This window comes from Schistocerca gregaria, chromosome 2 (genome assembly GCF_023897955.1).
Source record: "Schistocerca gregaria isolate iqSchGreg1 chromosome 2, iqSchGreg1.2, whole genome shotgun sequence".
In the NCBI taxonomy this organism is placed as follows: domain Eukaryota; kingdom Metazoa; phylum Arthropoda; class Insecta; order Orthoptera; family Acrididae; genus Schistocerca; species Schistocerca gregaria.
In genome coordinates this window covers 986,460,849-986,532,937 of record NC_064921.1, presented here as the reverse complement: position 1 = coordinate 986,532,937, position 72,089 = coordinate 986,460,849, and the positions used below count along the sequence as shown (strand labels likewise).

The window sequence follows — 72,089 nt, the reverse complement described above, 5'->3', positions numbered from 1 at the left end:
TGGACAGTGCTGGTGGTGGTGGTTAGTGTTTAACGTCCTGTCGACAACGAGGTCATTAGAGACGGAGTGCAAGCTCGTGTTAGGGAAGGACTGGGAAGGAAATCAGCCGTGCCCTTTCAAAGGAACCATCCCGGAATTTGCCTGAAACGATTTAGGGAAATCACGGAAAACCTAAATCAGGATGGCCGGAGACAGGATTGAACCGTCGTCCTCCTGAATGCGAGTCCAGTGTTCTAACCACTGCGCCACCTCGCTCGGTAATGGACAGTGTCTTGAAAGGAGGATATAAGATGAACATCAACAAAAGCAAAACGAGGATAATGGAATGTAGTCAAATTAAGTTGGGTGATGCTGAGGGAATTAGATTAGGAAATGAGACAATTAAAGTAGTAAAGGAGTTTTGCTATTTGGGGAGCAAAAAAACTTAACTGATGATGGTCGAAGTAGAGAGGATATAAAATGTAGACTGGCAATGGCAAGGAAAGCGTTTCTGATTAAGAGAAATTTGTTAATATCGAGTATAGATTTAAGTGTCAGGAAGTCGTTTCTGAAACTATTTATATGGAGTGTAGCCATGTATGGAAGTTAAACATGGACGATAAATAGTTTGGACAAGAAGAGAATAGAAGCTTTCGAAATGTGGTGCTACAGAAGAATGCTGAAGATTAGATGGGTAGATCACATAACTAATGAGGAGGTATTGAATAGAATTGGTGAGAAGAGAAGTTTGTGGCACAACTTGACTAGAAGAAGGGATAGGTTGGTAGGACATGTTCTGAGGCATCAAGGGATCACCAATTTAGTACTGGAGGGCAGTGTGGAGGGTAAAAATCGTAGAGGGAGACCAAGAGATGAACACACTAAGCAGATTCAGAAGGATGTAGGCTGCAGTAGGTACTGGGAGATGAAGAAGCTTGCACAGGATAGAGTAGCATGGAGAGCTGCATCAAACCAGTCTCAGGGTTGAAGACCACAACAACAACAACAACAACAACAACATTAAAGAAGCGGTAAAATAGGTAAATAGGGAGAAATGCAGTTATTTTAAATATGAATTAAAATGTCAACTACTTTATGTTACAGTACTTCTGGGTCTACAACTAAATAATGCAAAGTAAACAGGTTTATTGAGCTGTGTATTGAAATTATTAACTTGAATATGTACCTTTTTATGTCTGTGGATGTATTATGGAATTCTGAGTTGTCTTTGAACACCTATTTTTGTGCGTTCAAATGTGGAATGCTAACATATGCTGCACTTTGTGTCGAGCTGGCAGTCTGAGTGCATTTTTGTTCATTCTTGAACATTTTTCTGTGGTCTAAGCATTTGTTTCTTGTTTTTCCCTCATGGTTCTTGAACATATTGCATATTACCCATCTTTCATCATAGCTTACCTGATTTGGCTAGTAATTTTAAACTTCATTCACCACTTTATGGTGTCAAACACTTTTTCTGGGTTCCACAAATATTATGAATGTGTCTTGATTTTCTCCCGCTAGTGTTGATTCTGTTATTAAATACACCAGAGCAGCCTATCTGGTGCTTCCACATTTCCTAAAGCTAAACTGACCACCATGTAACAGATTCTCATTTTTCTGTATATTATTCTTGTCAACAACTTGGATGTATGAGCTGTTCAGCTGACTGTGTGATATTTCTCGTATTTATCAGCCTTTGATATTTTCTGGGTTGTGTGGATGAAATTCTGCCAGAAGGTTGATGGTGTGTTTCCAGGATATTCAAAAGTCTGATGGTGTATCTCCATTCTACCCAAAAGACTGATGGTATATCTCCAGCTCATAGATATTACACATCAACTTCAACAATCATTTGGTTCGCTATTCACCAAATGATTTTAGAAATTCTGATAGAACATCGCCTTTGCCTTCTGCCATATTTGATCATAAATCTTCCAAAGCTATTTCAAATTCTTGACTTAACATTGAATCCACTTTACCTTCTAAACAGCCACACATTTCTTCTTCAATCATGTCAGCAAACAGTTCCTCCCCATCATAGAGCCCCCCAATGCAGTGTTTCCACCTATCCACTCTGTCTTCTGTGTTTAACAGGGGAATTTCTTCTGTATTTTTGATGTTGGTGCCTTTGCTTTTAATTTCTTTGGAAGTTGTTTTGACTTACCTATACAATAATTCTATCCTTCTGAAAATTATTTCTTTTTCAGAGTCTTCGCATTTTTGCTGTTGTCATTTTATTTTAGCTTCTCTGCACTTCTTATTTATTTTGTTCCTAAATGAATTGTATGGTTGTATGCCTTTCTTTTTCTGTACATTTTTATTTCTCCTTCTGCTGTCAACCAACTGATGAATCTTCTTTCACTTAAGGTTTCTTCTTAGTTACCTGTACCTGCTTTGTTTGTTCAAATTTGGTGACTGCTCTTTCCGGGGGTGTCGAATCCTTTTCAACTGAACTGCTTATCATGGTTTTTACATTATCTAGTCATGGACAGCTTTAAGTATTCATGATTCTTCAATACTTTTGAATTCCACTTCTTCAAACACTGATTCTTTCTGACGATTCTCTTCAACTTTACCCTACTCTTCAAAATTCCTAAATTTTTATCTGTATCTATATCTGTTCCTAAGTATGATTTACAGTTCACTTTGGGCTATCTGACTCACCATGGTGTGATCCACCTGGTATCTCCCAGTGTCTCCATATATTTTCCCTATATTTTAGCTTAGAGCAGGCTGTTTCAACCGAGCTACAGGGAGCCTGAGCGCTCACTGCGGCAGCTCGGAGCCCACGTGGAGGGGGAAAGTGAACTCAATGCCCCCTGGCCGCATGCAGCCGCAACTGACACAATAATCCATGTTCAACGACAGCTATGACTAGCCGCGGGAGCCCTGTACCTCTATTGGAGGATGATACCTTTCTATTCATTGACAGGGATGGTCGTCCGCAGTATGTTGTATGTCATAAAGTATTTAATTCTGCGAAGAGGTACAATATACAATGACATTATACATGTCTTCACGCAGCGCACTACTATCAGGTAGAAGGCGCTGCACGCAGAGAACTGGTAGCCAGGCTTAAGAACGACATACCAGGAGACATAAGTTTAAAAACGGAGGGTATCAAAACATGCAACATAATTTGTGTTCTGTAATGTGTTTATAATTTTCAGGTGAATGAGAGTGGAGAAAACACTTCAATTTGAGCAAGCTACAGGGTCACTCACATCATTGTGATGAGTGGCAAGCCATTTTTGGTAGGACCACCCATACAATCGTGCATGGCAGCAGTTGCAGAATGTTTGTTTACAAGGGAGGTGCAGGCAATTGAAGGGGTTTGCCTGTCGAAGCAGACAATGTCTCGTCAAATCTTGGACATGGCAGCAGATTTAGAGACACAGCTCAGGAAAAAGGTGGAAAGCTTTGTTGCATTTTCGCTAGCGCTTGACGAAAGCACCGACATATCGGACTGTGCTCAGCTTGCAGTCGTGGTGTCGACATGGAGCTGCAAGTAACTGAATAACTCGTGGATGTGGTACCACTCGATTACACCACAACAGGACATGACATTTTTGAAGCTGTTTGTGAATCAGTGGACAATATGAATTTGCCATGGGATAAGCTACATTCTGTAGCGACAGATGATGCACCACAAATGATCGGCTTCTCATTTGAAAAATAAACTCAGGGACGAAATCAGGAAAGATGTTTTGACTGTTTGAATGTTCATTGTTTTATTCACCAAGAGTCACTGTGTGCTGAAACAGCAGAGCTATGTGGTGTAATGAAAGGTGTCGGGAAGTGTGTGAATTTTGTGCAGCACCACGGTATGAATCATCGCCAGTTCAAAGGATTCCTGAAAGATATGGAAGCAGAGTAAGGGGATATACCTTACCACTGTACAGTTCATTGGCTGAGTCAGGGAAAAGTTCTTGATGTTTTCTTTGCCATTTGTGAGGAAATATCCCTTTTTCTCGAAATGAAAGAGGAAGAAATACTTTGTCTGAAAGATATAAATGGATATTAGACCTGGCGTTTCTAGCTGACATAACTACGCATCTGAATAATTTCAATCTGTCATTTCAGGGCAAAAGGCAGCTAATCGTTGACATGCATGACCAGATCAAGGTGTTCATGGAAAAGTTACGTTTATTTGAGAGGAAGACGAGTAATGGACATTTAACTTTCTTCAATCGTCTTGCTTCTTTAAAACTATCTGAAGGTACTACTTTCGGCGATTACCAAGTAAAGTTAAAGCTGCTCATCACATAATTTGAAACATGATTCCGAGACCTCACTAGTTTGGAAATGGGACTTAAGGTCTTCAGCACTCCTTTTTCAGTTTCCCCCGATGACTTGTCATCGTCACTTCAAATGGTTCAAATGGCTCTGAGCACTATGAGACTTAACTTCTGAGGTCATCAGTCCCCTAGAACTTAGAACTACTTAAACCTAACTAACCTAAGGACATCACACACATCCATGCCCGAGGCAGGATTCGAACCTGCGACCGTAGCGGTCGCGTGGTTTCAGACTGTAGTGCCTAGAACTGCTCGGCCACCCCAGCCGGCATCGTCACTTCAAATGGAGATTATTGATTTGCAAAATTCAACTTTTTTGAAAGAGAGGTACTACAACACGTTGGATTTGTCACGATGGTACCATTCATTACAGCAAAAAACATTTCCCAAGCTTCACAACAATGCCACTCAGATCATGTGCGTGTTTGAATGTTCGTATTGTTGTGAGCAGCATTTCTCACCAATGAAAAGAGTAAAAAGTAAGAAACGATCATTTCTTCAGGATGCAACAATGAAGGCCGTCCTCCGCATTAACGCTGCAAACACTTTGATGCCTGATATTTCTGATCTTGTAATGAAAAGAAAATGTCAAGCTACAGAGGGCCAATATTTAGTATGCACTTTCTCGTAATATAGTTGTTTCTTATTTATTTCCTGAACATCGTATTTCCTGGGGTAGCATGTCACCACGTGTTATCAGCTAAGAGTATGAGGTTGTCGATCTTGTAAGATGCAGCTGGAACATCAAAACGCTTACCTTGCCGCCTGCCTCAGCCAGCCGTGCCACGTGCCGGCCCACTTGAATGGTCACAGCCAGCGACACAGCTCCCTGGAGCAGGGAGTGCTCCGCGTCCGCGGCTCACAATGGAGCTGGCGGGCTGGAACAGCCTGCTAATAGAAAGTACTGAAGCTCAAATTGTTACAGGTATGGGAAGCTGGCTACAGCTGGAAATAAGCTTAGCTGAAATTTTTACAAAATACCTACCATTTTCAGAAAGTATAGATAAAATACAGTTGGTGGTGAATTGTTTACTGCTTTTCAGAAGTAGTTAACCTTGTGAAATTGAAGTAGTGTGTTCCTGGGATTTAGTATGAACAGAGGTTATACTTGACAACTGGAATAAATTAAGAATTGGTTCCATTTACCAAACCCCTGGCTCAGATGATACAGTTGCTGAACGGTTCAAAGGAAACATGAGTCTTATTTCAAACAGGTACCCCACTTACAGAGTTATAGTTGGTAGCGACTTCTATCTACCCTAGATATGCTGATAGAAATACAGGTTTAAAGCCAGTAGTAGGCATAAAAGGCCATCTGAAATTGTAGTGAAGGCTTTTTTAGAAAATTATTCTGAACAATTAGCTCATGGACCCACTCAAAGTGTAAATGGTTGTGAAAACATACTTAATCACTCAGCAACAAATAATCCTGAGCAAATAGAGGGCATCATGACAGATACAGGGATTAGTGTCCACAAGGTGGTTGTAGCTGGACTGAATACTGTGACATCAAAAGAACAGATAAAAGTAGTACTGACTGCAGTTGAGACATCATACACCAAATAAATTAATAAGAGATAGTACTGATACCCCATGTTACACAAAACTGGTCAGAAAACTGTTGCAGAAGCAACAAAAAAAGCATGCCAAATTTAAAAGAATGCAAAATCTTCAAAAATGGCCAAGTTTTGCAGAAGGTTGTAGTTTAGTGTGAACTTAGATGTAAGATGCTTTCAGTAATTTCCACAACGAAATAGTCTCAAAACATGACAGAAAACACAGATTCATATGTAAAGTACACCAGCAGCAAGACACAATCAATACCTTCACTGTGTGATGATGATGGTGATATCACTGATGACAGTACCACTAAAGCAGAGTTACTAAACAAGGTTTTATTGAAATTCCTTCACCAAACAAGACAAAGTAAATACTCCAGAATTCAAATATAGAACAACTGCCAACATGAGTAAATTAGAAGCACTTATCCTCAGTGAAGCAAAGCAGCTTAAATTGCTTAATAAAGGCAGGGCCTTTAGCACAGATTGTATACCACTCAGGTTCCTTTCAGAATATGCTGTTACAGTAGTTCCATATGTAGCAATCACAAATGACACCTCGCTCACCGAAAGTTCTGTACCTAAAGACTGGAAAGTTGCAAAAGTCACACCAACACCCAAAAAAGGAAATAGGAATAAGCTGCTGAAATGCAAATCAATATCATTAACAATGATTGGCAGTAGGATTTTGGAACATATACAGTCTTCAAACATTATAAATTACCTTGAAGAAAACAGTCTACAGACAAATAGTCAGCATGTATTCAGAAAATATCGTTCTCATGGAACACAACAGCTCTTTATTCTCACGAAGTAATCAGAGCTACTAACAGGGGATGTCGAACTGATTCCGTATTTTTAGATTTTCAGAAGGCTTTTGACACCTTTTCTCACAAGTGTCTCCTAATCAGATTGTGTGTCTATGGAGTGTTACCTCAGTTTTGTGACTTGATTCATGATTTTCTGTCAGAAAGGACACAGTTCATAGTAATTAATGGAAAGTCTTTGAGCAAACCAGAAGTAATATCTGGTGTTTCCCAAGGAAGTGTTATTTGCCTTCTGCTATTCTTGATCTACATAAAATGACATAGGAGACAATCTGAGCAGCCATCTTAGATTGATTGTGGATGACACTGTTATTTACCATTTTATAAAGTCATCAGATAATCAAAACAATTGCAAAATGTTTTAGATGAGATATTTGATGGTGCGAAAAGTGGCAATTGACTATAAATGACAAAAAGCATGAAATCCACACGAGTGCTAAAAGAAATACACTTAATTTTGGTTACACAATAAATCAACAATTTTGAAGGCTGCAAAATCAAATAAATACAAGGTGTCTCAAAAAGAATGACTTGACTTCAAAACTCCGTGTTCATTGATAATAAAGTTGTGTGACGAAGGCCTCCCGTCGGGTAGACCGTTCGCCTGGTGCAAGTCTTTCGATTTGACGCACTTCGGCGACTTGCGCGTCGATGGGGATGAAATGATGATGATTAGGACAACACAACACCCAATCCCTGAGCAGAGAAAATCTCCGACCCAGCCGGGAATCGAACCCGGGTCCTTTGGATTGACAGTCTGTCTTGCTGACCACTCAGCTACCGGAGGGCGGACTATTCATTGATATAAACACACTACAGACATGTGATAATTGCAAAATACTCACAAAGTCTTAAAGTTTTAGCTATGCTATTACAGATGCTCTATGTGTCCACCAGCAACAGCATGAACAACATCTAGATGATAGCTCAATTTGTCATAAACAACTTTGAAAAATGCATCTGCTTTTACAGAAGTTATGGAGGCAGTTATTCTGTTCTTCCCTTCTTTTACATCATGAGGCGACGGGGAGATAAACACATTTTCCTTCCCATATTCCCACAAGAAAAAAATCACTTGGAGTCACGCCTGGTGATCACAAGAATGCAGGGTAGTGTCTCAGGCTCCTGTGTACCTATCCAATGTTGAGCAATCTTGAAATGCATTAGAATTGCCTTTTCCCTTAACTTCAAGAGCACTCTGACCACTTCATTTTCCAACAGGATGGAGTTCCACCATAATAGCACAACAATGTATGTCAGTTCTCGATCACACTCTGCCTCCCAACACTGGACAGGGGCACACAAGGCCCCAGGACATGACCCTGCATTCTTGGCTTCCAAGATAGCCAGACATGACCCCATGTGATTTTTTCTTGTGGGGATATGTGTAGGAAAGTGTGGTCATCTCCTGTTTAGCTCATGACATAGAAGAAGTTAAGAACAGAATAACAGCCACCATAACTTTCGTAGAAGCAGAAACACTGTGTAAAGTTTATGATGAATTTAGCTATCGTATAGATGATGCTCATGCTGCCGCTGGTGGGCACACACAAAGCATTTGTAATATCATAGCTGAAACTAAGATTTTGTGTTTTGCAATGCATCCCATGCCTGTAGTAAGTTTTTAGCAATAAATATGGAATTCTGAAGTCAAGTCATTGTTTTTGAAACACCCTGTGCTTAAAGATTACGCTTACGAATATCTTAAACTGGAACAATCAATCACAAAGATAACATAGTGGGGAAAGCTAAACAAAGACTGTGATTTATTGGCAGAGCATTTAGAAAATGTAACAACTCTACTAAAGACACTGCCTACACTGTACTTTCCGTTTTCTTCTGGAGTATTGCTGTGCGGTGTGGAGATCCATATTGTATAGGATTGGCGGAGTACATTGAAAAAGTTCAAAGAAGGGCAGTTCCCTTTGTATTATTGTGAAACAGGATAGAGAGAGTGCCAGGATGCGAATTGGGGTGGCAATCATTAAAACAAAGGTGTTTTTCATTGCGGCAGGATTTCCTTGTGAGATTTCAATCACCAACTTTCTCCTCTGATTGTGAAACTTATTTTTCTGTTGCTCACTTGCATAGGGAGAAATGATCATACAATAAAATACGAGAAATAAGAGCTTGCACAAAAGATTTAAGCATTCGTTTTTCACGTCAATCGAGAGTGGAATGGTAGAGAAATAGCTTGAAGGTGTTTCAACGAACCATCAGCCAGGCACTTAATTGTGAAAGGCAGAGTAATCATGTAGACATCTCTTTCCAATGTGTTTCTTGAACTGTTCATTTGTTATTACTAACTGAAATTTATTGCAGAATTCTTACTCCTCTGTCATTCCTACTACTGCAGCTGTATTCTAGGGAAGTCTCCTTCATTGCTTCTCCTACTATAGCAATCAAATCACAGGTGATTATTGGATTGTCATTCACCATTACATAGTGAGTTACCTGTACAGAAACATCATACAATTTTCTCTTCTGTTTGTGAAATACTTGAACTGTTGTGGTTGGCAATAATTTGCTGTCGATGCTGCTTAGAATAATCCTATTACTAACATTATCATAATAATTCACTTTTTGCTCTGCCTTCCTATTAAACAATGAAACCTACTCTCACGATAGCATTTTCTGCTGCTGATATAATGTACTCATATACCAGAAATCCTTATCTCCTTTCCATTGTACTTCAATGACTTTCCGCACATCTAAATTGAGACATTTACCTTTTCATATTTTCTATCTTCCTTACCACTTTCAGACTCTTGATACACAATGTTCAAACTCACAGATTGTTATCCTTTTTTTTCAAGCTGTTTCTCATGGTTCCCTCCCCCTTGAGAATTCCCTCCCAGCATTCTGGATGGGAGACTAATCCAGAATCTTCTGCTAAAGGAGAGATCATCATGACAATTTTTCAATGACATACCACATGTGGTATGGATGCACATCGTGTGCCTTTAATGAAGTGATTTCCATTGTCACCTGCATCCTGATGCCACCACTGACTGCGTCACCTTTAGGGGCAGTTTTCTACCCTAAGGGCAAGAGGTGCCCTGATCCCCAGTATGCTACTCTGCCATGTTTGACAAGGCCGTTGGTAGAATTGGGGTATACCATATACTGGTGGTCTTCAGTCATCATTGCTGATGATTTTTCTTCAAAATCTATAAAGTAGCATAGAACGAACTCACAACCCAAGATATTTTTAGTAGTAGTCAATGATGTTACCCTGAGAGAGCAGTGGCTTTTTTTATCTCAAATTTTAGACGCTTCTTGTGAAAGTTGTTTAGTTCTTATCTGCCACCATGTTATGATGCACTTAGTTTATGTTTTTAACATTTGCACAAGAGAAAAAAACAGATCACATGCTGAAACGTCCTGGCAGACTAAAAGTGTGTGTCGGACTCAGGCTCAAACTCGGGACCTTTGCCTATTGCACAAAAGTGCTCTACCACGAGCTACCGAGTATGACTTGTGACTCGTCCTCACAGCTTTACTTTTGCCAGAGCTTCTCCTACCTTCCAAACTTCACAGTAGCTCTCCTGCAAAACTTGCAGGACCAGCACACCTGGAAGAAAGAATATTGTGGAGACAGGGCTTAGCCACAGCCTGGGGGATGTTTCCAGCGAAATTTTCACTCTGCTAGAGAGTGTGCATTGACAAAAAACTTCCTGAAAGATTAAAACTGTGCGCTGGACACAGACTTTCCTAAAGGCAGAGGACCAGAGTCTCAGTCTGCACATGGTTTTAATCTGCCAGGAAGATTCGTATCAGTGCACACTCGCTGCAGGGTGAAAATTTCATTCTGGAAATCACACACAGACAGAAAGATTGCATACTAAAAAGGAAATTGATGAAACAACATTTGTTATAAAAGTACCTTTATTCTTTATAACTGATTACAATTCAGCAACACTGCTCTACTTGAAGAAATCAATGTTGACAAGCAGTCTTTAATCACTAATTAAACAGAATGAATAGAAATAAAACCACTGTACCACTGGCACCAAATAAAAAAAAATGACAACAGAACATTTCATGTCACTTCAGAAATCAAAATTTTAACCTGACTTGGCTTACATCATCAAACAGTCTTAATCTGCTAGTACATGTAAGTTTCATTCACTGTCTTTTGTTAAAGAGTATTCTCCGCACTTCAAAAAATATATTTAAGCAGGAATTACATTACTTTTTTTACAGCAAGCGATTTGTACAGCAAATCTCCTGTAACATATAGCCAAGTATTTACACTTTGATACCATTTACAGTTCTGTGAAACAGTTTAACCTTTAATTAGCAATGTTTGACTGATCAAAATGATTTATTGTTATCATTATGATCAGACAAATAAAGCAACAACAACCTGTAGGTTGGTCTGATTGTCACAATATTGCACTAGACCTGGTCCTATTGAATGCACTGTGCCTTTGTTTTCCTTCAATCTGCAAATTCACCCTAAGTTAAGGAGAGAACTTATACTTAAACGTGGAACCAAGCAGATTGCCATTACTCAGGTATGTGAACTACTACCAGAGGAGGAGCTCATGCTATGTCAGAAAAAAGTTTACTATTGGTTTAAGTCTAATTAATTGAGGAAAAATGAATCTTACACAAGTTATCTATGGATGTTACAGCATCATAAATCAATATCACGTGGGAAACTACTAAAAATACTTGAGACAGCTGCAGCTGGCATAGTTTTGAAATGAGGCAAAAAAGGAATTGAAGTGGCTACATATCAACCTGTCCCACTACTTGGCATGATGTATAAATCACTGGAGAACATAATTCTCAATCACATCTGAGAGGCCATTGATAAAAAAACCTCAATCAAGCAGAAAATATGAATTGCTGTGATCATCTGTTAACACTTAAAGCATTTGTTGAACATGGATTTCAGAAAGGCATAAATCTGGCTGCAGCACTTCCATGGATCTAAGGGCAGCTTATGATGAAGAAAGCCTGATGTTCAAGTTTGATGAAGTAATTCCACATCAGAAGCTAGCATGTTTACTAATCAACGTGCTCCCAGATCAACATTTTTCATTTTCTCTGTACGTAAAAGCAAGCAGATGGAGAATCCTAAACCATGGACTGTCTCAAGGATGTGCTGGTTCCTATTCTGCTTAATTTGTATCTCCACCGTATGTCAGATATTAATCCATTATGCACACGACCTCTTACTAATAGGTGAGAACGAAGATATTAAGCCATGTGAAAGTACAAGGTCCAGTAATCTATCCATATTAAGCAGGTAATTCTGCACCTACAGATATTATATCTGTTCTTTAATTTTTTTGTGCTGATATTGCAAAAGCACATTTCTTACACACATTTTTAAAAATGTATTCTGAAGAACTATACTCATTAACTTGTTCCATTTCGATTACTGCCCCCCCCCCTTTTTTTTTTAAAAAAAATGAGGTGTTTCTCTTATATCTATAGTTATTTTGCAGTTCTGTTTATAAGCATGCTTCCTCTTTTTAAAAGCTAGTAAAAACAGTGGGTGACGCTGCTATGACTTTTATGAATACATTAGTAGCATATCTTGCAAGCAACATTTTATATCACTCAGTGAGGGGCAACATACCTTTCACATCAATGTATGAATGATCCAGTCTCCAGAATAATTTTTTCGATCAATGTACATACATGATCAACAGAACACTTCATTTAGAGCTTTTAGATAATACCAAAGACAACATTATCTTCTAATGTGAGGAGACTTTCCATAAACATTACAAGCTACATTAGTGTAATGATGTACAGTAATCCTAATATGGCCTTCTTTATTAAGACGATTTCCTAGATGAATTAAACAATGATTGATTCCATCTGGACTTTGCCTTTGGATTAAACATAGTGGTTATCTGCTATTTGTCATCCTACATCATTTCTGACATTTTTCCATGACCACTAGGCAGCTAAATAATCTAATTGAACTTAATCCTTTGAATACGAGTCCTGTCTTACATTTTTACCTCTCTGCTCTCAGACTTCACCAGATCTCATTGTCTCTAAATTTTTGTTCATTCTCCAAAGCAGTGGCATTTCTGGACACATTAAGACAGAAACTAGTAACAAATTGCAGCTCTAAATGGCGCTTTTTCTGTGCCCTTGGCACATAATTGTTTTAGTGCAGCTCCTTCTTTATTATAACTGCAGTAACAAAATTCAAAACTACTACACCGCAGCATATCACAATTTCCAGAAAAAAAGATGTAGATAATCTTGACAGGTTTCTACGCACACCAGTTCTGCAATACTTTAATGCCTGAAACACCCAGAAGATTAAGTATGTCCTTCAGGTTCCTATTTTAAGCTTGTCACAAACTTACCTGCATTACAAATAGTACCATGAGCAAAATACACAGAGCTTACTGTAAGTGTACTCTACGTAGGCTGAAGTTAATTGTAAAAATGAACACTTAAAGAGTGTTTACTAGGGTGTAAAAGTTATGTATCATAATGTATTCTAAGGCATTTTACAATATTTCACATTTGTGACAGGGTGTGTCAATGCCTAACAGCAAAGTATATGAGTAGCTAAAGGCAGTTCTCCTTCTTTAATGTTCTTTTAGAACTGTAGCTCAGACTTCAACTTAGTTATGAATGCTGATAAATGCTTAACCCAATATGATTATGGGATACTGAAGCATCGAGTATATATATCTTAGGGACCTCCAGGCACTCTGTGTTTGTAAGTGGAAAGATTTGGAACTAATGTACAACTTATATTAGATGTGGACAAGAAAATACCTACCTTTAAGGCACCAGAAAAAAAGGGTGGGAGGGTGCCATGCCACTGACTTCCAGTGCAATACAAATCAAGAAAAAGATTTAGCAGGTTGGACATGCACAGATATTAACTAAGAGTCTTTGTAGCATGGTATGATGTTTTGCAGCATACTGTTGTACTAAAGAGAAAAAACTCAGACTGAAAGATGTCACAATCACTCTGAATAGAGAAGTGACTGCTCCCCCATAACAGAGTTCCTCTGGTATTGGAAGCACACCTTTCTGTGTGGCTAGTAATAAATCAGTTCAAACACAGCATACCATATTTACATTCAACGATCTGGGAAGTGGGCAGCTCTCTACATTATGTGTGGATATGAGATGAGAATGGACTGTAAGCTATAAGTTGTGCTGAAGTCTGGGCACACTCTTCCATCATTGTATTTTTTGGGTGGTGGATAATATTTTAATCATACAGAGGCGTCTTAATGGGGAGCCCATTAGTTGCAGTTATAACCAACCAGTTCATGGAAGACATCACTTGGACATGGCTACTGTGAAGCCTACATGCTTTTATCATTACGCTGACAGCACATACGCTGTCTGGCCTCATGGACATGAAAAACTGGGAGAGTTCTAGTACAACAGTAGCATCCTCCATGACAACATCAAGTTCATGATGGAGGTCAGAGACAGAGTTACTTGCTGTTCCTTGAAATTCTTGTCTGCTGAAAACCAAATGGGTTTCTCAGCCACAGTGTTTACCGGAAACCCACCCACGCTGGCCAGTATTTGCTCTATACTAGCTACCACCACCCTACACAGAAATGTTCTGCTCTTAGGGCCTTGGTACATTGAATAAACTAATTTCAATAGCTGAAAACCTGCTGAAGAAATTGAACGACTTACAGAAAGTGTTGAAAGAAAAATAGCTACAACAACTGATAAATTGCATAAGTCATTTCATCAAAGGCGCCCTCTCGCAAAACTAACTCATTAGGTTCATGAATGATGATGATGATGTAGACATCTGAATGGCAGTGGTGTACAAAATACTATGTATGTTGGACAGTTTTACACTGGACATACTATGTGTGTTACTGAAAAGTACCTTACAGAACATGAAGTGGTTTGCACTTACGGTATCCTGAGAAGTCGTTGAGTCGTTGATAGCAGAACACACACTGGAAAACGGACACTCGATTTCTTTTGATGAGACTTCTATTACTGAATGGACAAATAGTTTCTGGAATAGCAATAAATGAAGTGATACAGCTAAAACTTCTGGAAACACCCTCAATAAAGATGGTGATCTACAGTTACGCAGAGTTTGAGATCCGGCTACTGGAAGATTGAAGTGGGCATGATGGACCTGCAACACAATACTTTATATGGTTTTGGACTGGGCACCATATGACGTCACAAATAGTAGTGTGGCTCTTTAAGAGCAGCAGCAGCAGTCACACTACAGTCACCACTTGACAAACACTGAGAAGTACTGTGCTGAAAGTGCACAGATTTTTAGGCAGCTTACATGGTTGGAAACTCAAGAATATTTTATCATCTGATACATTATTTTAAACTTATATTTGCTTACACCTTCACATTAACTTGTAAATGAGGTGGTAGAGTGTTATGTTTCTTTTTTCTCCTGTAGCATTCTTAATTGTTTTTATCTTCGTCTCAAACTACACATATCAGTCTGTTCTACCCCATATAGTGTCGTGCAAAACAAAATGCCATAAACCAGACAACTACAAGTAGTTAGCATAATATATGATGAAATTAAAGTAACTTTGGACTGACAGGGTGATTCAAATCAAAATGGCATTATCAGACGGTTCACAACACATGAAGGAAAACTGGTGCAATTGGTTGTAGTTAAGAAGTATCAAGTTTCTGAGTAAAGGTGGAAAGTACATGCAGAACAAGTCTTCAGTCGCTTCGTGTAACTGAGCTAAGAAACAACATTATCAAAGTAACACATAAGAGTTTCGTTCCAGTATGTGTACTAATACATATTTGGGGTTCACACAAATGCAACAAGAACACTGTATATTTGGCCTGAGCTGCATGTTGGTAAAGGGAACCCAGCTGAGCAAGGGCAATTTCCCCAGGGAATAAGTATCACATGCAAATCCCAGCTAATTTGTCAAAGGTTTCATTATGGCAAATCATCTGGGAGTAGCTCATTTCTAGATGATCAACTTGGTATTATTTTGACCATATGCACCACAGCATCTCCAAGAAACATTTTGCAGGAATTTTGTGATGTTCAAGAAAGGCATATGTACATCATTATTGCTTCAAATATCTCTCCACAACATGACTGCTGATGTAAATTAATTCACTTGATGTCATAAATCAAAACATCTTAAAAATGGGAGAAGTGGTCATATTACACATCAGTCAGTAACTTCAGCAAATAATTCATTAAACACGTAAAAAGATATCAATGTTGTTATATTTCATAACTTGCACAAATTTATGGCTACTAAATGCTTCTTTAAAAGACAACTGCGGGGGATGGATGAAGATAGATCTGTTAACATAAACATTTGCAGTCACAAGCTGGCTTCCAGCAGTCACTAAATTATGTGCAAACATTAGCAACTTCTAGAAACATACGTAATAGTAAACATGGCATTTTCAATCATTGCCAAACCCTACACTAATTAACTCTGTAACTGTCTGTTGTCGAATATAATTCATTTTGAACACAAGGTTTCGCAATTTATTTCCACATGTCAACTAGAGTAGCCTTCTCTGGCAGGTAATATTCTGTTATTTGTGCACACTTGTTTACTTGATCCTTTTTTTCTATATTTATGATACTTTGCACATAATACACATTTTAGTGTATTTGTACAATGTACAATACAGTATGATTCATAACATATATGAAAGTTGAAAATTTTAGTTTCATACATTGACATTTGCATCAAATCTGCCATATTTGGGTAACTAATATATCATTAGCTTCCACAAATAGTTTTATGTACAGGTGCTACACTAATCTGTAACTGAAACAAAATGTTATTGCTGTCTGAACACAATAGCTTTGTTATCTATTATTAAAAAATATTTTTCATATTAGTCTGTGATCATATGGACTATTCATATATTGGTGATATGTACAGCAGCCACAATGATTACACTGTTAACAACTCAGATGAAATTTAAGGAAATCTGCATCATAAGAAATAACTGAAATCAAATTATAATGTCACAGAGTACACCAAATCACTAACAAATATGTCCACAAAGTTACATTTCATGCACTGTTAACACTTGCTACAGTCATCCACATCTATACTTGATATCTGTTTTGTGTTCACTGGAGTTAATCCCTTCGTTTTCTTTTATCCCTGTCATCCCTACGATCTCTGTCTTCTTTTGGACGTTTACTGGCTCTTTTAGCCTGTGTAAGAAACTGATCCAGACCGAATGGATCTTCCTCTTCTTTCTCAAATTGTACAGGTCCACTTCTTGTTGCATTGCGGTCAGTACCGCTGAATTCTTTATCTGGCACAAATCTATAACAGAAAATGGCAGCCACAGTTTTAACCTATATTATCAATTATGGAGTAGCAAAAAAGTCAGTTTTACACACACACACCTCCTGTGTGTGTGTGTGTGTGTGTGTGTGTGTGTGTGTGTGTGTGTACGCATGCATTCTTTTCATATATTCCACAACTTTCCATTATGATATAAAAATTGTAAGGCAAGGTTAGGAATTTAACTGTATCCCTTTTGAAGAGTGAAAATATAGGTAAACTTAAATTTGGATGCCTGTACAGGAATTTGAATACCGTTCCTCCAAAGTGTGTGTCCAGTGCCTTAACCACTGCACCACTTTACTTGGAGAAATGACAGACAAGTGTGTCAAGCACACTGATCAGCAAATGGGGTAATACAAAAATTAATAGAGATCTACAGAACTCAGGTTCATGCATGTAAAAATGCAAAAACAGAGAATGAAGAAAGATAATGATCACAAGACCATCAGCAAGAATCAACAAATGGAAAAATGGACTGTCTATATCAGTCTACATTGTTGAACTACATACAAAAAAGCACATCAACATGAGAAGGATTATGTGAAATCATTACTGCTGACAAATGCTCTAAGTTTCTGGTATGCTCCAAAGTGTAATTTGCATGATATGCACTTTCCTCTTTGTTCTTTTAACATCACTGATATGTTCTGTGGTTCAATTCACAAATGCATGGAAAAAGATTTCTACTGCTGATGAACATTTATATTAATTGATGGCAGTCAATGGAAATCTTCAGTATCCGGTTCGTTTACTAACAATCACATATATTATGTGGTGCTAAAGAAGAATTGATTCCAGTTAGTTATCTAAAAGTCTAAAAGTTCAGGCTATTGTCCTGATAGACCCGTACAGTATATAAGACTTGCACTCTCGCTTGCTATCACACGTTGCTAAAATATGTTTGCCAGGACATTTCTTTTATAAGCCACAGTTCCTCACCAAAACCCACGAAAAAGAAAAAAGATATTTTAAAGATTAAATTTGTTTCATTAATATACATTTTAATGTGTAAAACTACTGTATGTCTTACAATTACTAGTACATCAACATACAAATTACAAAATATTCTAAATTTGAAATAAGAATATAACTAAAAACTGCTACGCATCCATGGAAGGCAGGCTTTTACACAAAAGAATAATCAACCTTTTTATGATGTCAATGGCACGAACACAAGTCTACTAACATTACACTGCAATATTTAACCACATAAAATTGTTTTTTCAGTATGAGAACAGTACTTCTAAATAAGGTACTTTGAGTATTTCTTTTTACTACACCAACTCTCAGTTATATATCTATAAAGAAAATTATAGAAATGTAAAAATACCAACCTATTTGTCTTGATCAATTTATCTAAGTCATCACCATACACATCTTTGTCCAGATTTCTACTGGGGCGATAAATATGTGAACCAAGATTTCCAGTATCACGCCACGGTTTGTCATACACATTATAACTCTCTTCATCTCCATAACCTGAATCCATTCCTTTGGATGTGTTGAATAAACGTTGGTCAAATTGCACTTCACCTCCAGAGATGGTTTTCGCTGGCAAACCAAGGGCAATTTGTTCACTTATGTCTCTTTCACGTTCTCGTTGAAGTTTCGTTCTGAAAAAGGAAAGTACCAATTCTAACTAGAACTTCTTTTACTAAAAGTATAAATAATTTACATGTTTTCTGATACTATGGTACCTTTTATCAGGTGCAGCTCTTGCAATGTTCTTTTCCCGCTGGCGATCCTTGTGCCTTTCATAACGCATTTGGTCACGTTCCCTCGCCTCCTCATCTTTTTCTGTAAAGAAAATGTTTTACATCTCTCTATACTGCTCAAGAAATCTGACCATATTTATAGCACACATTTTATACAAACCTGCTGCTGCCTGTGTTCTGATTCCGGCTCGTTCTTCACGTGCCTTCTGAGCCAACTGTCTTAAGTGCTCTTCCTTTTTCTCCTTTTCTTTTTGTGCAAGCTTTTTCTCCAATTGTGCTCGCATCTCCACAGCTTCACGAGCCTAAGAAAAATCACACATGTATACATCAGTAATATAAAGCTTGAAACATGTAACTACACTGTCAGCTGAAAGTCGCACATAATTACAAATAACTGAAAAATAGAGCACTGGGTGTAGATCTTTAAAGACAGCACTTGGATATTTAAAATGATATGTCAGTAACACAATATGCCCCAAAAGGAAGACTTATTTGAACTTAAAAAGAACCACTTTACACCCATATATACCATAATAATTTAAGGTTAACCTGTGAGATATACTTATACAGCTCAGCTCAGTGGTCAATGGCAGAGAACTGTATGTGACAGTAATATAGTTGAATAGCTGGTTTCAGAAACAACACCTGTCCACAAGTTGTTTGGTTTTGAGTTTAAGATGCAGCAGTGTTATGTGAGAATAGCTATGTCGGCTGGTAAGAGAAACAGAACTTGTCCCACACTTGATACAGGAGTTTTGGATCGGCAAAATTTACAGTGAGCACAGAAAGAACACTTGTCCTGAGAAGTGTTGTTTCTATACATACTGTTGGTAGAAGTGAAACAAGTGACAAATAAGCTCTCGCACGGACACTTTTGCATGTGGAGAGAGTAAACCGCATGTAGTTTATTATTGTGCAACATGTCTTCTGTTGACAGTTAGAGGTTGCAGAACATTAATATGAAAGAAGGGAGTGAGGAATACGAAATATCAACATGAGAAGATTAAAAGGCTGCATACTAAAGGACAGGAGCACAAAAACGTCGGTGGAAAATAGTGCTGAAGAAATATAGTAGATACTCTAACCATTATACATTGTTATTAACACTTTTTGCATCAATTGGTAATAAGCAAAATGCTGGTATTGCTGGTTCACATAGAATATTTATCTCACTTCAGAGAAGTTGTCAACAGTGCTCTAAGGAAATAAATGAAACAAGAATAGGGATCTTCACACATTTTTACAATATGGACTCAAAGGATGCACAAGACTGATCCACAAGGGCTGATTACTGCCAAAGGTATTGGAAGAAGACATTTGTGAAACGAATAAAATGATTCTAATAATAAACCTTGACAGCAAAACTTCTGATATTCTTTGAATTCTAGTACCAGAAAAGTGGAGGTATGTATACAAGCACTCCTGAGCGTTCATGGCGTGAAAAACATGAGAGCATGAAGGATTAGCAAACTACTCACACTTGTCAACCTACCTACCAATCAAAGAGGTAAAAATCGTTCAGGCAATGTGAAAAATAGTAGAGAGATAAATGCTATTGTTGAACATATTAACTTCTACCCATAAAAAGTAACCCACTATGGCTCTCAAGATCACCATTATTTGCTAGAACAGCTTAATGTAAAAACCATGCATGTACAGTTTCAAGTGAAATACCATGACATGGTTGAAAAATACAAGATTTTCACTGTGTTTCAGAAGATGACACATTGACACGTGTGGCAAATTTGAACAACTGTCAAGTAAAATGAAAAATATAATGCTTAATGACACAGAGAAACAGATAGCTTCTCCAGAACTCGTCATACACAAGAGAGGGGCTGTTAAGTTTTCTTCTCTCATTAGTTAAATTACAGAGAAATGCATTGATAATTCAGAAATAGTAGGAACTTCTATTGACTTCATGTAGAATCTATGCCTACCAACTATACCCATTCAAGAGGTCTTCTTCTATCAACAGCTTACTGTGAATGTCTTTAATATACACTACCTGCAGACGGGTGAATCAAAATTCTGTGTTCATCATGAAGGAACAGTAGAGAAGACACCGAATGAGATGTGTTCATTCTTATTACATTTCATCACAAACAACTTCCCAAAAAACATTAAACATCTGCATATTTTTAAGCATCTGCATGGTTTTTTCCAATGGTTGTCCAGGCAAAGTAGGAATCATACCGTTGTAAGGCTTTTCCTGGCTTTGGAAGCTTCAGAGCGATTCCTCACTATTAATCTATTTCCCTGTACGTGGACATTCATTTCTTCCCTGAGATAGGGACTTTGCGGTAGTGAAGACAAAAATCCATTCAGTGGATAGGGTGTACCACATCAAGCAATTTGTTGAACTGATTGCTATCTCAATTTCAAAAGCTAACAAGTTCCAAGTGAAGGTAGTTTCAACAAGCAGTATTCTTGCATTCAAAAACTGGTGGCTCAAAACACCATCTCTCTGGAGAGTGCCAGTAGAAAGGTGCCCAGGGATCAGAAGCAGTCATTAGTGGTGTCCCAATTCTTTGAATATGAATACAAAAGTAACACTTCTTGTACTGTGATTAGAAAAGCATATATCCACAGATCTGTCATGTAAGCTTTCTGTCTTTGTATTGACTGCAACTCTTCAATTCCCTTTCCCACAGAGAAAGCATATAACACATGTGCCAATAAATTTGGAGAAAATTGCTGACGTCAAGAAATTAGAAGGATATATTCCAGATAAAGTCCATGAATTTTACACCACAATCTACAATTAGTCAACAATTGAACTTGGAGATATGGTCTGTGAGTAGAATAAAGGAGTACAATGTAATTTAAAACAATGTGAAGAGACATTTAGTTTAAAATTTAACTGTGCAACTTCATCAAATTCATAAAGGTAAAAGTTAAAAATTGAAAAAAGAAATGTGCAAATCATATACTGTTTTCCTGCTATTGTGTGTTATTCAATTAATATAATCTCATACTACTCATACTAAACCAATATTAAACACACATCAATAACTGAATAATTTCCGTATTAAATAATATATTAGTATAAATTTCTGAAACAATACTTGTCCTGATATTTATGAAATACTTCCCTTTAAGCAAGATACCTGCAATTGCACCCAAAAATACATACACATACACCACTGGATAGAGCACTATGTTTTTGCAGTTAAAGATTAATGTATGAAATTGAAATATTTGTGCATTTTTCTGAAAAACAGTCTCTGTGGACAAGAGTTGTTTCTGAAATCAGCTATTTGATTGAGTTCAAGTTACTTAAATGAAGGAAAGAAAGGTTCCAAGGTTCAATGATGCAAGCAGAATCACAACTGCACACTGAACAAAGATGAGGAAGGAAATAGCTCATTGTTGTTGTTGTTGTTGTTGTCTTCAGTCCTGAGACTGGTTTGATGCAACTCTCCATGCTACTCTATCCTGTGCATGCTTCTTCATCTCCCAGTACCTACTGCAGCCTACATCCTTCTGAATCTGCTTAGTGTATTCATCTCTTGGTCTCCCTCTACGATTTTTTCCCTCCACACTGCCCTCCAGTACTAAATTGGTGATTCCTCGATGCCTCAGAACATGTCCTACCAACCAATCCCTTCTTCTAGTCAAGTTGTGCCACAAACTCCTGTTCTTCCCAACTCTATTCAATACCTCCTCATTAGTTATGTGATCTACCAATCTTATCTTCAGCATTCTTCTGTAGCACCACATTTCGAAAGCTTCTATTCTCTTCTTGTCTAAACTATTTATCGTCCATGTTTCACTTCCACACATGGCTACACTCCATACAAATACTTACAGAAACGACTTCCTGACACTCAAATCTATACTTGATGTTAACAAATTTCTCTTCATTAGAAACGCTTTCCTTGCCATTGCCAGTCTACATTTTATATCCTCTCTACTTCGATCATCATTAGTTAAATTATTTTGCTCCCCAAATAGCAAAACTCCTTTACTACTTTAAGTGTCTCATTTCCTAATCTAATTCCTTCAGCATCACCCAACTTAATTTGACTGCATTCCATTATCCTTGCTTTGCTTTTGTTGATGTTCATCTTATACCCTCCTTTCAAGACACTGTCCATCCCATTCAACTGCTCTTCCAAGTCCTTTGCTGTTTCTGACAGAATTACAATGTCATCGGCAAACCTCAAAGTATTTATTTCTTCTCCATGGATTTTAATACCTACGCCAAATTTTTCTTTTGTTTCCTTTATTGCTTGCTCAATATACAGATTGAATAGCATCAGGGAGAGGGTACAACCCAGTCTCATTCCCTTCCCAACCACTGCTTCCCTTTCATGTCTTTCGACTCTTATAACTGGCATCTGGTTTCTGTACAATTTGTAAATAGCCTTTCGCCCCCTGTATTTTACCCCTGCCACCTTCAGAGTTTGAAAGAGAGTATGCCAGTCAACATTGTCAAGAGCTTTCTCTAAGTCTACAAATGCTAGAAATATAGGCTTGCCTTTCATTAATCTTTCTTCTAAGATAAGTCATAGGGTCAGTATTGCCTCACGTGTTCCAACATTTCTACGGAATCCAAACTGCCTTCCCTGAGGTCGGATTCTACCAGTTTTTCCATTCGTCTGTAAAGAATTGGTGTTAGTATTTTGCAGCTGTGACTTATTAAACTGATAGTTCGGTAATTTTCACATCTGTCAACTCCTGGTTTCTTTGGGATTGGAATTATTATATTCTTCTTGAAGTCTGAGGGAATTTCGCCTGTCTCATTCATCTTGCTCCCAGATGGTAGAGTTTTGTCATGACTGGCTCTCCCAAGGCTGTCAGTAGTTCTAGTAGAATGTTGTCTACTCCCTGGGCCTTGTTTTGACTTAGGTCTTTTGGTGCTCTGTCAAACTCTTCACGCAGTATCATATCTCCCATTTCATCTTCATCTACCTCCTCTTCCATTTCCATAATATTGAGAGAGAGAGAGAGAGAGAGAAAGAGAGAGAGAGAGAGAGAGAGAGAGAGAGAGAGAGAGAGCGGGGGGGAATCACATGTGTATAGACAATGTGCAATACAGCATTTACTGCACGGTCATTACAATATCATGTTTTTGGTAACAAATTTTTTAAGGAAACAATCATTAAGACCGAACACAGGCTATGTCAACAGAAAGAACTTTGTGCATTGTGGTGGTGCACCATTGCAGGAAATAGCTAATTAAGGGCATTCCATCAGAAAGATTTCATGCGAGTTATATGTTAACTGTTAACAGCGTTACTGCAAAATGGAAGTACAAAATACAGCAAACCCAACTGACATTGGCGGGTCTAACTGAATATACTGATAGGGACCACCAAACACTCATATAAAATGCACAATTGGATGTGGATATAAAGGAAGCCTGGTAAACAGTGTTTACTTGCGTTTGTTGCTCCAATTGGGAAATTTATAGCAACGATGGTCAGGAGTTGTGTTTCCTAGCTTGGTAGTTAAGTTTTTGTCGATGCTAAAATAAATAGGGTGTATATGTGGACAATAAAAAAAAATTTCCAGATTTCTCCCGGATTTCCCGGTTAAAAATACACTTTTCCCAGGTGAAAACATAATTTTTCCCTGTCAACTGAAGGGTATATTTTCTCTCGGAACTGTACAACTTATCAGACCTTTGAATGGTTATGGTTTTACACATGGGCGTAGAATTTCCCAGCACTTTAGAAAACTAAACATAGGGAAAAAAACACATTTTGGAAATATCTGTGATGTGCAGCAATATGTATGCTGCACATTTTCATATTATGAAAGTAAAAATTCGAATTCCACCAAACACTACATGTTACTTTCTGAAGCATTGAATTCGAGTAATGATGCACTTTTGTAAGTCAGTCATAGCTCATGCCACATGATCCCACCAGCCGATGACAGCAAGTATTCAGAGCTCAGGATGTATGATGTAGTCAGAAAATAGCGACATCACTGTTAAGTAGTGCAAACACACAAACAGAAAAAGTTAATGGTTTAAACTAATATATATAGTGAAACTTCCTGGCAGATTAAAACTGTGTGGCTAAGCCATGTCTCCGCAATATCCTTTCTTCCTGTATAGTTTAGAAGGTAGGAGACGAGGTACTGGCAGAAGTAAAGCTGCGAGAACAGGGCATGAGTCATGCTCGGGTAACTCAGTTGGTAGAGCACTTGCCCGCGAAGGGCAAAGGTCCCGAGTTCGAGTCTTGGTCTGGCACACAGTTTTAATCTGCCAGGAAGTTTCATATCAGCGCACATTCCGCTTTAGAGTGAAAATTTCATTCCAGTAATATACATAGTGCTTCTACACGAAAGCAAAGCTTTCACATATAATATTGGTCTAGATGATTAATACGCAGCAAGAGAAACTAAGCTTTCACATATAATGTCTTTTATGCATGTATTACAATTTCAGATATGTCACACAAACGTGCCAGTAAAATTTTTTAATAACGACATAAATGTCTGATCTTCTGGGCTCGAGATTCATTTAATGGCTCATCATTAAAGAGTTGATTTTTAAATGAGAGTCAAACACTCTGTGATTTAAGAAATTCATCGTACATTCGGAATATTTTCCCGCGACCTGTTAGAAATAGGTTTATTTCTGCAGTTGTCAGAGAGCGCCAGATGACGGGCGCCACCGCGCTTCGTGCTTGCGCAGCTATGATGTCGTAGGGAGGCCCTGTGTTCGTACGTGTAAAATATTAAAGGATCTTACATTATGTCATAAAAGAAACAAGACGTCAGGATACTCCAAGAGCATTGGAATTTTGTGACACATACTAAAATGTGCACATTTAAGGTGCACATTCGTATGACCAGATTCCCAGTAAAGTAGGCCACGACCTGATATTAAGCTTTTCAATGTGGTTTTCGGGATGTAAATTTTCTTGGAGTACCAGTACTGTGTTATCTGTGTGGTTCTTTATTATGACATAATGCCATACGCGCTAGAAGATAAAAACATGCATTTGAAATGCAGCGAACAGCGTGTGGAATTAAACACTTCGCTTAGAATATATTGTCTGCCTCAGCGGAAAAGATTAAAAAATGATAGTTTCTTTAGCAAAACAACAAAAATAACTTCATTGTTCAGCAAGGCAATTAATGCTTGACTGTCAGAAAGGTGGAAATAAAATAAAATTTGCAACTAACAACACATTTTAGCCTTCCGCCACTTCACACAGTATTCTTCTATCGCACGTCACTGTATTTTGCTCTGTGGAATTGAAATGTGTACATTTTGTAATGGATGCCATCAAACCATATTCCAGACAGTGGAAATTAAAATGTCCAGTGGTGCCTCTCCTGCTTACAGTCAGTCAGTTTGGCACTGCCCCCCCCCCCCCTTTTTTAAGAAAAAAAAAGAAAAGAACTCTTCAGCAAATTTGCACTCTTTATTCCCTATCAGTTAACTTGCTCCTTTGTGTGACAATAAATTAAATATAGGATAAATAAACCCAGTAAAGACATGAGACAAGCAAGACAATCCTTAGCTCCTATAATTTTTTTCTCTCTAATCTTACAACAGCTTTACATGGCGTGCTTTCCTTTCTGCAAAAGAATCTATTACCTCATCAAAGCTCGTCAAACGTTTTGCTACATGAAAAATCAAAATGTTGTCTAATACTGAAAAAGCTGTTAATACAAATAGGACCCAAAACTGGTGTGGTTTTCCAATCTGATTACGTCTATTTTGTCACCGTCTGCTAGATTAAAGAAAACAGGCCTTCCTAATATTGCAACAATTGTAAAACACACCAAATAAATGAGACTTTTTGGCATAAACGATCTTTCCTGTAATGACAGAATATAATTCACAAAGTACCAATATTAAAGGCCTATTAGGCCTACATACTAAAAGCAAAAAGCTTTACATTAGGAAATAGTTTCACGCTTCATTCATACACTTCAGTTTCTCAAGCATGAGATCAAAAATTAGTAGTACGAAATTTTTATACAAACTTGGAATCGTCATATTGTTCTATAATTTGTGTGATGTCCCCGTTTCTTCTCCTTCCTCATTCTAACAAACAGTCTTGTTATCACTAATTTTGTAACTATTCCTGCCAATGTCAAAGCTTATTCGCAGTTTAATTTTACTACCTCTGCCAGAATCACTGGTTTACTTATCCCACGATTATTCTCCAGTTAGGCGTTGTTAGATGTTTGTACAACTCGTTTTCCACCCTTCTTCCAGAATAGAACTTAAAGCGGCAGCTAGCCAGGGTGCTATGCAACTGGCCCTTGCTAGTATAGTGATCAGGCCAAAACTTTTCTGTCAAAATTTCATTTTCTTGGATACACCGAGAAGGTAATATGTAATCTTTCTTACCCGTTTTCGTTCATTTCCACTCCTGTAGTCTGAACCTATGGATTTCGCTAATAATTATGACGACGCTCATCATTCGCAAACCCAATCAACCACACAATCAGACAGCAGTTGGCATTCATCCATTCGACCTTACTCCACTCTGGTCGTATAGCTCCTTATGTCTGAAGGAAAGTTTGTTTCTACATGCAATGAGGATTTCCCTGACAAAGACAGCATGTACACTATGCAGGCATTCACAAATCAACTTAGGATTCATTCAGAAATCAACTTAGAATGTGTCCAAAAATGTTCAAAAAGTGACAGCAATGCATTTCAAAGTCATATGCACTGGATGCTAGGCACTTTGTGAAACAAGGTTTTCTCCCTCAAGAATATTAATTTGCGACCCCCTCCCCTCCCCCCGATCTGTGCCTGCTGCGCATGCATGAATATGGCAGCTTGGGCGCTCCAGTAAAGTTTTTCCCAGTAACATCTAGCTCCTTGCTGCGACTGCTTACACAGCCAACAGCCACATTTCTGTACCCAGAAGCGGGAGAAGGTACTACTCAAATGTGCAAGTGCATGATCCCACTCGTAGCTGCTAAAACAAATCTAATGTAAACTGTTGTGAAGTCATGCTCATTGGAGGCATTTGTTGTTATGGAGCATTGCATAGTCTTCCTAAAGCCTTTGACACACTTTGCTGTTAGCAGACACTGGTATGAGCACTGTGTTTTGTTGCATTACATGGCAAATTTCCTTTTGCAATGTAAGTTTTATTTTCGTTTTTTCTCCTGTTCATGTTTTATTGCCGCAGGATTATTCTGCAGTAGTGGGATACAGTAATATCCTTTGTTAGAGTATCGGTTCTTAACAGTCAAAATTTCAAAAATTTAACTGAAAACAAAAACAATGAAAAATTCCTTGAATTCCAAAAATTCCCAGGTTTTTCCCGGTTTCCTCTCAGATGAAAAAATTCCCAGGTTTTTCCCGGATATCCCGGGTCGTATACACCCTGAATAAATGAATAAATTTTTACACTACATTCACAGAGTTTAGAATCATACTTTTTCTGCACCAATAACATAATAACAATCCTGGGTACAAATAAATAACTATTTTATCATGGTATTAATGAAGTCAAGTGGATTTGTTGGACAGGCCTGATCTACAGTTGGAGAAGGAGCTATGTCCTCACTCAAGAAACTCTCCTAACATTTGATTGAAGTCATTTGTGGATACCACAAACAAAGTAATGACAACTACCTGACAGGAATGTGCAGATGGGTACTACTAAATACGAAAAATTTGCTGCATTTCCTCCCAAATATGAGCGTATTCTCTTAAACTGCAAACTGTTTTACATGGAAAACTATGAGGTGAACAGAATAAGAAAAGGGGTACAGGGGAAGGAACTATGTTAACACGTACTGGATTGATCTGAAGCAGTCTTGACAATCTTTTAACATTGTAACACTGGAAGCCACAATGTCTACTACTGTTACGGGAAATAATAGTGTCCAACTGTTTATAAGAATTATATCACCTTACATTATGTACAAAAAATCTATGATTTATTATTGCAAAATGCACGAAAGATTTTATTGTTCTGTATTTTTAATTGAGATAAAATCTTCACAAACGTTTTTATGCAACATTGATATTTACATGGCATTTTTTAGAAAGTCACCCAGAAACCTGGGTGAGGGGAGACTTGTGGGACAGGATGAGAAGGAAAGACAGATTGGGGACTGCAGCGGACGAGATTTGAAAACCTGAAAGCTTAAACGTTGAAGACAGGGTAATATGCAAGACAGAGATTACTACTAAAACATCGTGCACCAAGTAAATACGAGTGAAAAGCTAAGGGCATTGTATGTAACAGAGGTGAGACGACAAAAAATACACAAGTCACAAAATGTAAAATGTAGAAAACTAAAATGCAGTGAAGAAAGGAATATTTACTGTGAATAAATGCTGAGATGGAAGGAATTAACATAAATTAAGGCCAGGTGGGTGGTGAGAACCAAGGACATGTTGTTATGTTAGTTCCCACCTGAGGAGTTGGGGGGGGGGGGGGGGGGGGGGGGGAGATCCAGTTGGCACATCTGGTGAAACAGGCACCAAGGTCACGATTTTCATGTTTTAGAGCATGCTCTGCAACTGGATATTGCATGTTGTCAGTATAAACCCTCTGCCTACCCCCATTCATCCAAATTGATAATTTGGTGGTAGTCATGCTAATGTGAAAGGCCGAACAGTGTTTACATAACAGCTGGTATATGACATGTCATTTCACAAGTGGCTCTCCCTTTGACAGTATATGTTTTACCAGTTACAGCGCTGCTATAGATGGTGGTAGGGGGGTGCATAGGACAAGTCTTGCAGTAGAGTGCTTTGGATGAGCAATTTGGAACACTGTATTGTTGTGATTGGTTCTTGTGATTATGAGTTATCACAGGTCTGGGAGGAAGCAGTGGCACCTCTACATACAGCATCTGCCATCAAAATCCCATCCCTGTGATTCAAACTTACCTGCAGTCCCTCCTAAAATTTCAGGCCCTTCACAAGGACTTGCACCTCAATTCATAGAACTTTTTACCCCACCCAAACCACACACCGCCACTTTTCACCTTCTTGATAAGATCCACAAACCCAATCATCCTGATGGTCCTATAGTTGCTGGCTTCAAAGCACCCACTGAATACATATTTGCCTTAGTTGATCGACACCTGCAACCCATAGTACAAAGATTTTCCTCCTATATTAAAGATACTAACCATTTTTCTAGATCATCTGAAATCCATGCCTGTCCCACTACCACAACACATCTTGCTTGTCACCACAGATTCCATCTCCCTCTATACCAACATCCCCCAATGTGCATAGTCAGCTGCTGCTGAACATTTCCTCAGTCAATGCCTATCTAATTGCAAGCCTAGAAGATCCTTCTCGCTCACCTTAACTTTATACAGTTACTCCACTTTTGAGGGGCACACACACAAACAGATCATGGGTACAATCATGGAAACCAGGAGGGTTCCTTCCTATTCCAACTGTTTCATGGGTCACTTGGAGGGAGCTTTCCTGGGATCCATAAGTTTTCGGCCCCTGGGTTTGTTTGGATACACTGATAACATCTTTCCTCCACACCGAAGGCCAGCTACACACTTCTGTCCAGATCAACCTACTAATAAACAACAGTACTTACATTCTGACAGTTGCCTTCCTTTCCATGTCAAACATTCCCTCTCATACAGCCTTGGCACTTAAGGCAAACAAATTTGTAGGGATGCAGACACTTTACAGCAATACACCACCACTCTTATTTCAGCTTTCACTGGATGTAATCATCCCAACAGGCTAGTTAAAAAGTCCCCAGGTCATTGCATTCAATGTTGATACTGCCAAACCCTCCAAAAAAAAAAAAAACAACTTCTGAGCACACAACTTGTCACTCAATATTATTCTGGTCTTGAATGTATCAATCAACTACTTCAACAAAGCCGAGACTTCTTAAAATCATGCCCTAAAATGAGATCCATTCTGTCTGAGATTTTGCCCACCACACTAAGAAAGCTTTTTGTCACCCTCACATAAGCAATTTTCTTGTCAGACCCTATGCTCCTACTGCAACCGTCTCCCTATCCTATGGCTCCTACCTCTGTGACCGTCCCCGCTGCAAGGCTTGTCCTACACACCCCTCCTACCAACTATTCCAGCCATACAACAGGCAAAACATTAACTATCAAATGGGGAGTCACCTGTGAAATGACACACGTCATACACCAGCTATTACGAGAACACTGTTCGGCCTTTCACATTGGCATGACTACCACCAAATTATCAATTAGGATGAATGGGCATAGGCAGAGAGTGTATACTGGCAACATGCAATATTGTGTTGCAGAGCATGCTTTACAACATGAAAATCGTGGCCTTGGTGCCTGTTTTACCACACAAACCATCTGGATTCTTCCCCCAGAACTCCTCAGGTGGGAACTAGCACAACAACATGTCTTTGGTTCTCACAACCCACCTCACCTTACTTTACATTAACTCCTTCCATCACAGCATAGAACTTTTTACATTGCAGCGCGTCAGCAATCGTGAATAACTTAATCCGCCAGTTGAGGCGGATTCTTTATAATCATTATTCCTTTCTTCACTACATTTTAGTTTTCTACATCTTTCGTTTGCTGACTTGTCTATTTTTCGCCATCCCCACTCCAACCTCTGTTACATACAATGCACTTAGCTTTTCACTCTTATTAACACAATGCACGTTGTTTTAGTAGTAACGTCTGTCTTGCATATTACCCTGTGTTCCACGTTTAAGCTCTCAGGTTTTCAAATCTCATCCGGTGCAGTCTCCAACAGTCAGTCTTTCCTGATCATCCCGTTAGATAAGTCTTCTCTGAGCCAGGGTTCTGGGCAACTTTTCTAAACTGTATTTTTATTTTTTGTACAAAAACAAATTCCCCGTGCCTTATCTTTCCAGTCTTCCACCACCTCCCAAAGTCCCACCATCCTGCCCAGAGGAGCATTCTCCTCATAACTCAGTACCACCCAGGACTGGAGCAATTGAATTACATTCTCCGGCAGGGTTTCGACAACCTCTCGTCGTGCCCTGAGATGAGAAATGTTCTGCCCACTATTCTTTCCACCCCTCCCACAGTGGTATTCCACCGTCCACTGAACCTACGCAATATACTCGTCCATCTTTACATTACCTCTGCTCCCAATCCCTTACCTCATGGCTCACACCCCTGTAACAGACCTAGATGCAAGACTTGTCCCATGCATCCTCCCACTACCACCTACTCCAGTCCAGTCACTAACATCTCCTGTCCCATCAAAGACAGGGCTACCTGTGAAACCAGTCATGTAATCTACAAGTTAAGCTGAAACTACTGTGCTGCTTTCTATGTAGGCATGGCAACGAACAAGCTGTCTGTCAACATGAATGGCCACCGACAAACTGTGGCCAAGAAACAAGTGGACCACCCTGTTGCTGAACACGCTCCCAAACACAATATCCTTCATTTCAATGACTGCTTAACAACCTGTGCCATATGGATCCTTCCCACCACAGGTGGGAACTTTCCCTGCAATACATCCTACGTTCCCGTAACACTCCTGGCCTCAACCTTTATTAGTCACTGTCCTCACTCATCTAGCCCCTTCCCTGCTGTCACCCCAGCATTACACAGCTGTCATTCCACCATCACACCCAGTCTTTTTATTTTATTTATTTCTCTCCTTTTCCATTACTCCCCCCCCCCCCCTCCCCACTTCCTGCCCGTCACCCAACCTGCAGCACTTCACTGTCCGCCATGCCCATCATACTATCCCCCCCCCCCTCCCCCCACAGACGCCTCCTTTCACCCATCCAGTCACCACCCCCACTCCCATCATGCACTGGTGCTGTTGCTGGCAGTGTGGTTTCAGTTGCCTGAGACTGCAGTCGAGTGTGTGAGTTGTGTTTGCGTGAGTGTGTGTTTGCGTGAGTGTGCGTGTATTGTCGACAAAGGCTGTTGGCTGAAAGCTTTAAGTGTAAAAGTCTTTTTGTTGTGTCTATCTGCAACTCAGCATCTCCGCTATATGGTGAGTAGCAACTTTCCTTCTCATAACTGATTATTTTCATTGTTATATGAGAAGTGACCGTACTTGATTTGGGTGGAACTGATATTCTGGAGTAAATTAGACCAACCATGTAATGATTTGTTGTGTTCAGATTTAATGTACTTATAGTTATACATTTTTGGCCAAAGTGTCAACAATTTTTGTTATCAGTAATCTATTCAATGTTGTGCGAACTTTGCTTTAATCCATCTAAATGATACTTGATTAAAATTCTTAATTTGTGTGTTCACAGGGTTCGTAAATGATTTATGCCTGTTCAAGGTATTTGAAATTCATATTCGCAATTACTAAAAAATGTGGAAGCAGATGAGATTTACAAATGTAAGTGGAAATCAGTCAAAAACCCTACAGCTGACAATGTTTCCTATAGGTAAAATGAAAAGCATGAAGTAAAATATATGAATCATTAGAAGTAGCTAAATGGCTTTCAAATACTTTTAATAATAAATTTGATTTAAGCAGTACTGCTACTTATTTTGTAACAAAGAGTGGCATCACTGAACACATCATCAAATTTAAACTGCATCAAATTCAAATACATAAAATTTCTGTGATTTGGAATTTCTTGGTTTATGTATGTCTGCTTCTGTTTATGAGCATGCTTTGAGCATACTGTTATCTGCTAACTATGGCTGGCTATGTTGGCTGCACTGGCACAGCTGTTGGTATCGACTGAGGCAATCTGATTTGTACTGAAACATCGACTCCAACCAGTCGCCACACTGTGGCTCTTTAGAAAGTGAACAAGTTGTCACAGTTTTGTGATATAAAATTGCTCCTCTCTCTCTCTCTCTCTCTCTCTCTCTCTCTTTAAGAAAAGCTACTGTATTAAGTTTTTCAACATGTAAGATATGTGTAAATGTCATTCTGAAGTTGACGAATAACCACCTGAGGGTGGAAAATCTTGATTGTAGTTTGCACCATGATTTTTCAAGCCAAAATTTAGGAATAAAAGTGTGGGCTGTATTTTTGCAAATACAGTAAGTTGTTTTAATACTGACAATGGTGGAAGGCAATGAGAACAAGATTTTACTCAAATTTTAGGGGGCATATTTTCACCTACCCCTAAATCCTCCTTTAAATTTAGCTGTACAATTCTTCTGAGGGACTGACAAAATCTGTAGTTCGTTCTGAGGTATTAAACACTGAAAACAAATTTCTTGGTCAATCACTAAAGAGAAAGCCACCACAGTAATAAAACAACAAAATTCTAGAGTTGCATTTGTAAGTCAACAAGAGCATCTCTCTCTACTACTACGACATTCCAACCAAATCATGAAACAAGAAAGTGATTAGGAATACCTGAACATCTTGATATCATCAGAAATGAAGAACAATGTCAACATCCAGACGATTGGAGAAGTAAATTAATTATTTTTTTTAAAAAAATATCTCAGGACACATCCCAAGTGAATCAGTAAACCAACATTAGGGTGGGCAAGTGGAGATTTCTGCCCCGGTGCATATAAATAGATGTTTTATATTTCAAAAGTCTAAGCCATCTAACTTTGTTTCTGTAATTTTAGGATAAAAAACAAATTTACAGTCAAGTTGGCATAAGAAGATACCGAACAGTTGCCTTGAGCTGGGTACGGCAGCTACATGCGTACATGTGCCTCCCGCAAAAGAGGAATGCAATTTTGTACACGTCTATACGGATAAGGCTTAGTGCTGTTGTAGCTGTATAGAAGACTACTATTTTTACATGCAACTGTTAGTGATATGGAGCTGAAAGCTAACAACAGCACTGCCAGAGGTCATCTTACACTAACTCAATTATAGCTGCCACTGAACTCTTGCAAAATAATGTTTGACACTTGGTTTTCAAGGATGGATAGACGTGTTGAGACTAGCAAAAATTATTTGGAAAAGTAAAAGAAACAGATCTTTATTTTAAACTACCTTAGTATGGTATATCTTGAAAAATTTTAGAACCATATTATGAACTGAAATGAAACTAATTTATTTTAAATTGGGGACTGACACAAGGGAACATGGGATTTCATCACTTACATAAAACTATTTTTGAGCACCAGAAATGTTACTTTATCACACAATTGCTTGATCTCAACTCTAGTAATTTCTTATTGTTTCCAAGACAAAATGAACATATTCATTTTGTATAAGTATTTATGTATGAAATTGAAGTGTTGATTTACCTTCCTGTCTGCAATGTACAAGGCCTCAGCTAGCTTGGCAAAGTTCTCATTAATGTGTGTTTGTTGAAGTCCACGACCATCTGCAGCTAAACGTTTATCAAGTGGAATTGTGTAACCCTAAAAGAGAGAAAACAGTTGATTGAACCACATAGAAATATTTGAAATCGGAAGCAATCTAACAAATTTGTGTATCACATATGCAGGTCTTACTTTTGCATTTTTCCAATTAGATATGCACGGTGGTATTTTCCACTCCTTCTGTTCCTTTACAGTCACCTGGAAAGAAAAACAGAGATTAAAATCAATACAAACTGGTAAAGTCTTCACTCACTGCTTTGTTATTAATGCAGATACCACCAAGCACGAAATATCCCTCTGTCATGCACTGTACAGTTGCTTGTCAAAAATACATGTAGCCGAACACATAGTATCTTTCTAGGCTGCAAAAGATGACTTTATTAAGAAATGGAGGGAGCAAGTAATTGCATCTTAGTGAGACTGAAAGGAACTAATCGGGGGGAGATCCCAATGTCCAATCCAGATGTTCGTATTATACAGCTTCTGGTACCCAGAAAACACTTGATGAATGCCTCTATGGACAAAAAATATGGAATACTGTAACTGCCCACGAACCTGCACTGTAGACAGTATGGTAAGTCTATGTCTGAACATTTTCTGGGATAATATAATATTTATGACAGACTGACTGCTAAATGAGAAAACTGACTTGCAGAGTCTGCTGCTACATGATCAGCTTGAAAAATGGTAGCACTGGTCCCATACTCTTGAGATGCGGACATATTCCGGCCTGGTCAGAGACTGCAGTGAGCATAATTCGACCATGATCTGTCACTAATTAACGTGTCATCAAATTATTTGGGCATCAACAGGCAAGTGCAATAGAAGGGTTGTTGGAATATCTGGAATGTCGGTATCCCTGCCTGGTTGAAATAACAATGGGAGAAGTGGATAGAGGGAACATAGGCAATGGGTTTACGCTGCAGGGCATATGGAGAAGTTACTGAAACAACTTCTTATATCATGCTAGAAATGACAAGTCAAACACTACTGCAATTTGCCAAGAACAACATGTTTTGTCTTAAATGCATTCTTACAGAAGAAAACAAATAGAAGATAAGCTTTGCAGGATCAAAATGCAACTCACACTGACAAAATTTTTTCAGACAATAAAGACATTCCACAGAATACGGCAGAACTAAATCTCTTAAAACTCCATATGATTATAGAGTTCCAGATGCAGATTAAAAACTGGAAGAGGGGTCAGGCAAAAAGAGTCTGTACAACATAATTCATTTGCCTCTAGTGCAGATAATGCTCAACAATTAAAGGAAAAATTAAAGAGCATGTTTGAAAGCAGCCCTGAAAAATCATCTATAATACAACTAAAATAATGTGCAACCAACACTCCAAAAGATAATGCTACAAAGTTGTATTTAGGGCAGTTAAGGAATATACAGAAGGGTAAATTTAGGGTCTAAGTGCTTTCCATAAACTACACAGTGCTTTTAAAACAAAGATTCCAAAATGTCAAACTGAAAGTTTACAGTCAGTGTATATTATCAGTTCTGATTTACAGCAAAAGGCATGAGCTTGTAATGTGAAAAACTCTGAAAAACTGTTGGTTTCCCAGCAAGCAATTGAGGAATGTAATTTGAGAATTAAAGGAGAGAGAGAAAAACAAATAAATGAGTTAGAGAACACAGCAGAATGGAAGACAACATTATGACTGTAATAGAAATGGAGATGGATTGGATCTATAGCTGGGTGAACTGAAGGCAAACTGACCAAGGAAGTACTTTTCAAGATTCTAGGCAATAATTTCTTCATACTTCCCATACTGCTGGCAGAAAACAGCGGTGAGTAAATTAATTTTAACTATTAAGTTTATTTCCGTCAATTATTATGTAAGTACTCTAGTAGAAGGCTCTAGCAAAAGCCTCATGGAAATGTTGACTCCTAGCATGCTCGGTTGAAAACATCGGCCAAGAAGGCTGGTCAGTCAAAACTGGTATAGGTATTAAGCCACTGCAAAAAACCAGCTTTTCTGTACATGTGCTGATTTGTAGAAACGACCAAGTTCAAATCAGGTGAATGGTATATATACATAACCACACTGTCTACAGGCCACAAGTGACCCATCGGGACTATCCGATCGCTGTGTCATCCTCAGAGGGTGCAGATAGGAAGGGCACGAGGTCAGCACACCGCTCTCCCTGTCATTATGATGGTATTCTTGACCAAAGCCGCTACTATTCGGTTGAGTAGGTCCTCAATTGGCATCACAAGGTTGAGTGCACCCCAAAAAATGGCAACAGCACCTGGCGGCCTGCATGGTCACCCATCCAAGTGGCAACCACGCCTGACAGCACTTAACTTCGGTGATCTCACGGGAACCGGTGTACCCACTGCGGCAAGGCCATTTCGCCATGGTATATGTACATATCAGATGAAATGTGCGTGAAGCTTGTAATGTATAGAGAAACCTGGAGGAAGCTTTTATTCAGCAATGGATGTCTAACAACTGATGAAGCGGATGGGATGTAATCTCTCAGTTTTTTCCTTCCCAAAACGCATGCATATATGAAAACGCTTCTAACACATACAGTGCAAAAACTCACCTTTCTTGTAGGAGAATGCATTACGGGTGCAGGTGGTGAAGGAGGTCCTCTTGGTATTTTCTTATTGATCCTGCAATAAAGATCCATTTAAAAGACATTCATACAAACAATAAACTGCATGGTTTTAATGAGTGATTTTAATGCTCAATGCGGTAAAGAGAAAAAATATAAGAATTGATGGGTGGATTTCCAGCATGTATATGGACAGCTAAAATGGCCAAAGAATTGTTGAAACATGCAAAATTTTAACCTTAAAATAATGACAACACATTTTAAAAAGAACTCTTCTAAACAAAAACTTGGCAGGCTCCCAATACATTTATAGGGGAATTTCAAATCGATCATGTAGTAATTTCATACCCTAACTATAAAGAAATTTTAAATTCCCAAGTTAGGAAAGGGGCTAACATTGATTCTGACCATTATTTAACATGAATAAAAGTAAAACTTCAACCTCAAAAACTCTTCAAAGCAAAAAATGTTATTCAAAAATTTGACACTGTCCAACAAGCGAACTTGACAAAATATATATATATATATATATATATATATATATATATATATATATATATATATATATATATATATATATATATAAAGAAACTTCCACATGGGAAAAATATATTAAAAATAAAGATTCCAAGACTTACCAAGCGGGAAAGCGCCGGCAGACAGGCACATGAACAAAACACACAAACACACACACAGAATTACAAGCTTTCGCAACTGGCAGTTGCTTCGTCAGGAAGGAAGGAAGGAGAGGGAAAAATGAAAGGGTGTGGGTTTTAAGGGAGAGGGTAAGGATTCATTCCAATCCCGGGAGCGGAAAGACTTCCCTTAGGGGAAAAAAAAGGACAGGTGTACACTCGCACACACACACACACACACATATCCATCCGCACATACACAGACACAAGCAGACATAGTCTGCTTGTGTCTGTGTATGTGCGGATGGATATGTGTGTGTGTGTGTGTGCGAGTGTACACCTGTCCTTTTTTTTCCCCTAAGGGAAGTCTTTCCGCTCCCGGGATTGGAATGAATCCTTACCCTCTCCCTTAAAACCCACACCCTTTCATTTTTCCCTCTCCTTCCTTCCTTCCTGACGAAGCAACTGCCAGTTGCGAAAGCTTGTAATTCTGTGTGTGTGTTTGTGTGTTTTGTTTATATATATATATATATATATATATATATATATATATATATATATATATATATCCAATCCAACAATTGGCAAAGCCTGAAAGAAAAGTACTTCAAAACAGCAACAAATTTAATTCCATTTCGAAATAAACAAAAGCACCCGTAGTAGAATGTGCATTGTGAAACACCAGTTAAGGCTTGGTATGAGTCATTCAAAAATTCGAATACTAACAAAATTGAAAATATGTACAACACCTTTCTAACTGTAAGAAAAGAAACATCTAAATTAATAAACAATATAAGAAACTTTTATAAAAATTCAAAACTAAACTAGCTGGTTACCAGCCACAAAGTCTTTGCTTCAAACATGAAAACAACAGTTTAGCTCTTAACAAGCAGGAAAATTGTAAGGTAGTTGCTAATCATTTTGAAAAACTATTAAACTGTCCAGCACCAGTTAATAAATTCCAATCATGGCAAACTAATAGCATCGACCCTAACTCTAAAGAACTTGATGATACCTAAATAATTAAATGAATTAAGAGGCTTAAAAACAATAAAGCATCCAGAGAAGACTATAATTGCAGAACTACTAAAATCAGCTGGCCCTAACACTATAAAAGAGATCACTCAACTAATAGGACATATCTGGCAATTTATCCAGTGCATTAAAAAAAAAGAGGACAGAACTGATGTTAATAATTACTGAGGAATCTCTCTTCTCTCAATCACATACAAAATTCTATTGCAGTGTTTACTTGATTAAGCCCAAGAACAACTGGTGAATACCAAGCAGGCTTTAGACCACACAGATCCTGTCCAGAACAAATCCTTAATTTAAAACTAATCGTGAATCTCTTTTCAAAATTTTAAAGAAACATGGGCTAGATAAAAAAAAATTCTAACACTGGTTAACGAAACGTTAAGTGACACTAGCTCTAAAGTTAAATTCATGGGAGAAATATCTAAACCATATGATATAAAGAGAGGTGTTAGACAGGTAGATGGACTCTCCCCATTACTGTTTAACTGTGTTTTGGAAAAGGTAATTACAAAATAGCAAGAGCAAAAGTCAAGTCAAAATATAGAAAAAGTAATTGAGTTAGGTAGAAGTAATATTACAGTACACTGCCTCGCCTCTGCAGATGATCTTGCACAATGGATATTACCACAGCTCAAAAACAAACAAATTCTTAAAGTAGTTTCAGAAAGAGTTGGACTACAAATCGAGACGCCTTGCCATGAGAATTACAACTTGCCGCAGCCTTGTAGATCCAGATGACAACAACAGCAACAGAGCAGCAGAAGAACAGTGAACGAGAATAAGGCAATTTCACAGCAAAAGCTGTTTTGTATTGAGTGATATATAACGAGTTGGCTTAACAAACAAGACAGTGTGACTGAGGACAAAGCTATAGAGGTTAAGTTGAAGTTGTTACATGAACATAAGGACGTAAGTAATACTGGTTCTGTTGATGATAGGGATTATAAATCAGACATGCATGTAAATTTGAATGATGGTGACTAAAGTCCTATTGTAGATGAAAAGATAAAAGCGTCACCTACATTGTGTGGTCATGTGAGTGAAATGGACGAAAACAGTACTGAAGTGGATGAAATCATTAAGGTTAAGAGGGAGGAACCTTTTAGCGAAAGGCAGCAAGGGCAACAGTTTATGGCAGACAGAAACTTGGAAGCAATGCTAAAGCAAATTATGAGTAGTATGTGTAGGGTTGAAAAGGAAAACTGATAGCATTAAAACTGACATGATTAACTTAAAAAATGAACTGAAGAAAGAAATCAAAAAGGAAATTAAGGAAGTTAGCAATAATCTTTCAGAATTAAATAAGACATTTGATGCAGTAGTTAAAGATTGTGATGAAAAGATAAAGAAAGTAGATCAGAATGCTGATGAAAAAATAACATTAATGAGTAGTAAATGTGTAGAAGAGAGAAAGAAGTTTTGTGGCGACTATAGTAGGAGGGTGGAGGCTTCCAAAATACAGTGTAAGGATAAAGTCAAAGCTGCCAGGAAAATTTTTGCTAAAAATAGGGTTAAACTTGAGAACCATATCGATCAGATTAAAAATGATTTAGAAACGGAGGTAGAAACCAAGTGTGCAGCAGTGGTAGAGGAAAAACTGGTAAACGCATAAAAATGTAGATTCAAAATTGGCTGAAATTGAGAAAAAGGTGGAAGAAGTACAAAATCTAAAGCACAGAGAAAGTGACAGTAGGTCTGATAATTATTTTGGTAAGCAGGATGATAGTTTTTCCAGGGAAAATACTGACGTTTTGTTGTATGGAGAAGATCACATGGTAAGTAAAACGAAGTGTGTAATAACAGCAGGCATACAAGGTAAACATGTTAAGTGTTTACTGGACAGTGGTAGTGATTTGAATGGTATTTCACAGGCATTTTTTGAATCTATTAAGAACACAGATGGTATAGTAGTGAAGCATATTTCTGGAATAAAAATTCTTGGTCCTACTGGTAAGCTATTAAAGAGTGTGAAACAAGAGAGACTATTAACTGTGAAATTGGTGGACAGCTGTTGGAGTGCAATTTCTTGATAATTCAAAATCTCATAATTGATGTAATATTTGGAACTAATTTCTTGGGTAAACAGTAAGTAGGGGGTTAAACATTCTTTGTTGGACTCATTATCTGGCGATAATGCTTATCCCAGGTGTCTGCTTCATTTTTCATTTGTCCCGAGGCAGTCAAACTCTTCTCCTATCCTTTATGTAGTTTGTAAGTCAATTAGACACAGTTTATCTTCGACTTTCATGTGGTTTTGTGCAGTAGGATATTTTTGTATAGGGATATGTTAAAAAAGATTTCTCCAGTATTATTTATGTGTATTATGTTGTGTTAGAGATAAATAATGTAATCATAAGAGAATGGAAGGAAATAAAGTGGTACCATGGTTAAAGAATTTCTGTCAAACAAATGGAAGGTAAACTGAAAATGAAAGGTGTCAGCATATGTGGAGGATAATTAACATCTGAAGTAATCAGCTCATTGGTGTAGCACCAGAGCAGTACAAAGCATCTTAATATAAACTGTGGTATAGTAGAAGTGTTTGTGTTTGGTACAATCAGTATATGTGAGATAATTATCTATCTGTGTCATGGTACAGCCTTTTCTAACATTAAGGAATTACAACTTTAAATACAGTTGCCTGGAGTAATTTGTGTGGAAAGAATAAGCAAGGTTTGTATGCATATTGCCTTCAGGCTAGAATCTGAAGCAAGTTGATGGAATCCAAAAAAATAGTAGTTTTTCTAAGTGATAATTTTGTCTGATCGCTAATGAGAGTTAAGTTTGATTAGCATAAGGTTCTGTTACTGTGGAGTGTTTTTCAGTAGTCAGTTTTGCTTTCGATAAGTAGAGCAGGTGTTTATTTATCAGATAATGATACAATAATGAAATAATAAATAATGAATAATGTTAGGGTCTTAATGGTTAGGAAGCCTGTCTCTGCAGTAGGGATATTCTTTGAGAATGCACTCCACTAGCTAACGAGTTAAGAAAGGCAACTGAAATAATGGAGGCAACAGACATGATTAATGACATGGTAACTATATACAAACTTTGGGTACTGTTTATATATTGCAATTCATGACACTGCAGTTGGGAATGAGAGCTTAGCATAAACAGCAATATTTTTGTGAGGTATAAGTCATATAATGCTTCATCATTGGATCTATGTTATCTGAAAAACTTGTATTTGTGTTCTGAGGAATTATGAGCTTAAATTGGTAATACTGGGACAAAGAAAAGTAATTTTGCTGATTAACTAATAACTGTGGTGCTAGACTGATGTGAATATTTCTGACAGGTCAACAATTTGGTAACATTTTGTGAGGATTTAATTTTCTGGTTGAATAGGAGTAGTGCTCAGAGTTGAGTAGACAAGTGGGGCTATGATTTGGTACAACTTCCATCCCCTTAATTTTGATTTGAGTACTAATTAAGCTATTTAATGGTGACAGTATTCTTTTTTCATAAAGTAATGATCAGTAAATCTATGCTACTACACATCTTGAGTTTTTGCTATTTTGCAAAGGGAAGAGAGACCCTAGTCTTTCATGTTTAACCAGTTTCAGAAAAGAGTTATCACCTAGAGTAATGTTTTGTAGTGTAATGTGCACTTCATTAAAAAAAATTTCTAGTCCACACCTTTAGTACTATAGTCAAATTTAGTGCTAACTGTGGTAATGTTATAACAACTATGAAATGTGTCTATTTATAATATAATGACTATCATTTGCCATTAGCGTTAAACAATTTTTACTTATACTTAAGTTAGAAGTAAAAGTGTACTAAAGTAGGGTACTTTGTGTGATTTTTCTTTTTCACGTACTATGGTGGAAGAGAACCACCTCCAAGGGACCTGTTACAAGTGCATTTCCTTTATAACTTACCTTCTGATTTCTTTTTTGTTTCCAGTTACAAACCACCTTTTGTTCATTAAGTTTTTGACACATGGCATGCATAAACAGATAACATAAAGGAAAAGAATTTGAATCAATATCACATAAAATGCTCGAGCAAAGACGTAACTGATGTCACATACAAGTTCATGTTTGTTGCTAATACAAAATAATTCTAAGCAAAGACTTCTTCATTACTGTAAAAAATCTTTTACTTTTCCACTGAATAACTACTGATCTCACAGGTCTGCATTAAACTTACTTGAACTTTGGAGGCTCAATTGGGTCTCTCTGTGCTTCTACCATTCGAATCACACGCTGTTTAGCTCCTGAATTGAATGCAGCACCTTGTTGTGAAGGAGTATAACGAATATACTGGGCTGGTCCCTAAAAAACACGAGAAAAAGAGACATTAAAATGTGTCCAGTGGGTGTAAAAATGTGTCCTGTGGGTGTAAAATACACACACACACACACACACACACACACACACACACACCACATAACAGAACGCAGATTTCATATGGCATAAAGTATCCAAGTAACAAATCGTATGAATTTCAGATAGATTAAGGAAAATAATTCTGTCACTTTAAGCATAAATGTTAAATTATAGACTAAATAGCAAACACAAAGCTTTTAGGGATGAATACTGATTGTCAACTGACATGTAATGAATGCATGAAGGTACTGGCAAAGAGACTCATCAGCATGTTAAGGGCTTGGTGTCCTAACTTGTGTGAACAGTCAGTGCCTTGTGGGAACATACTGTTCCAATGTATGGCTCAGTTCTTAGCTATGTAATTCCGTTCTGGGCATCAAATCTATGAAACTTGGATGCAATATTCAAACTATCAGAAAAGGCTGTACAGATAATAAGTACAAGTAGTAGCAGAGGTCACTGGCAGCAAAAATTTAAGGAAATGGGTACCCTTACTACATCAGATTAACTCACATAATGCAGGAAGATAATCAATCTGTAGTGAACAGCAGAATAAACATTACTAAGTATGTCCCAAACAGTTCTACACTTCATCATGGGAAGAGCTAGTTCGGACTGACTTTTGCCAAGGAAAAACAGAAAAAACACTGAACAGTATGTTTTTTTTATCAAGGATTAAAATTGTATAGTAATTTGTACACTGAAATGAAGGAGCTAGCAAAAATACATTTATTTAAAAAGACAGCAAGCATACATCTAAAATATTGTGCACTACACAGTTAAGTAATTCAGATTACAAGATAACAATAAAAAATGGTGACTCCTAGAGTGTAATATTAATGTCTCTCCCTTTTTCTGAGTTCAATATCTCAGACATCATGAGGGAATGCTGACTGAGCTTTACAGACTGGCAGAAGGGAAGAAATGGCGATGTAATAGAGGCACGGCAGCACGAATGTGGTACTAAAGTCAACACGCGAGTGTATGAGATTGGGTGCAGGTAAGTATCTTTTATTTTATCGAGTTAAATGAAAAATGCATAATATATATATTTTTTATGTTTCTAAGATAACATGTTCTAAGTATGTACAAATGTCAGAACAATACGTTACGTATGTCATCCAACTGAGGTACTGCATTTGTTAAAGATATGCCTCAGGTGCGGAAGAACGGAGATTCAGGCTCTCTCTGTCCATCATGAGACAGTTCTGTGGTTGTCCTACATCATACAAGGATGGTTTGCTTAACAAGGTCATAGCCAACCACCTATCCCATCCTCATTAAATACATTCGTATAGTAATGTACCTGTGTGAAGCTATAAACCGATATCACAACATGTTTTCCATCAGAATAAGTAAAGGAAAATAACCAATTTTTGAAAATATAGCACAATTGGATGGATAAAAGAGGCTATAAACCGGTATCACAACATGTTTTCCATCAGAATAAGTAAAGGAAAATAACCAATTTTTGAAAATATAGCACAATTGGATGGATAAAAAATCTGCTCACCAAGTGGTGGCAGAATAAAAAAAAAAACACACACACACAAAAGTTGAAGAAATGTGCTAGCTATCACAGCCAATGGCCCCTTTTACTGGCAGAAGTATGTGTTGAAGGAGATGGAGGAGGGATATAATTATAATTTTTGGAATCTCTACACACATTCTCCCAATTAAATTTCACATGGGCCTGTTTTAAATCCCATATCACTTTCCTTGATGTTGACCTCACCCTCACTGATGGTCAGCTACACACTGCTGAAGAAATGTGTATCCTTATGTATTCTTGGCTATGACTGATACTCATGAATGAAACCATATAACAAGTTGTTGCAGAGAAGAACACAAATATGGGCAGATTTGTTACTTTATTTGCATTTAGAGACTTATGCCTAAGGACAACATGTGTCTTTAACACTGAATGGTGACTGCAGTAACTTCGTGAGAGGAAGTATCTGCGCTCCTGTGAATACAGAAGCTCCTAGCATCATCGAGCTACTTTTGAAAAGCAAGAAGTCCTGGGAAAATACACATTTTTTGATAATAGTTATCATGCTGATCAGCCGAATCAAATGTTACATTCACATTCATTCATTCTTTGGACACACTTCTACGTAGAGGTTTTCGGGTTGGATGTTACAATCAGTCAGAAGTTTGATGTTATCCAGCTGGTGTTCTATATTTTTATCAACAATGATGAAAAAAAAGGCCTTCATATATTATTCAAGAGAAGTTAGAGTAGCAGTATCACATTTCCTACAGTAATACCTGTGGTAACGGCCATTATCTGAATGGTTGCACTTTCAAATACGCACGCCGCCAATTACGCCAATACGTTCCCCACAGCTGCCACCGAGGCACGAGGGTGCTGCCTTGAATGATTACACTGCTGCCAATGAGATGCAAGCATCCCCTCTCCAGAGCATAAGTGGTGTTTGTACCTAAGCCAACATCTATGCACTGACCCTGTTTTGTGAGTTTGCCATTTGAATAACATTTTTACACTTTCACAGTGGTCAGGGCTCCACACCTTATGAACAGACATTGTATTGAACAGATAAATAACACTTACAGACTTTCATAGTGGTCAGGGCTTCACATCTTCTGAACAGACATTATGTCGAAGAGTGACAGATTTATAAATCTTTTGTATCTGTGTATATTTCTGTGTTCAAATCTACTGTTAGCAACTGATGCTGCAACTTCACCAACAAAGTTATGTATTATTATTACTTTTTCATATTAGATGTAGAATCAATTAATATCTGAACACTCTGATCATGAATGGCGTCTGTTCCTCACTCCCGTATCCACTAAAGAACCACCCAGTATGCAAGAGAAGACTTAGCAATAACTACACAAGGAGGAGATGAAGTCCATCAGAGTCATATATAAGGTCACAGTCAGGTAACTGACCGGTAATGAAGAAAAAACATTAACTCTTCATTAATTATATCATGTAGAACAAAATGGAACACCACATTTTAGGCGATCATGCCAAAGAACACTGAATCAGCAAGAAGTTAACACATTAAAACTCTGTCATAGCACTTAGAAGCACTAACATACAGTGTCCAAGGCTGAGAATTGTAAACAAATTATCTTTATGGCAACACACTACATTCATGGCACCGTAGTGCAGGGTGCAAATCTAATTATTGTTGGAAGAAACAGACACACTCAAATACTGATAAGAATTATTTTTAAATGGAATTATTTGAAAAGATAAACGGCTTATTCTAAAATGGTGCACTTGCTCTTGGCAACCATATAAATAATCAACTGATGAGAAGAATTGCACATATCAGTACAGGCACTGAAAATGTGATGTTGTTATATTACTGCTGACAAACACAGTTAAAACTGACAGAAATACATTTGATAAAGCTGATTATTAAGACAGTGTGTCAAAAGATTGATGGTCGGTGCCGGGCCGTGAGTCGTGCTTGGGTAGCTCAGTTAGTAGAGCACTTGCCCACGAAAGGCAAAGGTCCCGAGTTCGAGTCTCGGTCTGGCACACAGTTTTAATCCGCCAGGAAGTTTCATATCAGCGCACACTCCGCTGCAGAGCGCACATCTCGTTCTTGTATTATTCTGTTTAAAGCCCACTTTCACTCACTCTCTCTTTCTCTCTCATAAGAAAAGGAAAGGAAACTCTGATCAAGTCATGAAGGCTGCACGACAATCGGCCGATTTTAAAAACAGAGCCAAAGAGATTGGAGCTAATACAGAGTATCTAGCATAATCTTTTTACCAACAATAATTTTTTATCAACGATAAGTATTGATATCTCAAAGCACTGCTACTTCTTTCAATACTTTCCTCAGTACAATACTATTCATGAGTACAGAATTGATACCATGTCCTTACCCACACAAACTGGGATGCAGAGGAAGACATTCTGTCAGAGGGAAGAGTCTAAACAACAGATACCACAGGGTGGCAAGAGTAATATGGTCAATTACTTGGGGGACTGATTGAGTCACTACAAATCAAGATGCGGTTGAGGAAGATCTGTTCAATAAAAACATAGGGCTCTGTTAATGGCTATCAGTGATGCTCCCGACTGGTGGGAGATGTAAAAGTATACCTGTGCCCTGCATGGTTTTAGATCTGTCAGTATCGGTTATGCTAGGATGCTGCATTCCTGAAGAAATGAGAGGAACAGACACTGAAAGGTCACGAGGGCAATTGAAAATATATTTCACTGAAACTGATCTCTCCAATACCAAATGCACAAGTCATAAACATAAAGTGTGGAGGTAACCACTGTTTAGGAGATCACTAGCCCACTAATGGCAGTAAGGAACAGTTTCAGCTCAGTATGAAGACCTGTGGGGTGACATTTCACTTGGACCTATAGAGAATTGAGTGACATTACCTACTCTAACCTAAAATGATCATGGGGATAAAACTGACAAACAGAAATCAGTAGGAAGCCTCAAATCTCCAGTCATGGTGGATAAGGAAAACGCGATGGAACCATGTGGTTAGTATGGCTTACACGAGTCAAAAAGGATTGGAATGTGATGTTGATATTAAGATAAAACTTGTCATCTTGCAGTTTCCAACATAACTGGATGGTTGACTGTGGATCATCCGTCCCAAAAACCACAATGATATGGGGACAAAACACCTGTAATTAGAAACCCAACATTATTGTTGCACTACCATCATTTCATGCAGTTTGCAGAGCATGTTGGTTAAGGTAGACATCAATGGACACTGCAGTTTGCCTGTCTTAAGGATTGGGATGATGACACTATCCCTCCACTGCAAAGGAAAAAATACATTTCAGTTAAATACAGTTGAAGACCATGAGTAGAGGATGTTTGTGTAGCATTCAGATGCCGATACAGCTGACTACGAATCGGAATAATAACTAAATAGTAAAAATGTGTTCTGTTTTATTTATGAGACTTGTACTTAACACTATGCTCCACTAATCATAATTCCTCTATGTATTTTTCAACATACTAAATTGGTTGAAAGTGGTTGGTTTGGAGATGCAACGATCACGTGGCATAAGCGTGCTATTGTTTTCAGATCACAATGTATCCGGTTCAAGCCCAAAATCCGTAAATTTTAGCGATGCACAATATCAATAATTGTTTTCATGCAATTCTGACTATTTGCATCAACTGTAATAACTACATGGTCTGGTGTCACCTAGCTTACCATTTTCCATCTATGACTACTGGTTAGAATAACAACAATGTTGTAAGGAAAAAAGTTCTTTTGTGGCACTAAAGTTAAGCTAACAATGCAACATAAAGTTTTATTTATCAGTGAAAGATCTTTCATTTCTTGTCATCAAAGTGGTAGGGCTTCCTTCCTTAACATTTTACTTTATTGCTCAAAAATTAATGTAAAATCCACACTGGTACAAGGGAGGAAATGTTACAGGAGTAAAGAATAGAATATCTTCAACCTGTATTAATTATCAGAAAGGTAGATGGGTAGGAAGAAGACGACGATGCTGTCAAAGTGTGGGTTGACAGGTGTCCAGCAACAATTGACATACTGTAAAAATAGCACCACGAAAAAGGAAAAACTGAAACAGTGGTCGAACTTTGCCAGCCCATTCCACTATGAAGCTTGGCCCACAGCTGGGATGAAGAGGCCTACGTCCCCAATGAGGAGACAGTGCTTGAGCATTCCTTTTGCATTTAATGAGAGTGCAATTTTATTAGAGAGAGGCAATAGGTCCATTAGGCAGTAACAAGGAAGTGACACAATCACTGGAAAGTGATTACTGTTGGAAAGATCACTGTACAGAGACCATTACAGCAAAGCCATGAGGTTGGGGGAAGACATTCTAAATTTGATAGCTGAAAAGGTGCCATCACTGAGGAGGCACAATAATAGCTGGAAGGAAGTTGGTTGATTTGAAGGCCCCTACAAGATGACACATGTTTCAAAATACTGAAGCAGGAGAAAAGGGGGAGGGGGTAAGACGTTGGCTTAAGGTGCCATCTCAATGTAAGAAAGTGTCTTGCCTGAGGGCAAACAAACATTGTATATGGTGGTTGCTGCATGTGTTCACACACACACACACACACACACACACACACACACACACACACACACACACACACCTATTGCCTTCAATACGGTACGCATGGGTCCCCATTCATTGACAACATATGTAAGCCAACAGAAAGACTCTTCCATATGCTCTCTCAGCACCAGTGCAGTTCTGACAAAAGGCACGGCAAACCTCAAACAGTTGGAGAAAGGTTATCAGTGAGCAGCTTTTCTAGGTGCACAACGCAGATCACAGAATAAGGACAATATCAAATGTAGTAGTCCGGGTTCCACAGAGTTATCATGTTATGGGCATCCGGGTTAACCACGACTGGGCCAAGGAGACAGGTTACACCCCAGACACACACTGCCTCCAGTGGAGATGGCACGACATTATCATTTAAATGTTCTGAACCCAATGGCGTAGGAGATCTGATGCATTTAGGATCACCACATAAGTCTCGAGATTTTTTTCTTTTTCTCCTTAATAAATAAAAACACCAACTGGATCATTATTTTTTGTCAACGATGACTGGTAATTGGTTTTCATGTGGCCTGTAGGCCACATTCATATCTAATGCTGATTATTATGTTACATCCACAGCACTACTCACTACCTGCACCTTGCAGCATTAGATCTTAAGATGATACACTCCTCAGATCAAAGCAAAACAGTCGTCATCAATAAAAAGTTGTGGTCTGGATGACATTTTTCATTATTAAAAAGAAAAAAAATGGAGCTTATGGTATGAACTGTATTATGAAAAAGATAGATTACTACTCATCATAATGATGATACGTTGAGTTGCAAGCAGGCATGATGTGAAAACTGCTGCACATTTGAGCTCTTAGCCAAAACCTACTTCTCATATAAGCAAGCACACCTCATACATACAATGCTACCTCTGGCCAGAATGCAACTGTGTCGCATCACACTGAAGCAGCAATCCAGAGTGGGGAGAGATATCACAGTATGTGTGGGTCGACGGAGGATGGTGGGGCTAGATGTTGGCAGGAGAATGGTGCCAGGTGCAGCATCAAGAGGCTCTGAAGAAGGAGGGGCACAGAGAGTGGAAAAGGAGTAGAGCAGAAAAAGAGGAAAGATTAGCTACTGCGTTGCCATACAGGAGCGCACAACGAGTGTAAGAGGACTTCAATTGGGAGACAGAGGGGGCAAAAATTGTTGGGTGGAGGGTGTAGGAACAGCAGGTTACTGTACATTGAGGCCAAGACGGTTTGAGGAGTGGGGAACGTCCTGTAAATGTAATTTCCATCTGTGCAGTTCAGAAAAGCTGGTGGAGAATCCGTATGGCCCAGGTTGTGAAGCAACCAATGAAATCAAGCTTACTGCTTTCACAGGGCATATACATGGAGAAAAAAAAAATTACCACATTTTTCTCAGTTCAAAATACATTTTTTTCTGTGTTAAGTGGTATTAAACTTTCCCTCGGCACTGAAAAACTTGTCAATCTTATGAACGGCAAAGGTTTTATTCACTACTTAGAACTTCCCGGCACTTTAGGAAACAAAACCTAGCAAAAAGTAACTTGTTATGTAGAGACTATGATGCGCTGCAACATGCACACTGCATATTTCAGAATTACAGAAGTATAAACACATATTTGAACAAATACAGCATGGTAGCTTCCAAAGTACTGAACTCCTGATTGCACTGCACAATGTGCTTTTGTCAACCAATCATAGCTTACGCAATGTGATGTGATTTAGTCAACCAATGGCAACATGATCGATAAGTCGCATGAACACACAAATAGGAAAGATTTTGAAAACTGACAAAATATTTTATGGAAGGAAATATCTTTACTATTATAAAACAAAAGAGGGGACAAAAACGCAAGAGTAATTGACACACTTCATAACGATGATTCAATCGCACAGCAAAGCTTTTGTATTTAAAGGAAAAAAAATCCGAAAAATTGGGGAACGAAAGAGCTAAGGGACAAACTTGTCCAGATTGAAAACAAATTTTAAAGCAGTGGAACGTCAATCATATGTTTTCACTTTATCGTTAACGCTCTGTCAATCAAGTCCAAATATAGTGTGGGGTGCAACTGTCTCGACCCATGAGCCATGTATCATTCGAAAACTGGACTCATGTTGTATGAGAGCAAGGTACGGATGTCCTGCACCTGTCACTTGACAGGTGGTGCTTTCTGTTATCTATTTATGGAATTACTTTGAAAGAAGCACTAGCAAACATTAGAGTTGTTTGGAGCATTGTTAGGGGAAGATAAGAAAAGTGGCTCGTGAAACATGCAGAAAAGAAGCAAATGGGTACTGCTCCAATTGCAACATCTCTTTCTGCATGCCAGAATATTTTGACTTTTCTATAAAAAAAAGCCAGTTATGTCTGAAACTACTCAAGAACTCAACTCACCCCCCCCTTTTTTTAAGGATGATTATATTTTTTGCCATTGTTTTTGCATAATTTGTAATCTATGGAAGAACTAAAATAAATATAAAAAACCAACCTTGAATCTTGATCTTTTCTAGCATGTGCTACTCTTTAAGATATACCAAACACAAATTTTAAATAGTGGCTGGTCTTCTGGGTCCAAAATTTTTCTAAGTGTCTGGTCTTCACAGTGTTAAGTTTTGAATGAAAGTCAAATGCTCCACGATATAAGATATTCATTGCACATTCCCACACGTAATAGAATTGATGTTGTGTAAAAGAAAATTTACTTTGAAAGTAATGCTTACCAAGGCAACATTTTCCCATGACCTATTAGAAATGTAAACAGTTGTGACACAACACTCATCGAAAGAAGTTTGTTATTATGAAGTATTGCATAGTCTCCTCCTTAAAGCCTGTGACACATTTTGTTGTTAGCAGACACTTGTGTGTGTGCTGTGATTTGTTGCTGCCAATGGCACATTTTCTTTGCATCTAAAGTTTTATTTTTGTGTCATTCTCTTCTTTATGTTTTACTGTTGCAGTATTATTCTGCAGTAGCGGGCTGAAGTAAAATTCTTTGTTAAGTATCAGTTTTACCTACCAAAATTACAATAATTTAACTCAAAATTACAACAATGAAAAATTAATGCGTTCTTCCCAGATGAAAAAATTCCCAATTTTCCCGGATTTCACAGTTGTTCTGGAATGCATACAATCTGGTTCACCTGCATGTTGTCCCACAGAATGGTCCACTTTGCTCTTGGTCGCAGTTTGGCAGTGGCCATTCGCTGCTTGATAGTCATCCAGCCTGTGATGGGGTAGGATAAGCTTGTGACAGGACTGGAATACGAAATACTGAGTGGGGGGATCAGGCAGATCTGGCACCTGGGCCTTTCACAGGGATATGAAAAAGAGGTCAGGTGGGTGATGGAACACCACTTTAGGAGGGGTGGGAAGGATCTTGGGTAGGATGTCTCATTTCAGGGCATGACACGTAACCGAAGCCCTGACGGGAGGGGGGAACAAACGACACAAGGAAAAGCCAACCACCAAGAGACAAATTAAAAACCCCAATCTAAAACCCTATGCCAAAGGCCAGAATCAACACATAAAAGGGACAAACCCTCAGATTGAGTGATAAAAGCCCCCTGCTCAAATAAAACTCTAAACTAAGACTGCCATTGCAGCGTCATCAGTTAAAATGGGCAGAGAGTTTAGTAGGCAGCACAAATGTCTGCCTGAGCACAGTTAAAAGTGGACAGTCCAACAACATGTGGACTACTGTCAATGCTGACCCACAGATATATAGAGGTGAGTTCTCACAGCACAATAAATGACTGTTTATCAGCCAGGTATGGCCAATGCTTAGCCAACAGAGAGGAACTGAGACCTTGCGAGAGGCTCGCAAGGAGGAGTGCCATGCACCCGTAGTCTCCTTGATGACCCCAAGTCTTTTGGGGGAAGGCATTCATCATTCCAAGTGCCATGGAATTTTTGCTGCAATACTGACTGGAGATCACATTTCAGAAGGCCAATCTCCATGGCCAGTACACCGATAGCCTGTTTTGCCAGTGTGTCAACATGTTCATTACCTAGGATGCCGATGTGACCCGGGTTCCACATAAAAATCACGGAGTGACCGCAACGAGCAAGAGTATGGATGGACTCCTGGATAGCCATCACCAGACGAGAGCGAGGAAAACACTGGTCGATAGCTCATAAAGTGCTCAGAGAGTCACTAGAGATAACGAAGGACTCACCTGAGCAGGAGTAGATATACTCTAGGGCACGAGAGATGGCAACAAGCTTTGCAGCGTAAAAACTGCAGCCATCCAGCATGGAGCATTGTTCAGATTGTTCCCCAAGAGTAAAAGCATACCCAACTCGACCAGCAACCTATGAACCGTCGGTATAGGCTACGACAGAGCCGGGAAATGCTACAAGGATGGACAGAAAGCGGTGGCAGAGGGCATCAGGAGGGACTGAGTCTTTCGAGCCTTGTGCCAAATCCAGCTGAAGGCATGGGCGGGGCACACACCACGGGGATATATGTACATAAGTCCGGAAAAGAGGTGGGAGAGGGGAAAAAATCAAGAGAAAACATTGGACGCAAACCGCAATCCGACACCCTGATCAGGGTCACCGTTCGGGAAGATGGATGGCCAAGTTGGGGAACAGGAGATGGTAATTTGGACACCTGGGCAAGCTACAAACATGTGCAGCATAATTGGCCAGTAGTCGTAGGCGCCAGATCTGCGATGTAGGGACACCAGCCTCCACAAGTACGCTGTTTAAAGGGCTTGTGCGGAAAGCTCCAGTTGTGAGTCAGTTCCTGCAGTGAAGTATGGGGTCAAGCAACCGCAATGTGGAAGGCGATGCCGAACCATAAGCCAGGCTCCCATAATCGAGACAGGCCTGAATCAATGCCTGATACAGTCGTAGAAGGGTAGACCGATCGGCACACCAGCTGGTGTGACTCAAGCAATGAAGAGTGTTTAAGATGCCAAATAAGAGGGAGCCAAGTCAACCGGGTATCAAAAAGGAATCCCAAAAACTGATGCGTCTCCACCACAGCAAGACATTTGCAGGCTAGATAAAGCTATGACTCAGGGCGAACAGTGTGACGTCGGCAGAAATGCATGACGCAAAGCTTAGTGGCCGAAACCTGCAAGCCGTGTGCTATGGTCCAAGACCCTGCCTTGCAGATAGCACTGTTCAGCAACTGCAATGCCAGCAGAGCTGTGGTCATCAGCATACAGAGAAGCAGCAACTGACATTCACAAAGCCGCAGCAAGCCCGTTGATAGCAACTAAAATGAAGCAGACACTTAAATAAGAGCCTTGCGGGACCTCATTCTCCTGGACTCGGGAGGAACTATGGGATGAACCAACTTGCATTGTACGATTTGGGATGATGTGTATGGCATGAAAGGCTCCGACGTTACAACCGCTCTTTCAGGGAATGGAAGGCTAGTGGGTAATTCGTAGAAGCGGAACTCTGAGCACAATGGTCTACAATCATGTCTGATTCAGCACAGACTGCTCCCTTCAGGAAAAGCCCAGGTATGCTGAAAGGGTATTCCTGCCTGTCGTAAGAGGCGGCTAAAACAAGTCTCACACATTTCGGCCTTTATGTGTTGGTCCCCTGTAGGGTTTGACCTGTTCTTCAGAATTTTTCTGAAGAGCGAACCAATTGGGGGGAAGGGCACCTTACATGGTGCATCGTGTCCATAGTGTGTTGAGATTTTAGCCCCCTTTCTTGTTATCGCATTGCAGTCCCGCTCATTCTCCATCTCTTGGGCAAGGATACATTGTTGGGTGCAGTTTCCAGCGTATACTATGCAGTGTTGCTTTCTACGCCGATGACGACCATGGACTTCTTTGCACCTGATATCCAGCACGTTAGCCAGTCCGTTGTGGTGGGACCGCCATGTACTCTGTTGGTACAGGGATCGCTGTGCTCATACCTGTGCTGTTAAATCCCCACATATGCCAAGGAGTAGATGCCCATCACCCTGGGGCATCAGGACTCCCGGCAATGGCCATCCTGCCAGGTGGCCCATGCTGTGATTGGGTGGCGCCCTTGGGAAGGGCCCTTGGTCGGAGTGTGTGGCATCAGGGTGGATGACACACGATGAAGCGTGGCACATCACCTCTTGTTGGTGGCCAACCACCTGCAGTCTCTAAGCGTTTGAGGGCTCAATTCAATGCGCAGAAGTATGACCCCAAACCGTTCCCCTCCATGGCCACACCATGGGAGGAACAAAAGGCTAAGGTTGGCAGTGAAGCTCATTCGCCCAGCTACCTAGTGTGTACAATAGCTGATGGGAAGTCTTTCATGACAATGAAGCCCTAGTTCATTGTAGAACATTTAGAGGATAAGTCAGGGGAGATGGAGGACTTGTCCAAAATTAACTCTGGGTCAGTTTTGATAAAAACAGCATCCTCTGCCCAGCCACAGACATTACTCGCTTGTGACAAGTTGGGCAATGTTTGTGTTACCATCACGCCCCACAAAAGTTTAAATATGGTCCAGGGTATTATATTCCACAGGGACCTTCTTTTGCAGTCTGATGACAAGCTGCACGCCAACTTAGAGTGACGAGGTGTTTATTTCATCTGGCGAGTTCATCGGGGTCCGAGGGATAATCAGGTTGCCACCAGTGCCTTCATCTTAGCGTTTGAGGGTGATACATTACCTGAGAAGGTCAAGGTGATGGTCTACCGCTGTGACATCAAGCCCTATATCCCTCCCCCGATGCAGTGCTGCAAGTTTGGTCATATGTCTTCCCGCTATACTTCCAGCCTCACAAGCCGAGATTGCGGATGCCCATCACATCCCAATACTCTGTGCCCTGCCTCCCATCTGTGTCAACTGCGGAGAGCATCATTCAGCTTGCTCACCAGACTGCAGGATTTTACAGAAAGAGAGGAAAATCATAGATAATAAGACCCTGGACCGACTGACCTACACTGAGGCTAAGCAGAAGTTTGAACGCCTCCACCCTGTTCGTATGACCACCTCTTGCGCCTCTGCTTCAACTGTTCTAGCCATATCAGCTCCACCTACACCAGTCACCTCCAAGAGCCGGAAGACTAGACCTTCCCCTTGATGGTGGGGCGCAATTCCTCCCTGTTTCTCCAGCACCACCTACATTGGGAGCAACACCCCTCCACCACCACCACCACCATTGGAGACGTCCGTCACCACTTCTAAGCCAGAGAAGTATCCAACATCTTCGGCTCCTCTTGCTTGGAATGGGTCCCTTGAGTCCCTCCCTTCGCTGGTTTCCACCAGTGGGAAAGATGGCACCTGCCAGTGGCTGAAGTGCCCACAAGCAGCTGGTCGTAGGGCTTCACGATATTCCTCAGTCCCAGAGGCTGACTCAGTGAATCTCTCCCAGCTAGTGAAACCCAAAGAGCTGTGAGAAAAGTCCAGGAAGAAGACCCCGAAGACCAAGGACCTTGTGGTGGCACCCACCCCACCACCACCTACAAGCGTCTGAGGATGATGTGGAGATTCTGGCGTCTGCTGAGGATACGGATCTCACCGGACCCTTAGACACAGTGGATATCGACTCCTCAGGAAATCAGTCAGTGGCAGCCGGTGACCCTGAGGCGTAAGCCGCCTCATTGAATGTTCAATGTCTTCCCAGCCTCCTGATCCTATTATCTTGCAGTGGAATTGCAACGGTTTTTTCCATCAGCTTGCTGAGCTCTGACAACTTAGCTAATACCCTTTCTTCTGCATTGCTCTCCAGGAAACTTGCTTTCCAGCGATGCGAACCCCCGCCCTCCATGGCTTTCGGGGATATTATAAGAATTGGGCAGCCTATGAGAGGGTATCTGGTGGATTCTGTGTCTATGTTCTTAACTGTCTTTACAGTGAGTGTGTCCCTCTTCAAACACCTTTAGAGGCTGCCGCTGTTCGGGTGTGGACGCCTCGGGCTGTTACTGTCTGCAGTATCTATCTTCCACCGGATAGTGATGTACCACAGATTGTGATGTACCACGGGCGGGGTGGATTGGTGGCAACAGGCCGAGGCACTATCATTGAGCAAGTGTTGGCACAGCTCGACCTTTCTCTCTTAAATAATGGGGCCTCCACACATTTCAGTGAGGTGCGTGGCACATTCTCCGCCATTGACCTTTCAATCTGCAGCCCTGGCCTTCTACCGTTTGTCCAATGGTGTGTGCATGTTGACTTGGGTGGTAGTGACCACTTTCCGACCTTTCTGTCACTGCCACAGTGTCACTCCTCTGGGCGCTTCCCCAGATGGGCTTAGACTAAGCCTGATAGGGACTCGTTTGCCTCCATTGCCACTTTTGAGCCTCTTTCTCATGACGCCTTGATGGGGTGGTTCACACGATAGCCACCGGGATCATTACTGCAGCAGAATCTCAAATTCCCTATTCTTCCAGGTACCCTCAGGAGAGGACTGTGCCTTGGTGGTCATTGGAGATCGCCGAGGTGATTAAGAGATCGCAGACAGACCCTCCAACGTCATAAGCGACACTCATTACTTGAACACCTCCTTACCTTTAAGCGGCCCCGTGCCTGAGCCCGACTCCTTATTCACCAACGGAAGAAGGAGTGCTGGGAAATGTATATCTCCACCATTGGCATCCATAGCTCTCCGTCGCAGGCTTGGACCAAGATTAGGTGACTCTATGAATATTGCTATTTGTAATTTCCCTGTGACTTTGATGCTGATGGGCACATAACAGTATGAACTGTTCAGTACATAATGTGTGTTTCAAACAGTATGTTTGTTGTACTTGATATGCATTTGTCCCAGTGTGGTAATGATAAACCAGTATAAAGTCTGTCATTATATACTACACAACGTTTCACAAGAGATATTAAAAGATGCAAATTTCTGATGATAATAAACTTACTGTCTTTTCTGCACATCTAACGGGCATTGCAGCTGCTATCTTTGTGTGAGTGAGTCTTTCAAGAGCAAGCCTAGTTTTTTCTGTTGTCTCCCGTATCTCGTCGTCATTAGGTCGCTCCAGGCTTGGGTCATCTTCGGCAACAACTTCTGCAGGGAGCAGATCTGTTAATTTTGAATAAATAATCTGAAACAGCAAAATGCAAATGGTTACACCAAGCATCAAACTTGAAATAAACTAAACCAAAGCTTCTACTTCATATCAGCATTTTCGATTACCTTGTCTTTGGAATGGCCTTGCCTCGCTATTACGTCATATTTAACTTTTCCTTGGGCATCTAGTTGTACAGCTAAGGCATTTGAAGTGCTTTCTTTTCCTTCTCTTCCCATATTTAAGGGATACTGTGCAACTGGAATTTCTGGAAATGCTCCTCCATCTCCAAAATCCTGGGAAAAACATGCACAAGGTATATGTACATACAGCTGTGCTACTCTCTCACTATGATCATAAGTCAAATGAGTATTACAGTACGTTTAAACAGCAAAAATTAACATCCAATCATACAAATGCTCAATATAATAAACATAATGAAATGAGAGTCAGTTTCCTATGATCTTCACCAATGAAGAGTGTAATATCATTATAGCATGCAAACTAACTCACAATAACAACAGTGGAAATATATGTGTTTCCATTAATATATGGTGGCAACTACAGGTAAAACTACTGTATTAATATGTATGAAAGGCATGTTAGCAGATCATATTGTAATACAGACAGAACTACTACCACCCACGGCATGGACTTTATACCTCACCTTTGAATAAATTACATATGTTTAAATAAATGCAGTTAGAAAGAGACTGTACCATAATGTTACTGGTAGCACACAATATATTCATAATTATTAATAAAATTGCCTGAAACACACAGTGCCACCTAGAGCAATATGATTGTGTTAATACGCTACCTAGCAGAAGCACTAGTCAGTCAAGATTTATTCTGCATGAGCTAATTCAAATGGTTTCAATAAATAAACAACACAGCAAACTGCTTGGAAATAATTGTTTAAAACATTTGCCTAGTTTCCAACTCCTCTAAGGATGTCTATATCAGAATGAAAATTTAAAAGCTGTAAAGTTGCATTATGAGAAGGCAATACTCAAAGTTTAGAGCAGACACACACAAGTCAGTACTTAAAAACGTTCCAGCCTTTGGTATACATACACTGCAAGGAACAATGGTTGTTCCTTGAATGTATATACTAGTTGTTATCCTTTGTACACAAAGTGAGTACCTATTTCTTAGCAGTTACTTACAAAATTGAGTTTAGTTTAAAGTTTCCCTGGCCACCAAGGAACTTTAGAATATATACAGCACATAGGAATGGTATAAAACAACACAGACATACCTCTAAAGATCTTGGAATCCATCCTCTTCTCTGTCCGTATGGAGGTGCAGTTGGGCTGGCGACGACTAGAGCTGCCGCAGGTATTTTCTGTTTGGCTCGTTCTTCATCCCTGTCCCACACAGGTTGTGTGGGCGCTGGTAATATGCTGTGAAGTTCAAGGAAATAACTCATTTGAAGTTCAAGGTGCAAACTACAAGAACATACACATTTGACAAGCTCTTCGCATAAAGCCAAATAAAAAGTCGGCTATGTTGTCATTCAATTTTGAAGGTACAAACTACTAGAACGTTCAAATTTAATAAGCTTTTCACATAAAGCCAAATAAAAAATTTCCTACGCCGTTGGATGGCAAATTAAAAGAGTTACAAGACAAAAATTCTTTCAAAACATTTAAAAATGTAAATAAAAACACAATTTGTATTTCCTGTAACACAATTTTTAAGTTTTACATAACAGCACCACCACAATAACAAATACTACCTTGTCAGCGACATCTTGACAAAAGCATTTATTACTTCTGTTACATTGGAGCAGCGATGTGCATAAACATACAGATTTCCATAGATACTACTTCAACTTTGGAATGCTATCGAAGACTACCGAGATAATTCATCGATAGAGGGTAACCACATTTCGATGAAAACATAATCTACACGCATTAATCACAAGAAGTGAAATTGTTTATGGGACAACACCAGTTTGCACTCTTTCTTGAGATTTATCAGCAGTGAAATATTATTCACATTTGTTTAGCCTAAAGCCGTCCCCAAACGATTAATATTGTGCAACGTTACTGAAGTTTTCCCTAGCCTGATAAAAAAAAGTGCAATAATGCTGCGAAATAAACGAAATGTTAACGATCAAGAGGTTTCGGAAGTAACTACTATTCTTTGTTCGAAATAGATGAAAAAAGAAAGTAGATGAAGCATTGGTACAAAAGCCAGTTCACATTGGCCGTCACATCACGTAATGTTCCATCCCGTCAAAATATTCTGCAATGCATGTCAATAGCCGGCATCCACACTGGCCGTCCCGTCCCTTCACGTCAGGTCAAAGTTTCTCTGGAGGGAAGTTTGGACGGCTATCATCATTCGCCCGTTGATGATCACGTATCCCATAATCTCAGTTGCTCCACATACACAGCTATGGGTAAATCTCCATATTTCGGTTCGTCGTGGTTGATATCAGTTGCTTTTGTGTTCGTTATTTCCTATAAACTGTTTCGTTTCGTTATTTCTTTTGTTAAAATAATAAATGACGACAGATTAATTGAAGCATTGAGACAACAGTGTGAACTGCACAATATAGGTCTACTAAATTAAATGTCTTCTCCTACATTTATAAAATGGAGTACTATAGATACCGGTATCGTAATTAATATTTTACAACGAAATGGATTACAACATGTCTGCAAATTGCAGTGAAAAAATAATGTGAGTAGAATCAGTTTGATTAGTAGGTGGAATTTATTTGTTGGTTGTAGGGCATTTTTAGCGTTACATAAAGAAATGGATTGAAACCTTCAGACACTGCAAGCTGATTGTTTAAAAATGTTTCTGTAGTGGGCCTATTTATTGTTGAACAGCTCTCTGATTTGTGTGTGAATCAGTTTTGCAAGCATCTGTGGTCAATATTTATCTCACATGAGCCAGAGCACCAGACGTTACAGATCGGATTCGACACACCTCAGATGACGACCACGACCCCAGAGTTTGGCCAAGCCAGGCGCGGACGGCAGTCAGAACACCTGCGACCAGAGAGGTCTATTGGAGCCGCACCTGGCGGGCGCGGACACCCGGCGGAACACTCGATGGGGTGCGGACCGGTTACGGAGCGCCCAGAACCATCCGGACATACATATTGGACTCGATCCATCCAAGGACCATTTTCGGGTAGCATCTGAAGAAGACAGCGAGTTACATCGTCGAAACATCCGGCATATTAACAGAGCCTCAGGAATGCCTGAAGAAAAACAATATTTGTGTGGTTTCACTAGCTAGCACCGTACAGATAAGGCACTTGAACTACTAAAAGCCAAATGCAACATTCAAAGAAAACCTGTATATGTTAAGGAAAGGAATTTTGGTAGATAAGACTAATTCACAAAAAATTGTTCTGGACTAGCATCTAAAGTTAACCTTAAACCAAGATGTGATGGCAGCTTGTAACACTGTGTTTCTTTTAGTAATTGTAGATATAGTTTGATGCAACAAATGAAAAAAACTGATGCATACCCTTTCCAAAATATAAAATGCAGATTCTCCTTCTGTGCCATGTAATGACATTTTTCCTGACCCCCGCACTTTGTTTGTGTTGTTTTGCACTTCCGTCTCCCTCCTATAATATACAAACCATTCCTGCAAGTTGCAAGCCATTTGCCTCAAATAAATGTGGACTCCAGCATCCATGCATGTAAGCTGCGGCATTGTGTATGTGCACTTTGCACATAAAAGCAGTTGACAACCGTCTTGCAAAGATCGCAATTCCTGTGGGTAGCAAAGCATGTTCAGATAACATGACTTGAATTGACTTGACATGCCGTTACATGATGGACAGTGTGAATACGCCATGACATCATGGTGCCATGTCATGAGTGTCGTGACTGGCGGTATGAATAGGCCTTAAGGCACATGAGAATCACACATACGAGGCAATTGAGATGGAACGAGATAAATGATTATCAGAATCTTATGAGAAAGAACAATTCATATCTATCTACAGGTAGAGTAACAGAAGCGTTACACAAAACTACCATTCAATATTTCTGATGTCCACCTTTTGTAAAATCTAAACTTCTGGAAAAGCATTTGACTCAGTACCACCTATGAGCACCACGTTAATAAAAGTATGATTATTCTAATATCCACCTTAAGAACTGGAGGCAGCAGTTGTGAAAGTAACTTTTTCGCTATTTAACACAAAACACACAAATGTGAGGAATGTTGTACACAGCTATGCATTAAGGAAATCAAGCTCCATTCTCTCGCTGTCTGCATTCAACCCTTCGAACATACACACACACTTAAAAACTACAAGATAGGTATGAAATGAAAGAAATGTGTTCAGACATAAAGTCATTGTCTTACTTTAAAATCAGAAGCTCTTGACTCTCTTTCATACAAGTATAAAGAAGGTAAAAAGGAAATTAGGTATTACCAATCTTAGAGTAAGACAAGGACTTTGAGTCAGTATACATTTATTTAACTTTATGTCATGAGTATTTTGTGCTTTTTAAGTGTGTGTGTGTGTGTGTGTGTGTGTGTGTGTGTGTGTGTGTGTGTGTGTGTGTGTGTGCTCAAGTGGGGCCAAGGGAAGTCTATTGAGAACTTTGTATATGAATAACTTGATTGAAAATAGTAATTGTGACATATTTGATGGTGCAGTGTGGGACTTCGAAACATTCCACAGTGCGTTTAAAACGGCGGCATTCACCCAAACCGTCAATAGAATGGGACGTCTAGGTCTACGTATTTCGGAAGGAAAGTTTTGGAGTTGATCGTCGGTAAAGCAGATGCCAGACTGAGATTCATTGGAAGAATCCTAAGGAACTGCAATCCGAAAACAAAGGAAGTAGGTTACACTACACTTGTTCGCCCACTGCTTGAATACTGCTCAGCAGTGTGGGATCCGTACCAGATAGGGTTGATAGAAGAGATAGAGAAGATCCAACAGAGAGCAGCACGCTTCGTTACAGGATCATTTAGTAATCGCGAAAGCGTTACGGAGATGATAGATACTCCAGTGGAAGACTCTGCAGGAGAGACGCTCAGTAGCTCGGTACGGGCTTTTGTTAAAGTTTCGAGAGCACACCTTCATTGAGGAGTCAAGAAGTATATTGCTCCCTCCTACGTATATCTCGCGAAGAGACCATGAGGGTAAAATCAGAGGGATTAGAGCCCACACAGAAGCATACCGACTAACCTTCTTTCCACGAGCAATACGAGACTGGGATAGAAGGGAGAACCGATAGAGGTACTCAGGGTACCCTCCACCACACACCGTCAGATGACTTGCGGAGTATGGATGTAGATGTAGATGGAGAAATGGGAACAGTGGCGTTGCCATCTAACATGGAAAGTTAATCTATTTTCAACACATCTACTTATGCTATGGCAGACGATTTCGTGCTTTTGTGTCTTCATTTTGTTATTTAGCTTTGTTTTTATGACGCATTGCAAATGTTCCATGACAACTTAGATATTTTGTACACGGAGAGCGTTAAGTAAAAGAGATCAATTTTTTGATGGCAACTGAACAGAACTCACTCTTGGACTGTATATAAGAATGAAATAAATCGATGAAAAAATTACATTAAATAAGGTTTTTTATTAAAGGAAATTTCATCTCTACTGAAGGATAAAAATAAAGTTGTTTCTGGTATTATTTACTGATAGGAAAACACCCTTAACAGACAAATTAGCAGGCTCTATGTATCCCCTTAAAATATTAGTGGATGTGTTTGTAAGTATACATTTTCACTAGATAATGTATGTTCATTTTTTTGAAATGTTGTTTTACTTCCAAGCTCTGTACACAAAAAAACTCAGCAAGAACATTCGTCAGGAATTTTGCTTTGACCATGATAAACTTTATCATTGCTAGTTCCTTAACTTAGGTAATATATTCTGACATACATTATCACAGATGGCATCTCACAATCTCATTTTCACCTTTCAGTACTGAGCTAGTGTGGACACTCTACCATTTCACAGTGATGTGGTCTGGTGTTCCTTTTAATTACATTTGTGACTTCCCTGAATCAGCCTTTATCTATAGTGAATCAGTGTCTGAAAAAAGCTGCAGAAAAGTTCAGTCAGATCTTGATGATACTGCAAAGTGGTCCAAAGATACCCAACTTCCTTTAAATGTTCATAAATTTGAAATTTGCATTTCACAAATCACAGACACGTCGTCTCCTATAGTTAAATATCAGTGACTCATACAAATACAGCAGAGGAAAAATTTATAAAGACATGAAACAGAATGATCAAACTGGCACTATTGTAGGTTAAACAGATTGTAGATATAGGGTCTTTGGTAGGATCATGGGAGAATAAAAGCAGTCTACAAAGGAGGTTGGTTACAAAACACTCACGTGATCAGTCCTAGAATACAGTTAAAGTGTAGGACCCATACCTGACAAGTCTGTCATTGGATGTTTAATGAGTACAGAGAAAGGCAACAAAAATTGTAACAGCTTTGTTCGACCCACAGGAGAATGACACTGACATTGTGAAGCACATTCTTTTTTAAAAATTTCAAACATTTAGTTTAATAGGACCAAACTGAGGAGGAAAGCTTCATGGTCATGCAATGAGTGATTACATGGAATTAACATCAGAAATGTTAATAACATACAAAATTAAATTTACGTACATGTTACACAGATTCCAACCTGATGAATAAATATTAGAATATTCTAATTTTTTTCAACGAACTCGTCAGCAGAATGTTAGGAGTGAACTATGCAGAAATTCTTCAGTTTAGACTTGAAAGCGCCAGAATTACTGTTAAGAGTTTTTAATTCTTGTGGTAGCATATCGGAAATGGAAGGATCATTCGTATTACTGAATGATTTTCAGTACAAGAGCTGAAATAAACTAGGCTAAGGTGGTGCAATCCTGATTTGTCTCAATTTAATATACTGTTTTTGTCGGTGTAACAGTACAAAATACTCATCTTTGTGTTTTTGTGAACTCTGTCACTTGAGCAGCTGTAAAATAATTGAGAGTACCTCTTCACCAAATTTGCTGCAACTTCCCAAGCTCTTAACATTTTTGGTAACGATTATGTCTGTCAAGAGATATTTTAAGTAGTCACATTGACACAAAGTTTCACTTTTACAATCATATATTTAATAAATTTACAAAATTTGTAGCTAAACTAGTTCTAAAAAACTGATTTGCCACTGCTGTTTATATCATTTCAGTAATGACAGGTGATGTCATCCATTACTACAGACAGAATATTTGAGTAGCATTCACAAACTGATAGCAGAGCATTAACAGTAATTTGTTCTTTTTATGTTAAAATAATAAGTATTGCTGGTTCTTGGTTTTTAGTACTGAAGTTACAAAATAAATTCACTAACAAAACGTTTTACAAATCACTTATATCATGAACGTTATTGGCTGGAAAATGTAATTAAAATTTACACAATTTCTTTAGATAGATGCAAATGGAAAGTTAGTTTCTCTTATTGTGAAAGGTATTCTATAAATACAAAATTAGAATTGTTTATGATTTATGTTTAAGTATCGATTAGTAGAGGTTATACTAGAACAGAGATATTTTTGCACTTGATAAAACTGAAATGAAATTAGTGATAACATATGAAACAGAGTAATAAATAGAGTTTCAATACGACCAGATAAATAAAATAAGAGTGTCTCAAAATTTTGTCTAAGGCCGCGAATGTGATAGTCTGTCTCCTGATGACAATACTTCATGTCATACTTATCATAATGATCATATACTGGTATGTTTCAACAATTCCCCCCCTCCCTCCAGAGTATCACAGATGAGAATCAAATATGATACTCTGCCACAATTGAACTTTAGTCAGTTGCTTCAAATAGTGTGTAAAGGATTAATTCTCTGAAAGTCACCATTCAGATCAATAATAAGTTGGCAACAGAATTCAGTGAATACATAGTGTAAAAGTGAATGTAGCAGATCAAGTATGCAATAACTATGAATACATATGCAAAGAATAGTTCAGCAAAAGATTCAAAATGTAAATAATCAATTTTTAACATTGTCCATCTGCACATTATTTGAAAAATTAAATTATAAAACAAAATTATAAAACATATATATTATTTGGCATTAGAACTTGCTTCAGTGCTTGAGAAAATCCCAGTCCATTTGCGGTAATACCTCCTTTCAGTGTCTTTGTATTCCTCTGGTGCTACCATGCACACAAGCTCTACGTGCAATAGTTTTGTAAATACATACTATAGCCACTATTCATCAGCCCAACATAAAGAAAATAGTGCATTAAGGAACAGGACAGTAACCAATTATACATGGTTGATGCTGAAAGTGATAAGACACCAAGACACAGTGTTTGTATTTAATAGTATCTAGTATCATTATCATCACTCAAATATGGTTCCATAAACAGTAGTTTCCTAGAGAGATAAGGTTTGACATTTCTACCTGTATGGGTGTGTAACTTCCCCCAAATGGCATTTGTGGCTAACATTCACAAATATCACCTCCAGTACCGAGTACAAGTTAAATAATTGTGTAGACAGCCTGAAAACTGGTTTGTGTGTTCAATGACGTAAAATAGTTTCAAATTCTTTGCTTGCTTGTATATTCATAATGACATTACACTTGCTGTCTCTGCAAAGTAACACATAAAATAGATAACCTTAAAAATATTAAATAATAAAAAATCGTTTGTTTACTGATGGGAATCATTGTGCAGGCACAGGTTTTTGTGCTAGTATCCCTCTCATGACAGTAAAGTGATACATGTGTTCATAAAGTAGTAAAATTAGTAATTCATAAATTCTTTCGTTCAATTTCTCAGCACTGTACATCTCTGCAAACCACCATGAGGTGCTTGGTAGAGGATATGGCCTACTGTACCAGTTATTAGGGTTTCTTTCTATGCCAGTCATGTGTGGAACATGGAAAGAACAATTGTTTGAATGCCTCTGTGCATGTAGTAATTATTCTACTCTTATCCTCACGATTCTTATGTGAGCAATACATAGGGGGTTGTAGTATATTCCTAGAGTAATCATTTAAAGCCAGTTTCTGAAACTTTGTTAATACGTTCTTGGGATTGTTTCTATCTGTCTTCTAGGGTCTTCCAGTTCAGCTCCTTCAGTAGCTCTGTGACACACACCCATTGACTAAACAAATCTGTGACCATTCGTGCTGCCCTTATTTGTTTACATTCAATATCCCCTGTTAGTCCTATCTGGTATTGGTCCCAAATACTTTGAACAATATTCTCGAACTGGTCACACAAGTGATTTGTAAGTAATTCCTTTGTAGACTGAACTTCCGACAAACCGAAGCTTACTAACTACTTTACCCATGACTGAATCTATGAGATCACTCCATTTCATATTCCTAAGAAGTGTTACACCCAGGTCTTTATATGATTTGACCAATTTTGACTGTGACTCATTGAATTACAGTCATAGGGTACTATGTTGTTTTGTTTTGTGAAGCGCAGACTTTTAAATTTCTGAACATTACCAATCTCTACACCACATTTAAATCTTATCTAGATCTGACTGAATATTTATGCAGCTCGTTTAAGATAGTACTTCATTAGAAATAGCTGCTTCATCTGCATAAAGCCAGACTTTTCTATTGATATTGTTGTCTTTAATATCCACATCAACAGCAAGGGTCCCAACACCCTTCTCTGAGGCACACACGAAGTTCCTTCTACATCTGATGATGACTCTCCATCCAAGATAACATGATGTGTCCTCCATAGCAAAAAGTCCTCAGTCCAGTCACAAATTTCATTTGATGTCCCATATGATTGTACTTTTGACAATAAGCACAGGTGCAGTACTGAGTCAAATGCTTTTCGGAAATCAACAAATACTGCATCTACCTGGTTGCCTTAATACAAAGTTTTCAGTATGCATGTGAGAAAAGAACAAGCTCTGTTTTGCGTGATCGACGTTTTCGAAATCCCTGCTGGTTTTCAATGCATCTCATCGTTTACTGAAAGCTATTTCACAAATAGCTTATCCAACCTAAACTTCCTTCAAATATATCGTGTAACTAGTATTGATCATGTCTGTCATACAAGTATTTGATATAACATGCTGAAAGTGCACACATCATGGCTCAATAGTAAACTTGCATTTTAACACTTCTGTGATCTACCATAAATTATTCATATACGTTTTGCAGTCACACGCCCCTCTAAAGGGAAAGATAGTGAAATTGTGTATATAAATGCATCTCTCAATGAACAAAAAGACTCAAGTGTAAGTTTACGAGTTTGCCACTGAGGCTAAGTGCATTTACCAAAATAAAATGTGAAATACAAGTGTACTAAAATGGCCTAATAAGCAAAAAAACTCTCCAATCATCCAGTTCTCTGACCATTGACCTTAGAATACCTGACCAGTGAACTGGTCTTAAATACAAGAATGTAGGAATGTGTGTCCATGACAAGAGCACTGACTAAATAGGTTCTCAAAATGCGGTGACTTAATCACTCACACAATTTTTTCTGCATGTTATTCAGTATGATATTGCACAGATTCTGTGTGTGTACACAAAACATAGATAATTTATATCTTTTACAAGTAAGAGATAATATAATAGGGTATGTACATTCAGTTCAGTTAAAATTATTTTTAGTATTGTATGTACGAAAGAGAATGTAGAACACTTTCATGAAAGCATATCTGAAACATTCTATTGATAAATCCAAACGACTTCTTCGTAATATTCCACCAGACGCTCAGTAGGTTGGTGGCAAGACAAATAGAGTAAAGCAATATTTATCATACTCATTGTGTATCACTAACTGCATTTTTCGTTCACCAGTGTATTGTAATCATATAAAATAACATATGAATTCAGTATGCAAGTGTAAAGTAGATTCAAACGAAATATGTGTGCATCAGTTCAAAACAGCATCTATCTGCTTTCAACTGAACCATAAAATTATCCAAAAAATATGCGTAAAGTATGTATCATGAATCCACAGTAATAATCTCATTATGGTATAGTGCTTTGTATCAAAATAATTCACACATAGTAACATTTAAACACAGTAGCTCCCTCTCAGGATTTCTTAATAACTCGAAGAAATATATCTTCCAGTCTCAATAGTAATTCATGTGTGTTGGCACTTCTCTTGAGATTGCTAATACAACAGACTGATTTCAAGTATAAAACTCTGTGCACATGATTAAGTATTCATTTTAAAACAACTCAGATTATATATATATATATATATATATATATATATATATATATATATATATATATTATTTAGTGTGTACAATCCTTCAGCAAACTCTTCCAGAATGAAGCAAAATATTTTTCATCAGCATAATATTATGTGTGATGTAACTTTGAGTATGCTGGACCTAAGACTTGTCAGGTGTATTTTCTTTGATGTGTCCATAGCTATTTCCAATTTCGTTTTTGCAGAGGGAAACTGGAGTCAGACCAAACAAATACGGGTCATCACATCTTTTAAACAATGCCCAATGTCGACAGAAAGCATCCGTTACAAACAAAATGATTTTTAAAGGGGAATTTTATGTCCTCATTCGATAGAGCAGTCTCAAATTAGTTTAGTGTGGTACTTGTTTTGTCGATATGAATTAACAGGGATAATAAATCACGAATTGTAACCCTTGCTCTAGGAGCTACTGAGCAGCAGTGTTACTGCATGGCAGCAGCAGTTATCACAGGCCTGGTGTATGCTGCCGCTGCTTGTGCATTGGTCATTCTTCGTGTTTTACTGTTTCTGTTAATACATATCGGTAAAACGAATATCGTACTAGACTAATTTGGGACTGCTCTATCGAATGAACACGTAAAATTCCGCTTTAAACACCACTCTGTTTGTAAAAGGGAACCAACCAATGCTTTCCTGGGTGTCTCATGAAATATGTGGTGAGCAGTATTCGTTTAGGCTGATTGCAGCTACACATTGCAAATACTATATTGCAAATATCTACTGAAACACCAGGGAAAATGCGCCTGACGACTCTTAGGAGAGACAGGCTGTGTAGCTGTGTAGTTAATAAACTCACAGAGTACAAATAAGGTGAAGTTAACACAGAAAAAAATAAAGTTTAGTACTCAGGCTAAGATTCTTTGTAAGATTACCATTTCATATTTTGTAACTGAGTAACATCTCGAAGTAACTTAAACTTTTTCTTCTAAATACGCAAAGTAATGATAATTAACAGCACTAGTTAGAAGAAATTTGACATTTACAAGTCAGATGTCAGTGGTAAGGATAGACTAAAATAATAGTCATAGAATGACTGAACCTTCAGAAGGCTGAATTGCGGAAACAAATGGTACTGGAGTGAGTTTCTACACTCTTCATGTTCAAAGAAAGCACATTTACCATTGGGAATGAGGACACTGTTGTGAGCTAAAAATCATATATCACACCATTATCGAATCAGAAAATAGTATGTAAAAGATTTTCAACCTTTTCACTCCACATCGCATGACAGTTTACTTTCTCTTTCCTCATCTGTAAGCTTTTAGTTTCCCTATGTTCCTTAACTTAAATATCTTCCTCGTTTCAGGATAAACTAATTTTTATGCATTTGGATGAGGACTTGATACCACTTCAAATAGCCCAAAGTATATATCAAAAAACTGTTTGATTTCATTGCTAATTGTTCTAGATTTTTCATTGGTCTTCATAAGAACCAGTTCCCCAGTTCTGAATTGCACAACTTTCGCTTTTTTGTACTGCCTATGTTTTCTTAAATTGTACTGTTGCTCCATGGGCTTCCCAACAATTTCTTCCCTTTTCCATGAGTTTAAGCTTTTACATTCAAGATACTCTATTAGTTCATTAAAATGTTGTTAAGTTGCCTGCCATATATAATTTAATAAGAAGAAAATCCAGTAGCAGGGTGATGTAAACTATTTAAAGTGTGATCTGAGGCTTTACTGGCTTACATGCTGTTTGAAGGTTTCTCAGGTAACCAGCCAGATATGATTGTCGAATGCCCACAATATTTTGGCAAATAATCATTCAACTGTTATCAGGTGGTGCTGATGCAATGATCTGTCTGTTGTCGCAGTCGCTCCATCGGCGAGCTTTCCTTACTCGGCATGTTGAGCAGTGTAAGAATAAAAATGCTGTTCCTGTGGGGAGAGAAAAGAAAAGAACCTTACCTATACGAATTGTCCTTGGATGATATATTGATAGCCTGTGTCTGCTGCGAGAAAATTATTCTCGCAGCAGGTCAGACCAAGGTGTTGTTGGCCTGTGGTGTGGTTGGTGACCCAGGCCGAGGACAAACTGGTTACGGGATAGCCCCGCTTTCTCATTGAAGGATCTCGCAATGATCCTGAATCTGTTCTTCAGGAGCGGGATGCCTTTGTCCTCGTGCAACAGGCGAGTAGATTAGTCCCTCGGAAGACATAGAGTGGTCTTTAGAGCTTGATTATAGATCCTTTCCAGCATTATGATGAGCGAATCTGCAGAGTTTCCCCACGCCACAGCTGCATATTCAAATACTGGTCAGACCAGTGGTAGGTATAGCATGATGTCGTGTTGCGGTGGCAGTATTGACTCCATATTCAGCAGCGGGTAAAGAGTGTGAAGGTGCCAGTGCCACGAGAAGGCGCCTTATAGTTCTGCTTCTGACATCTCGTTATATGAGGCGCCCAGAGGAGTCT

General features: G+C 38.8%; 1 protein-coding gene across 1 annotated transcript; it reads right to left on the bottom strand.

The window, feature by feature from the left end:
- Positions 1 to 15,853: 15,853 nt before the first annotated feature.
- On the bottom strand, positions 15,854 to 60,503 carry LOC126335474 (puff-specific protein Bx42). Its single transcript, XM_049998791.1, has 12 exons — positions 60,189 to 60,503; positions 59,709 to 59,853; positions 58,576 to 58,743; positions 58,301 to 58,483; positions 43,275 to 43,399; positions 37,432 to 37,501; positions 35,003 to 35,068; positions 34,793 to 34,909; positions 18,843 to 18,984; positions 18,665 to 18,764; positions 18,302 to 18,580; positions 15,854 to 16,943 (listed from the first exon to the last, which is right to left on the bottom strand). Exons 1-12 carry the CDS (start codon positions 60,200 to 60,202, stop codon positions 16,751 to 16,753), a joined length of 1,602 nt encoding a protein of 533 aa, XP_049854748.1. The 5' UTR covers positions 60,203 to 60,503; the 3' UTR covers positions 15,854 to 16,750.
- Between the last annotated feature and the right edge of the window lie 11,586 nt (positions 60,504 to 72,089).

Excerpts from the sequence above, each read along its gene's own strand:
- LOC126335474 (XM_049998791.1), bottom strand. Across the intron at positions 58,484-58,575 it reads AAGGCCATTCCAAAGACAAG|ATTATTTATTCAAAATTAAC; the intron begins GTAATCGAAAAT and ends TTGCTGTTTCAG. Across the intron at positions 18,985-34,792 it reads TGTACATTGCAGACAGGAAG|GCTCGTGAAGCTGTGGAGAT; the intron begins GTAAATCAACAC and ends GATTTTTCTTAG.